Genomic DNA, 72,089 nt, shown 5'->3' with positions numbered 1-72,089 from the left:
TGATGATCCAACTTCCTTGTGTGAACCAGGAATTGGAGCAACTCCTGAAAGATTGAATCAATTGGAATCTGTACAAATGGTTTACCATACCTACTTGAAAGAATACATCATGTTGTATTTCATGACAGATGGTAGGGTTTATCATATAAGACAAAATGCCATTCCATTGAAGTATTTTGAAGAATTGGAGCATGTATTATTCTTACTTCAAGTGGATGACAGATTGACAGGGACTGCTGCAAATTATTTGAAAGAACAGATTCAGAGACAGAAAAGACTTTATTCTGTTAAGTCTGACAGCATATATGTTCCAAAGTACATAAATCACAATGGTGATATTGTTGATATGAAGCCTAATACTGCACAGATCAGAACATATCTTGGTATTAAGGGGCTTGAATTCAATCTAGAGTCTAACAAAGCTTATGTCATAAGACTAGATCGGGAGTTGAGAAGAGCAAAGATTAATGATCTCAGAGCTGCAATATTTCAAACTGGTGAAGATACTGCAGAGCTTAAAGATGTCAAACGGAGAATGATTGATGAACTCAGATATGCTGAGAAATGTTTGTTGAAGAATTATCTCAGAACAACTCCTGACATTAGAGAGATCAGAAAATGATGAAGCCAAGTCAAAGATCTACAACTACTTAAATTCTGATGTGTATACAGACCAAAGTTGTTATCAGAAGTTGAATTGGTAAAAGCTTTAAGGACTGTAAGTTGTAGTTATCTTGTCTATTTCTCATACATTTGTACTTAATGTTTTTGACATCATCAAATATCTGTTAAACTTGTATATTTTGCTAATTTACAAGTTGGGGGAGATTGTTAGATATATTTGATAATGTCATGGCTAATATGTTTTATGTTTAGATTTCAGATCTTATTTGAACAGAACAAATCAGTATTTAACTGATCAGTACTTATACTGGACGACAGAACTTAAGGGATATCAGTACTTATGTTATCAGGAGATAAGCATCAGGAGATAGATATCAGAACTTAAGTGTTGAAGGATGATCAGATAAGGACAGTAGCTGATTAAAGTTAAGAAGATCAAGATAAACATAAGAAGAGATATGCATGAAGAAGGAATTCCGTAAAGAATGGAATACTTGGAATAAAAGATATCTGATTGATATATTTTAGGAAGCAGAATTATATTCCATATCAATTAGCGATTATCTTGTAACTGTGTAGTATATAAACACAGACATAGGGTTTACACTATAAGTGTTATCATTATCGAGAATATTATTTACTGTAACCCTAGCAGCTCTCGTGATATTTTGTTCATCACTGAGAGATAACAGTTCCAGATTGTAACAGAGTTTATTGTTTTAATAAAGTTTGTTTTCTGTTACATAAGTTCTTGAAGTTTGATTTGATTGTAATAAACATTGTATTCACCCCCTCTACAGTGAAACTGTGACCTAACAACCATGCACTCTCCACATTAACATCATGCACGTGAGAAGATGGCATGATGTTGGCACAAATAAAGGAATTATATGCACAAGAAAACATGTTCACGTTTGAGGCAGGGAAAGTGGCATTCGTTCGTGCCCTTCTTGAACTTCCAGTGAGTCTCAGGAACACATAATGTAGCAATAATCAAATCCAAGTTAAAATCCTCACCGGTCTTTATCACCCAATCATCCTGACCCAACTGTCTCTCAGGCTAATTTATCACCTGACGAATAGCCTCACCAATATAATCCACCGTCATCCCCTAACCACAGTATACCCGTTCTTCTCCGCCTTCGCGTTCACGTAAAACTCGTGAACCACACTCATAGTCACCACAGCTGGTGCCTCACAAAAATCAATCCAACCAATCTCCATAATCATCTCCAATAACTTACCATCCCTCCCCAATGGCAGAAAACCTCACTCCTTGGCTATGGGCTTCGAAAACAACCTCGTATACTCCATCTCAGCCTCCGGAGTTACAAACCTGGGCCTCACACCCCCAACACTAGAAGAATCGGTGGTGTTACTGCTAACTTGGGTTCATTGTCTTTTGGGTGCCATTGAATTGAAAAAGAGAGAGTAAATGATGTGTATAAGAGAGATGTACGATTTTGAGAATTGAAAAGTGATGGAGAGATTTATGTATAAGTGTGTGTGTATATATAGGAAGAGAATTAGGTTTAGAATAAAAGTGGGATTTGATTAAGAGAATAATGGGAGTAATGGGATGTTTGTAACTGAATTGGAGAGGGAAATATTGAAGGTGGGAGCAAGAAATTCGGGTATGATTTGATTTTGTAATTGATTTTCGATTTTCTGATTTTTTTTCAGGACCAAGGAGCCAGCGCGGGCACGCCGTGCTTCTGGAAAACCAGCACGGCCGCCCCGCATACTAGCGCGGGCATGCCATGCTACTGTACTTTCAGTGCGGCCGCCCCGCTTCTCAGCGCAGGCGCACCGTGCTACTGTAGTTGGCGCTGAAATTTTTCTTTTTTCTAATTTTTTTTTGTAGTTTTCTCCTTGTTTTCTTCTTCCTCTATCTACTAATGTATAACAAACTTTGGTTGCCTCCAAAGAAGCGCTTGATTTACGTCGTTAGCTTGACGTAGAATCTCGAGATCAAGTGGACAATAAAATGGCATTAACCACTTCACGGTTTGCCGTATCCCCATAGTAATGCTTCAACCTCTGTCCATTCACCTTGAACGCTTGGCCTGGATCATTTTCAAAAATCTCCACCGCTCCATGTGGAAACAAAGTTTTGACAACAAACGGCCCTGACCATCTTGACTTCAACTTTCCAGGAAAAAGATGGAGAAGATAGTTGAACAAAAGAACTTGTTGTCCCGGCATAAATGATTTGAGCACTAAACCCCTATCATGCCACCTCTTGACTTTTTCCTTATACATTTTGTTATTCTCATACGCTTGTAGCCGAAACTCGTCGAGTTCATTCAATTGAAGCATCCTCTTCCTACCAGCTGCATCCAAATCAAGGTTCGACTTCTTCAAATCCCAATACGCTTTATGCTCTAACTCCACAGGCAAATGACATCCCTTATCATAAACCAACTGAAACAGTGACATGCCTAGCGGAGTCTTGTATGCTGTTCTATACGCCCAAACAGCTTCATCCAGCTTCAAAAACCAATCCTTCCCCGATGGACATACAACTTTCTCTAAAATTCGCTTGATCTCTCTATTAGATACCTCAGCTTGACCATTAGTCTGAGGATGGTAGGATGTAGCAATGCGATGATTCACATTATATCTTTACATCATGGCAGTGAACTTTTGATTGCAGAAATGCGATCCCTCGTCACTGATTATGACTCTTGGAGTCCCAAAACTTGTGAATATCTGCCTATGAAGAAAATTAAGCACTACCTTCGCATCATTCGTCGGCAAAACCTTGACTTCAACCCATTTTGAGACGTAATCAACCGCCAACAAGATATACTGATTATTGCAAGATGAGATAAATGGCCCCATGAAGTCAATTCCCTAAACATCAAAGACTTCAACCTCGAGAAGCACATTAAGAGGCATCTCATACCTATTGGACATATTACCAACCCGCTGGCATCGATCACACTTCAAGACGAACTGATGCGTATCCTTAAATAATGTAGGCTAGAAGAATCCTGCTTGAAGGATATGAGTTGTTGTCTTTTCTCCACCATAGTGGCCTCCATAAATAGTCGAATGAAAATCTCGTAAGATCCCCCCCCCCCCCGTTTCACTGTACGGAATACATCTCCTGATGATTTGGTCAGCTCCTTGCCTAAACAAGAATGGCTCATCCCATATGTACCACTTCACCTCATGAATAAACTTCTTCTTTTGAGCAAAAGATAAGTCTTGAGGCATAATATTGCTCACAAGGTAGTTCACAATGTCTGTGAACCACGGTTCTTCCTCTTGTACCCCAAACAGCTGCTCATCGGGAAAAGACTCATTTATCAATGTCTTATCCTATGAAGTTGCACTTGGGTCTTCCAAACGAGAGAGATGATCAGCGACTTGATTCTCAGTACCTTTCTTGTCCTTGATCTCTAACTTAAATTCCTGAAGTAAAAGAACCCATCAAATCAATCTAGGCTTCGAGTCCTTCTTCGAGACGAGATAGCAAATCACAGCGTGATCAGTGAAAACTTTCACCTTCGTCCCAAGCAAATAAGATCGAAACTTCTCAAAACTATAGACAATAGCCAATAGCTCTTTCTCGATAGTAGTATAGTTTAGTTGAGCACCATTGAGGGTCTTACTAGCATAGTAGACCACATGAAATATATTGTTCTTCCTCTGCCCAAGAACTGCTCCAACTGCATAGTCACTTGCATCGCACATCATTTCAAAAGGTTCATCCCAATCAGGTGCAGTTATGACCGGTGCCATTATCAAACTCTTATTTAATCTCTCAAAAGCAGCTAGACACTCGTCATCATACTTGAACGGGACATCTTTCTATAGAAGATTGCACAAGGGTTTAGAGATTTTAGAGAAGTCCTTCATGAAACGCCGATGGAAACCCGCATGACCAATAAAACTACGGTCTCTCTTAATAGAAATTGGTGGAGGGAGGTTTTCAATTACCACCACCTTGGCTTTATCCACCTCGAGACCCTTACTAGAGACCTTGTGCGCAAGAATGATGCCTTGCTGCACCATAAAATGATATTTTTCCCAGTTGAGAACCAGACAGGTCTCAACACACCTTTTAAGGACGGCGCCAATATTTTGCAAGCACTCGTTAAAAGAATCACCGAACACAGATAAATCATCCATAAACACCTCCACATTCTGACCAATCATATCGGAGAAAATGGCCATCATGCATCTTTAAAATATGGAAGGTGCTCCACACAAACCAAAAAAAACTCTTATGAAGGCAAAAGTACCAAATGGAGAAGTGAAAGTAGTTTTTTCCTGATCTTCTAGAGCAATGCAAATCTGATTATAACTCGAATAGCCATCCAGATTACAATAGTATTCATGCACAACCAACCTGTCAAAGATCTGATCAATAAAAGGAAGAGGGAAGTGATCCTTCCTCGTGGCCTTGTACAGCTTCCTGTAGTCCATGCAAATTCTCCACCCCGTGACTATTGGAGTAGGAATGAGCTCATTCTTTTCATTAGCTACCACGGTGATGCCTCCTTTCTTCGGCACACACTGAACTGGACGCACCCAAGAACTGTCAGAAATGGGATAGATGATCCCTGCATCTAGCTACTTGAGAATTTCCTTCTTCAAAACTTCTTTCTTGATCGGATTATGCCTTCTCTGTTGCTCAACAGTAGGCTTGCTAACTTACTCTAGCATAATTTTATACATACAATAAGAAGGGTTGATTCCCTTAATATTTGATATAGTCTGACCAATTGCCAATTTGAACTCTCTCAAAATTCTCAAGAGCTTTTCCTCATCACTACCTGAAAGGTCAGATGCAATAATAACAGGCAAAGTCGATGCATCACCTAAAAAAGCATACCTTAAGTGTTCAGGAAAAGGCTTAAGCTCGAGTGTAGGAGCTTCCTCAATAGATAGCTTGAGGCGCTTTGGAGATTTGTTTAGCTCCTCAAATCCAAGAGATTCAAAAGGCATATCCAGCCTTCGCTTCCAAGGAGAAGCATTCAAATACTTCAATTGTTCATCACCTTCATCATCTTCATAATCTGAATTCCCCAACAAGGCCTTCTCTAAGGCATCAGACCTTAGGATTTGATCAAGTTCTGAAGTAACCACAGAATCGACCAATTCCACTTTTAAGCACTTCTCATTATTAGTAGGGAATTTTATGGAATTGAATACATTGAACTTCACATCCTGATCCAGTACTCCCATACTGAGCTCACCCTTCTGCACATCAATCAAGGTTCGGCCAGTAGACAAGAATGGTCTTCCCAAGATTTTGGGAATCTTCTTATCCTCCTTGAAATCAAGAATTACAAAATCAGCAGGAAAGATGAGTTTTTCCACCTTGACCAAAACATCCTCCACAATGCCTCGTGGATATGTAATAGAATGATCGGCCAACTGCAAGGACATATAAGTAGGCTTTGGATCAGGTAAGTCCAACTTCTTGAAGATATATAAAGGCATCAGATTGATGCTAGCTCCAAAATCACATAAACATTTTTCGAACGACAAGTTTCCAATATTGTAAGAAATAGTGAAGCTTCCGGGATCTTTAAGCTTTAAAGACAACTTTTGTTGCAGCACAACACTGTATTCCTCCGTGAGAGCTACGGTCTCTAAGTCATCGAGCTTCACTTTCTGAGAGAGAATACCTTTCATAAACTTCACATAGCTAGGCATTTGTTCAAGAGCTTCAGCGAAAGGTATGTTGATATGAAGTTTCTTGAAAACTTCCAAGAACTTAGCAAATTGCTTATCCAGCTTTCGCTTCTACAGCCTCTTAAGAAAAGGCGATGGAGGATAGACCTGTTTTTCCCCTATATTACCCTCAGGAGGAGTGTTGACAACAGTTGTCTTCCTTGGTTCCAATTCTACTTCCTTCTGCACTTCTTCTTCAGCCACAACTTCAACTTTTGGAACTGGAGATTTTTCGGGATTTGTAACTTTCCCAGACCTCAATGTGATTCCCTTAACCTTCTCTTTAGATTCCCCTTTTCCTGGTACTTTAGTGTCACTAGGGAGTGTACCAGGTTGTCGATTCAGCAAGGCATTGGCAATCTGCCCAATTTGATTCTCCAAGGTCTTGATAGAAACCGCTTGGCTCTTGCACATGAGCCTCAACTCCTCTAATTCAGATTTTTCATTAGATGGTGGTAGCTTCTGAAGTTGGAGTTGTTATCTTGGTGCATATTACGGTTGTTGAAAACCAGAAGGGTTGTATTGCTTAGCTGCATACTGCTGATAAGGCTGTTGCACCGTATTTTGAGTGTTGCTCCAGCTGAAGTTAGGATGATTGCGGTTGTTGGGATGATAAGTGGCTGGAGCTGGTTGCTGCGATCTCTGAAAGTTGCTTACGAACTGAGCTGATTCACTAGAAATAACACACTGCTCCGTCTCATACACACCAGCACAAAGCTCACAGACACTTGTGATCTGATTAACTCCAAAATTAGCCAAAGAATTCACCTTCATCGTCAAAGCCTGAAGCTGAGCAGCTATACCAGTAGCTGTATCCACTTCCCCAATTTTAGCTACTTTACCTTAAGGCATTCTTTGAGTTGGGTTCTGGTATTCATTAGCAGCCATCAGTTTAATCAATTCATAAGCTTCATCATAGCTTTTAGCCCATAAGGCTCCTCCTGATGCTGTATCAAGCATGGGTCTAGAAGTTGCACCCAACCCATTGTAAAAGCAGTTAATGATCATCCAATCAGGCATTCCATGATGAGGGCACTTTCTAAGCATCTCTTTACAACGATCCCAAGCTTCACACAAAAATTCTCCAGGTTGTTGCGCAAATAACGTAAGAGTATTCCTGATTGCAGCAGTTTTGGCTATAGGAAAGAATTTAGTGAGAAACTTCTGAGCAAGATCCTCCCAAGTAGTAATGGAGCCTGGTGGTAGAGAATGCAACCAGCACTTAGCCTTATTCCTCAGAGATAATGGGAAAAGCCTCAGCTTAATAGGCTCTTCAGTAACTCCATTGAACTTGAAAGTGTCGCAGATCTCGATAAAATCCCTGATGTGCATGTTGGGATCTTCTAGATGAGAACCACCCTCAAACTGAACTAAATTATGTATCATCTGAATCGTGCTCGACTTGATTTCAAAGGTGTTAGCATCGATGGCTGGCCAGATAATGCTAGACTGAATATCAGTGATCTTTGGCTTAGAATAGTCCATCAAAGCCTTAGGATTTGCTGCATGATCTCCCATTATGACTAGAGCTTCTTCTTCAGCTTTCTCCTCAATAAAAACTTCTTCAACCTTCTCTTCAACAAGAACTTCTTCAACTACTTCCTCTGCTTTATCCAGTATTCTCTTGTGAGACCGAGAACGCGTATGCATACACGCTCTCTAGAGTACCTGAAATACAACAAGTACCCCAGTAAGTAATAATATCTGAGTCAGTGAACTTTAACGACCACTGATGACAAGCACATAAACAAAAAAAATTAACACCGAGTCGTTGGCAGCAGCGCCAAAACCTTGTTAGGATAAATACCCGCGCTAATATTCATGCAAGTAATATATAATTATTTCTAGTCCGTTCCCACAGAGACTGGTTTAGGTTAATTTCAATTAATGTACTTATGCAACAACAATATGGTTATTATTTAATGCTAAGATGATAACAATTTGGTTTTGTTTATAACTAATATTATTAACTAACATGCAATTAACTAAGAGACTAAAAGGTTGATTTACTTATATAACACAAAGATGAGATTCTAATTTCATTACTACTTCATTCAATAGCCTTTTTGTTCTTAACCTTAGCATGCAATGGTGATGACACTAATCAGATAACACGAAACTAGTAAATGCCAACTTTCGTTGTACGAATACCCTACCACCAGACATCCATAAAAGAGATAGAAGCTTAATAGACACCAATTATATTGAGACCCTATATGTCTATAGAATTTGACAATATAACGGTTTAATGCACAAGTTATCTATCATGATTACATTGGGCAAGTAAGATGGTTAAAATTACCTACAAATCATGCATAAAAAATACATGAACCTATGCTAGCATGGCAAGTTCTAAACCTCTAAATTTATTGTCACTTCATTAGAGATTAACACACTATCTTATAAGTTCGCGACATTCATAAGACGAATAAGCACAACCAATACTAGAATATCATACAATCACTACACACTAAGGTATCAAAACATATTAACTATTGAAATCCATAAGTAAATCCGCTAGAACCCCATGATAACGATTAGCCCATAACTAAACTCATCATCGTTGTGGGTTTTGATGAAAGCATAGTGTAATAACTAGGTCTTTATAAAACAAATAATAATTAAAGTACGTTAAACAAAAGTATTAGGTTCAACAAACAAGAAAACTAGCATCCAAGATTACAACTTAAAACAAAGAATCATAAGAATAAACTAGATCCTCTTCACCTTGGTTGTATTTGTGCTCCTAGGTCTTCTCGATGTCTTCTCCTTAAGCTCCGTTATGAAAACGTCTTTAAGTTGTCTTTAAATAGCATAGAAATTAATCCAAAAGCCCATAAAATAGTCTTCTAATTGAAACAGGATTTTATTATCCCAACACGGCGCGGGCGCATGCTTCATCAGCGCAGGCGCGCTGTCCTTCTGCATCTTCGGCGCAGGAGCGCGCTAGCACAGCGTGGGTGCGCTGTCCTTATGGAAAAAAATAATTTGCCTTCTTTATTTTGATGGTTCTTGATGGCTTTCCAAGAGCAATATTCACGATAACTTCCTAACACCATTTTAGCAAAGCAATACTAAATCACCTTGTTCCCGTATATATGCCTAAAATGCAAAACACTACCAAAAACATATCAAAAACACAAATAACTTGAGTACAAAACATCAATCCAAGCCTTTATAGAGCATTCTAAGTGGACATAAATGCCACTTAACACTAACAGGTTCCTTCTGAACTAGAAAATAATATAAACAGAATCGCACAAATGAGCTAACTAGCTCAGTAAGTCACAGTGACAATATTGAGGTTATACAATGATCAAATGAAATGATTTTAGGTTATTAAGTTTCTTTATAAGCAATAATTAGAATTGGATATTCAATTTTTATTTTAAAAACTAAGGTTAGGCTGCTGATCAGTGACGCACTAACCCCGAGTAAGGGACACAGTTCTGCTCTAATTACTGGATCCAAGGCACACATTGGCCTAACATGACCACCAATCTGGTCTGACCACGAATTTTGGTCCACATTTTATAAAATAATCCAATTCTGTAATAATAACATAATAAAGAATATAAATCAGTAAACAGAATCATAAACAACACTGGTCTTCAAGCATCAGGTGGATTACAATCACGAATAGGATATAAAGGTAAGTACAAGGATTGGCTATTAGCCGGTAAAAGAATCAGATAACAGAAGAATCAAGGTCTCGTGGTTATAAGGATTAGTCTTCTGATATATAAGGTATGAGGGTTTGTATGTTAAACAATTCTAGTTCAGTGATCGGTCTTTAGTTTGTATGTATTTGTGGAGTAGTATCGAATATATGTGGTTCACATCTGGGTATTCAACAATCAATGGTTTACGAAGAATAAGGCTTACGGTTCAAAGATCAATAACTAAAATCAAGGTTTAGGGCTACGTGCTTCAAAGTACTTGCAATATAAAATAGAACTATTCCAAACATATATCAAGATAGTTTAGGAATCACTTGTTATATATCTCGAGAAAGGTTCGGAAGTACTTGCCTTTTCTCACTCTGTTTATGCTTCACTTGTTCTCGTTCACCGATTCCTAATCACTGACTATCTGCTTCCTTTCCTACATCTCGCTTCTTCTGCTTAGACATCACAAGTATCTATCAATACTTATTCTCACATGTATCTATTTGTTATAAGCTTCTATCTATCCTTCATTTTACCCGAATCTGACTTACGGATTGAAAGTTATGATTAAAATAGTTAAACAATACATATATAAGCATATCGTACACCAATCGGATCACATATAACACATAGCACGTAAGATATTTGATAAAAATACTTTTTCAAAGAAGATTTGAGGTTAAAATGATTTTTCAGATATTTAATATGATTTTTTAAACATTTTTCGGAATTAAAACGGGTCATTAAATCATTTATAAATAATTAACAGGGCTTGAATATCTGAATCTGACTTAAAAATCATTTTATAATAATTATCGAGCCTTGAAAACAATTTAAAATAATATTTTAAAGCTCAAAACTATTTTTTGGAATTTTTAAATCAAAAGATATTATTAAATCTAATTAAATAATCAATTAATAATTAATTAATAATTAATTAAATCAATTAATCCATTCATATTCAAATTAATTGACCAATTAACTAATTAGTTATCAACTAAAATTAATTAATTAAATAATTTAGATTTATTATTGAAATAAAACTAAATTTTTTTGGAATTAAAATAATGATTTTTGGAATTTTTAATAATTAAAAATGAATTTCTGAAATTAAAATAAATAGAAAATATGATTTATAAATTTTTACAATAGGAATCCTATTTTTGAAAGATTCTGAAACTTCAGGGACCAAACTTCATCAACAAAAGTATAGGGATCTAACTGCAAATTTTACACCCCTCGCCGAAAAATAGTCGGGGTTCGCCGGAGATGACGTTCCTGGAATCGTCACATCACCAGAAGCTCTAGATATGATCTACTTTTCACAAGGAATTCAACCATGCAATCAAAACAACTCAATAACCCCTGAGTTGGCCGGAAAAGATTGAAGAAAACTCGTCGGACGGCGAGTTCTTTCTTGCTCCGGTCAGGCCAACTCCGGTATCGTCTGTTGATGAGACCACCACCAATCGATTCCTCTTTTGAAGCTCTACACATCCATACCAATCAATGAATCTAGTAACCCCTAGAGCACAAACCCCCAAATTTCAATTGAAAATATTCAAACTGCCTATGAACCCTAATTTCATAATTCGAAATTAAAACACAGATTTGAGCATGTTATTGAATTCCAAATGACTATTATGACATACCAAAATGATCAAAATCAAATTATCTACAACATGCAAGCATCAAATCACAGAAACAACATCAAAATTAAAAATTCATAATTTAATTCAAAATAATTCGAAAATAAATAAAAATATAGAAAATTACCAGATGATTCTACAGTGTTATGGCTTATAGAATCTGATAGTACACCTTAATACCTCTGTTTTGGTTACTCGAGCTTCAAAATCGGATATCAATAACGCCTTGAAACTAGTGTTTGATTCCTAAGAACTTATATGAATATATTGTTTTTCTCTGAAAATTATATATTTAACTGACTGCAAATGATTTTTTGTGCAAAATAAAATACGGTAAAGGCTATTTATATTTACGGAATATTGGTACCCCGTTGGATCATATCGGATATAAAATATACTGTTTATTTGATAAAACAAATCCAAATCGATACCGGTTTTAGGATAATTATCCAAAAATATACATTTTGTACATACAGACTTGGTCTCAGCGCTTTGGTTACACAAAGAACGAGAAGATAATATAATAGTTTAATCAAAATATCCCGTTTCTCGAAAGTACGGATTTTTATCGATTTACCGAAACGAATATTATATCGAAAATTTTATGTCGAGACCCGCACAGGGAAAACCGTACTCCAGATTGAAAAAGTCAAAACATGGAAAATGCTCAGAATATTGCAATTAGGTTAGGAAGGAGTTTTCCCGAGACTTACGGGCTGTAAAAATGTAAAAACGGTTGAAGTCGGTTGGTCCCCGATTATACAAAATAGTTTATAAATACTCGGAAAAATATATTATTAAATCCATAAATAATTTATAAAATCATATAACATCATAAAATTAATAGAAAATACCACAATTATCTATACTTTATTTTGGACATTTAAAAATTAAAATACTCAAATTTTATCATATTTAAATATCCAAACACAGATACCACTTAAGAAATAATTCACCAAAATTCACAGAATAATCACAGAATATTTATTTACTGATAAAATAATTACACGATATATCCCGGATATTACATAATAGAGTTGGGCCTACTACTAGACCAACACCTATTCTCGCCCACCATGAAATTGTTGGATGAGTCTTTAATCAATAGCTCAAAAATCATGCTATATATTTCTCCTATAAATTTTTTCATGAAGTACTAGGTTTCTTTTCTGTAAGTTTACAAAATTTATTGTTTGACTTCCTTGTTTTTGCTAATATTATACATAGTACTTAAGTTTGAATGTGGTCGTCATTCCGTGATAACAATTTGTTTTATTTTATGAGAGTATTCACGACTAATAAATTTTTGAATTTCATGCAGAATCCCACCCTATGTTGTCTTTGTATGATGAAATCTAAATCTGAAAAACTGATTGAGGCGGGGCGGACTGTTTTTCCATCAATTTTACATGGGGCTGGCATGGTTCATGGCATGCAAATAGCGCCAGATAATATTAAAGTATGTGTTGATGATGTCTTCGATGAATATAAATCAACCCCACTTTCAGTGTCATTTAGCGAGCACATTTTGGTTGGTGATGCAAGTGGTAGCTTTATCTAACAGCAAAAAATCTAATTTTTTTAGGACATGTAATAACTTCAAATTAAATTTTTAGTTTTGATTAGATGTCTATATTGCAAATAATGGTTCAATTTTTATCCCTTTATCAATAAAATATAAACTTCTTGATACCCATTTATTAGGATCCTATTTTACTTGAGAAAAATAAAGTCCATCAAAAACTGAAAAAGGTACCTAGCAAAGGGTTTGCAACCCATACTCAAAAGCATTAATGTCATTTTAATGGTGATGCAAAATTACAAAATATGAGTGAAAACTGTAAATATTTGAATGATGTGATAATGTTGTCATATAAATCTAAAATTATAAATGTGGTCAAGGATTGTGAAGTTTTTAAGTGTAATCTTGTTGAAGGACAACCCATATCAGTCTGGCGTGATGATATAGCATAATGTTTGAGGATGAGTTACTTGAATATACCAAATTTTGCAGATGTTTATGATGTGAGTCGATCTATACTTACATTTTTCTACATATGATTAATTTTATATATTTGGATAGTTGGATGCATGTTTATCATAATTATCTTCTGACACGTTTTTATATTAAAATTTAGGTATATTAATAGATTGTGCAATGAATCTAATATCAATGATTCTCGATTCATGTGTCCGTCAGCATTGACACCGGTACGTAAAAATCTGGATCGAATAATTGCTTATATGACCGATGTTATGCTGAAATCAAAGACAAAATATTTTATCTTGGCACCTTACATTCAAGAGTAAGCATTATAATATATATATATATGTGTGTGTGTGTGTGTGTGTGTATTGGTCTTGAATAATCATCTTTTAATAAATATCTAACTACTTTTAAATAGGCTTATTGTAATAATTACTGAATGTTACTGAGAAGTGGATTTTATATCTACTTGGAACGCTTTATTACAAGCGTAAGTTGGTGTTTAGGACTCCAGTTGTTGGTATTTTTGATATATTTTTGTGTTATTGCATTTCAAGCATCAGTTAAATGAAGAAAGGAGATTTTCAAGGAAATATGCTTAAAATAGCTAATAATTGGAAGCCTAAGCCATTTTCAAGTTGAAGATAATCTCTTTAGCTTCGCGTGGGCAGTTAAATCGCCTAATTCTTATGAGCAGAACTCAAGATACGGCCAAAAGAAAAAACTGCAGAAAAGTTCAGAAGTCAGGCGTGGCCGCCCCCAAAACCAGCGCGGCCGCCCCGCCTTTCTACCAAATAACCGGTGCGGTCGTGCTGATTTGAGAGCAGCTGCCCCGCCTTTTTTTCCCCATAATCCTGATTTTAGTAGAAATTAATGATTTTTAGGGTCCATCTCCACTAGGGGCTTATATATACCAATAAAAAGATGTTTTTAACGACAAAGAGCCAAGGGAGAGCAATATGAAGACCTAAAAGTGCACAAGACGGCTACTGAGACTTTCGTATTCTTCAATATAGTTGATACTTTGGATGCTTGTTTTCGATTTGTCTTGAACCCTAATACTCTTATATTGTTTATTATCATGTTTTCATTGGAACCCATGGTAATGATGAGTTCGGTTATGAACTAATCGTTGTCATGGGGTTCAAACGGATTTACTTATGAATTTCTATAGTTAATTTGTTCCAATATCTTGGTGTGTGGTGATTGATTGATATCTTAGTATTGGTTGTGGTTATTTGTCTTATGTGTGTAGCTAACATATAAGATAGCGTGTTAATCTCTATTGAAGCGACAGTGAATATAGAGATTTAGAACTTGCCATGCTAGCATAGATTCATGTATTTATTATGCATGATTCGTAGGTAATTTTAACCATCTTACTTTCCCTATGTAATCACGATAGATAACTTGTTCATTAAACCTTTATGTTGTCAAATTCTATAGACATATAGGGTCTAAATATAATTGGTGTCTATTCAGCTCTATCTCTTTTGTGGATGTCTAGTAGTAGGTTATTCGTGCAACGAAAGTTGGCGTTTACTAGTTCCGTGTTATCTTATTAGTTGTCATCCAATTACATGCTAAGGTTAAGAACAATGACTTTGAATGAAGTATTTAATGAAGTTAGAATCCCATGTTTATCTCATATAGTTAATTAAATCACTTTTATTCTTACTTAATTGTAGGTTAGTTTAATCTTAGTTATAAACATCTCAACTTGTTATTGTCTTAGCATTGAGTGATAGCCATACTATTGTTGCATAGGTGCATAGTCTTAAGTTAACTAAAAAGACTCTCTGTGAGTACGAATCTGATTTATATCTTATACTACTTGCGAACGCCTATAGTTGTGTGTAATTTTAGCGTGTGTTTTCTCCCTAACAAGTTTTTGGCGCGGCTGCCGGGGACTCGGTGTTAAATTTAGTTTATGTGTTTGTCATCAGTGGTCGTTAAAGTTCACTGACTCGGATTATTTTCTTACAAGGTTTACTTTAGTCGTGTGTTTCAAGTACTCTAGTTTTTATTGCAATGGGAGAACCAGCAGCACAGATACGAAAGCTTTGATGGATTATTCTCAACCAAAAATCAATGACATTCAGTCTAGCATTGTCAGACCAACCATTGCTGCTAATACTTTTGAAATCAAGCATGGCCTAATTCAATAGGTATAGAATTAAGTCCAGTTTGGGGGTTCTCCAATGGAAGATCCCAATATGCACATTAGGGATTTCATCGAGATCTGCGACACCTTCAGGTTTAATGGTGTGTTTGAGGATGCGGTGAAACTGAGAATGTTCCCATTCTCTCTAAGGGACAAGCCTAAGAGCTGGTTACACTCTCTACCAGCTGGTTCGATCACTACTTGGCGGGATCTTACTCAGAAGTTTCTTACTAAATTATTCCCTATTGCGAAGACAGCTGCACTCAGGAATGCTCTTGCTCAATTTGCACAGCAATCGGGAGAAATCTATGTGAAGCTTGGGAGTGCTATAAGGAGATGCTTAGGAAGTGTCCTCATCATGGCATGCCTGATTGGATGATCATCAATTATTTTTACAATGGGTTGGGAGCACAGTCTAGACTCATGCTTGAAGCAGCATCAGGTGGAGCATTATGGGCAAATAGCTATGAGGAAGCTTATGGTCTAATTGAACTGATGGATGCTAATGAATATCAGTATCCAAAACAGAGATTGCCACAGGGCAAGTTAGCAGGAGTTCTGGAAGTGGATACAGTTAGGGCTATCATTGTTCAACTAAAGGCGTTGTCTATGAAGATCGATTCTCTGGCTAACTATGGTGTTAATTAGATAACCAGTGTTTGTGAGCCATGTGCAGGTTCGCATGCGACGGAGCAATGCGCTATATCTAGTGAATCAGCTCAGTTTGTGAGTAACTTTCAAAGATCGCAGCAAGCAGTTCCATCCACTTATCATCCTGACAACTGGAATCATCCCGACTTCAGCTGGAACAATAATCAGAATGCGGAACAACAACCTTATCAGCAGTATGCAGTGAAGCAATTCAACCATCCTGATTTTCAACAACCGTAATATGCACCAAGACAACAACTTCAACTTCTACAATAAACTCATGGAGGTGCAGGTCTATTCTCTAATAAAAATTTGAATTGGAGGAGTTGCGTCTTATGTGCAAAAACCAGGCTCTTATATGCCAAAGCCAGGCTGTTTCTATCAAGACTCTTGAGAACCAAATAGGGCAAATTGTTAACGCCTTATTAAATCGACCATCAGGAACACTTCCTAGTGATACAGAAGCCAATCTAGGCAAGAGGGAAGTTAACGAACAGGTGAATGCCATCACCTTGAGGTCCGGAAAGATCGCAAGCCCCCAAATTCAGCAAGACGAAGAGTCTGAAAATTCTGTCCAGAATGCAGGTGCATCTGCACCTTTACCAAATCCAGAAAATTAGATCGTAGCTGAAAAAGTGGTGCAAAAGGATGCTGAGGTGGAATTGAAGAAGAAAACTGTTGAAATCAATCCTCCTGAGGGTAATACAGGGGATAAACAGGTTTACCCACCTCCTTCATATCCTAAAAGGCTTCAAAAGCATAAGTTCGACAAGCAATTTGCCAAGTTTTTGGAAGTTTTCAAGAAGCTATATATCAACATACCTTTTGCTGAAGCTCTAGAACATATGCCGAGCTATGCGAAGTTCAGGAAAGGTATTCTATCTTGGAAGTTGAAGCTTGAGGAGTTGGAAACTGTTGCTCTAACGGAGGAGTGCAGTGCTGTGCTGCAACAGAAGTTGCCTCTGAAGCTTAAAGATCCTGGAAGTTTTATTATTCCTTACACTATTGGAAACTTGTCGTTCGACAAATGCTTGTATGATTTGGGAGCTAGCATTAATCTGATGCCCTTGTCTATCTTCAAGAAGCTCGGTCTACCTGATCCAAAACCAGTAACCATGTCCTTACAGTTGGTTGACCGTTCCATCACTTATCCTCGAGGTGTAGTGGAGGATGTCTTGGTTAAGATGGATAAACTCATCTTCCCTGCTGATTTTGTCATTCTGGACTTTGAGGAAGATAAGAAGATTCCCATCATCTTGGGAAGACCATTATTGGCTATAGGCCGAACTATGATTGATATGCAAAAAGGAGAGCTTTTGATGAAGGTTCAAAATCAGAAGGTCACTTTTAATGTGTTCAAGGAAATAAAGTTACCCACAGATAAAGAGCAGTGCTTTAAAGTAGAGTGGGTCGAATCTATCGTGAATTCGGAGCTTGAGCAATTGCCAAAGTCAAATACCTTAGAGAGAGCCGTTATAGGGGAATCGGTTATTGAAGATGAAGAAGGAGCAGAGCAAGTGCAGGTTTTGAATGCACCTTCGTAGAAGAGGAAGTTGGATATATCACTCGATTCTCTTGGGTTAGCAGAGCTGAAAATTTCTTAGGAGTGTCTCGAGCCTTCGATTGAAGAAGCTCCCACACTTGAGCTTAACCCACTGCCAGATCACTTGAGTTATGCATTCTTAGGTGCACCCCCGGATAAGGGGTTGGGTTATATCTATGATAATCTAAAGGGTGACTGGCCGGTTCCGCCTGTGCTTACAGAGGGTCCCTCTCGTGCACCACAGACAGTTGATAGGTTTGGTCTTGGTGATGCGCAGTATAGAAGGTTGATTCGGCGTATGGAGGCCATACATGACATCCACCATCATTTTGCTGAAGATTTGACACTCTCTCTCGGTACCGGTTTCTGAGATTCTGGTGTCGAGGATGATTGACCACCTGATCCTCCACCCGAGGAGGGTGATCCTCCAGCTAACTAGGTATGCTTAAAATCCTTATTATTACCTTCAATGAGGACATTGAAAATTTTAAGTTTGGGGGTGATAATGTAAGGATTAGTTTGTGTGTGCCCATATAGATTTATATAGATTCATGTTGCATGTTTAGTGTATTTCATTCATATTTTTGCATGATTGTTCATTTAGGTCATATTTGTTTACATATTTGTTCGTGTTATTATGTGAGTTCATATAGTTGCATGTTCATGCATATAACATGATCTCTTAGGTTGAGCTATTGTTATCTGATAAGTTTATGTTAATTTGAGTGTGGTGATGATGAATAGAGGGTTGTTTAAGTCCTAATAAATTGATTTGCATGCCAGAATTTTATTTTATTTTCACAAGTCTTATAGGATTACTTTTGAGCTAGTTCATGATCATATTTATTTAGTTGTTGAGATTTAATCACTTGTTTATATTTAGAATTTTTGCTATTCTCGTAATGTCAAAAAGAACACTGAATTTTAAACTGGAGAAAAACTTGGATTTCATTTCCAGTTGAGAATAAGGCTAGGCGTCAAATGGATAGTAGTAGGCTCAAATTTTATGAGTAGTCTAGGGTTGAATGAGATGGAGCGAAACGCACTCATTCAGAAATTCTAGAGAAAAAAAGAGCAAAAGAAAAAAAGAAAAAAAAAAGGTATGTGTTTATGCATAATTGATCAAGAGTGAGCTCTTTAATACTCGAGTTATTAAGTTCTAGGGGACTTTGTGCCTAGCGACCTTAGATTTTTATAGTCTGGGATCCGCTAACATAACGCTTGCTACATGGGTATTATTGTATAAGTCTTTTGGGACCTCATTCATTGCACGATCAAATAAGCATCTTTGTTATGTGTTCAATAATATAGCGTAAATTCTTGTATAACTCTAGTAAAATGAAGGTGTTGTGAGGCATTGTGCATTTAACGTCTATTCTGTTTATAAACTTGTGATTGTTTTGATGATAGATAAGTTATGGTTATTGATCTAGTATCGAGAGTATATCTGTTAAGCATCCACACACGCACATTTCTGGTTGTGAGTTGGTTTGTGAGATTTATTCGGACTCTGTTAAAAGTCATTGTATTCTTAGAGGCATTAGCTTGTTGGTTGGTTATGGTTTTTCAGAGGGGATCGATTGCATTATCATTTAGTTGTATTCACGTAGTTGCATTCATGCATTAGTTTATTTTATAGTTTTTGAGTCTGTTTAAACTTGAGGACAAGCATCGATTCAAGTTTGGGGGTGTGATAAGTGGATTTTATATCTACTTAGAATGCTTCATTACAAGCTTAAGTTGGTGTTTTGGACTCAAATTGTTGGTATTTTTGATATGTTTTTGTGTTATTACATTTCAGGCATCAGTTAAATGAAGAAAGGAGTTTTTCAAGAAAATATGCTGAAAAGAGCTAATAATTGGAAGCCTAGGCCATTCTCCAGTTGAAGAGAATCTCGTTAGCTTCGCGTGGGCAGTTGAATCGCCTAATTCTGACGAGCAGAACTCAAGATACGACCAACAGAAGAAACTGCATAAAAGTCTAGAAGTCAGGCGCGGCCGCCCCCAAAACTAGCGCGGCCGCCCTGCCTTTCTGCCAAAAAACCAGCGCGCCCGTGCTGATTTATGCGCGGCCACCCCGCCCTTTTTGCCCCAGAATCCTGATTTTAGTAGAAATTGATGGTTTTGAGGGTCCAGGTCCACTAGGGGCTTATATATACCAATAAAAAGACGTTTTTAATGACAAGGAGCCAATGGGGAGCAATACGAAGACCTGGAAGAGCACAAGACAGCTACGGAGAAGAAGTCTTTCGTATTCTTCAATATAGTTGATAGTTTGGATGCTTGTTTTCGATTTGTCTTGAACCCTAATACTCTTATATTGTTTATTATCATGTTTTCATTGGAACCCATGGTGACGATGAGTTCGGTTATGAACTAATCGTTGTCATGGGGTTCTAACGGATTTACTTACGAATTTCTATAGTTAATTTGTTCCAATATCTTGGTGTGTGGTGATTGATTGATATCGTAGTATTGGTTGTACTTATTCGTCTTATGTGCATATGTTAGGTCACACAACACTGTAGAAGGGGGTTGAATACAGTGTAGAATAGAATCAAATCGATTTAAAGCACAAGTAACTGAAAATAGATGTATTCGATATAACAAACTCTGTTACAATGGAACTGTTTTCTCTCAGTGATGAACAAATATCACGAGAGCTTCTAGGTTACAATTATATGATCTTCTCGATGATCGTAACTCTTATAAAGTAAACCTATGTTTGTGTTTATATAGACACACAGTTATAAGATAACTTCTAGTTGATATGGAATATAATTTTGTCTCCTAAAATATATCAACCAGATATCTTATAATTCTTCTAGTCCTCGAACTCTTTCCTTGCATATCTTCTTCTTGTATTATTCTCTATCTTCTTTCCTGTAAATCAGCTTCATTCCTTAACTGTAAGTCCTCCAGTACTTAAGTTCTGATATCCATCTTCTGATATTATCTTCTGATAATCTAAGTTCTGATATCCTTTAGTTCTAACTTCCAGTAAGTCCTGATTCCAGTAAGAACATATATTTCCTATTTATTAAGATCTGAGAACTAAACATGAAACATATTAGACATGACATCTCAAATATATTCAACAATCTCCCCCAACTTGTAAATTATGCAAGAATGTACAAGTTAATAGATTTGATGATGTCAAAAACATTTAAGTTCAAATGCAATAAGAGTTTGACTAAATAAATAATTACAACTTACAAAACATCCAGCTTTACCAGCATCACTGAATCAATCTGAATCCATAATGATTCTTAACAAAATCTCTTATCAGATTATCTTCAGCTTTCTTCAGAACTTCAGCTAACTGTGCTTTGACCTGCATCAGTTCTTCTTCTTTACTATCACCAATTTGATAAATGGCTGTTCTGAGAGCTTGAATGGATGTTCTTTCAAGTCCATCACCAAGTCTAATAACCTTAGGATGTGAAGAGTTTTCATTATAACATAAGCATCTTCCTTTCAGAATAACTTCCACCTTAGCAGAATTCTTCAGCATAGGAATTTCTCTTCCATCACCTTCAGTAATCATTAGACTGTAATGAGAAGTCTTTGTACCAGAGATTCTGAATAGATCTCTTATAACCTTCAAAATATATTCTGACCATCTTCTTGTAACATCAGATTTTACTTCCAGAAGATAATGAATATGTTGAAGCTCTCTGATAGACTTCTTTAATACATCAAAATCAGCTAATATATAAGTCCTTCCATCATTGAGAAATAAGATCAATTTCTCTTTTAGATTCTCCTTATCATAAGCATCTATCACAACTTGAGCAGACAACACCTTGTCAAGGTGTCTTTGTTTGATTTGTTCATATGGCTTGTCTGTCAATATGAAAGGATCTTTTAGAGTAACCTCTACTCCTGTTTGAATCTTCTCTTCGTCAGAACCTAATCCAGCTGTATCTCTAGGTTGCTTGGATCTCAACCCAAATGTAGCAAGTTAACTCGTAATGAGATTGGATTTTGGTTCAACTGGAGTAGCTTTCTTCCACAACAACTTCTTCTTATCAACAATTGTCATTTTATCCAAATCAACTTGATCAGAATTTGATGTTTCTTCTGTAGCTTGCTGTCCTTTATTCTGAACAACAACTTGAGCAGTGTCAGAAGTTGTTTTAGAATCTTCACTTATCTTTCTTCTTTTCAGAATTTGAACAGTTTCATCTTCTATCAAATCATCATCATGCAATGTAGTTTGATAGACTGGAATGGAAGATTTTTTCTTTTTCTTTAAAGGACACCAACCTTTTCTTTTCCTTTTGATTTAGAATCAATCTCAATTTGTGATCTTGTTTTGGCTTTAGATGCCTCAGTGATTGATTTCTCCTTGATCACAATGCCTTTCTCCTTAGGCCATGGAGGTTTCTTTGCATCAGAAGCTATAGACTTAGGATTTGTCTTCTCAGCAGCAAATCTAGCTTCTTCCGCCATGAGAGTTTCTAAATCCATTCCTGGATTGTGTTTCAGAAATAATCTTTTTGCTATCTCCTCATCAAGTGTCTGGATTTTAGGATCTTTGTAATAAACAGTAGTCTGCTTCCCCTTTAACTTCAGAGTTTGCAAAAACCTCTGAGAGTCTTCAGATCCTAATTATATCAGAATATCAGAACTTGACATCAGACTTTGCTTATCACCACTTGACTTCAGTCTTTGAGCATTCACAACATCAGAACTTGACTTGTTCTGAATAGAAGATTTTCCTTGAATTTTTCTTTGACCTCTACTCTTTTCAGAGTTTCCCTGGTCATCACCTTTATCATCCTTTTTCTTCAGTTCTTGAGTAGGTGAGCATTTGGACTTAACTACCTTCTCCCCCTTTTTGGCATCATTCGGAAGTAAGAGAGAAAGAAGAAGTTCAACTGAAGATTCGATTTCATCCAATTGAGCTTTCTGAGAAGCTTGATTAACCAGAACCTCAGCAATTTGGGCATGTTGCTTCTCTTGAGTTTTCTCAATGGCTGCAACTTTTTCAGAAATAGGTCTGATATACCTGTTCTTGTCAAGCTTGAGCACTTGATCTAGCTTATCAGCTTGTTCTCTGAGTGTATCAACCTTTTCATGAGTAGTAGTATGTAGACCTTGAAGATGTTTTATAGACAGAGCTATGATCTTGAGTTGGTTCCTGAGATCAACATTTATAAGCAACTCATTAGCTTTTGCAATATGCTCTGTCAGAATTTTAGAACATGGAATAAAATCTGATTGATTCCACTTCTTGGTCCACTCAACACCTCTGTGAGTATCCTCCCAAGGAATAGGTGCTTCCTTTTCAACAAATTTCTTCACCAATTCTTCCTTGCCCAGAATAGGCACTGGAGTCTCAGCAGAAACACTGTCATCAGAACTTGAGGAAGACTCATTGTGTTCTGATAGCTCAACAGTGTGTGAAGCAACTGGAGATTCAGGAATTACATCATCTAAATTCTGATAAGCAGAATTTATCTCCAGAGCTGGTGTCTTTGATGTAGATGGAGCTTCCAGATAAAGAACTTCAGGTATATTCAAATTATGAATATCTATTTCAGAATTATCAGTTTGTTCTTTAGCATCATCTGTAGCTTTAATTGGAGAGACAGGAGGAGTAACAACTGTATTGGAAGCAGTTTCTTTGGCTTGAGTTGGAAGGGCTTCAATGATAATCGGTTCCTGTGAGATCAGAGATTCCTGATCCCCTTCCTCAGCTTCTTCAGTATCTTCTGAGATAGCTTTAGCCAAATACCTCCTTGCCTTCATTTTCTTCAATCTCCTTGCCAATGAAGGAGTTGCTTCAACAGCATCATAATGTACAGATTTCCTTTTCAAAGTATCAGAACTTTGAGCAGCTTTTTCTTTCTGAGAAGTAACATTCTCAGCTTCATTTATCACAGGTTCAGATGCATGAACCCGTGCTTCAATTGTTTCCTCAAATCATCAAAATTTATTATTGACCTTTATTAAATCAAAACATTCATCACAGGATAAAGTTAAAAATGATGAAGTAAAGATTAACAAATTGCAATGAAAACATGCACAGTCATCAAGAAATTTTTTGTTTTTCTAATGCATATTACTTAATACCAGCAATGCACTTGGGTCTTCCCTTCCATATTTTTACTCTAGATCTCAAAGGAATACCTGACTTTTATTCTATTCTTTTCTTTTCTTTTGATAAGTGAGGCTTATCAGCACTTAGTTCATTCTTAAGATTTACTAACATCAGAATTTGACAGATAAGAAACAAGAATCTAGTTTGTGACTTAGTAATAAGATACACAAAGTAAACTTGACTAAGCTCAAGATCAGAATCTGCTTGTGTTAATGAGTTTCCACATAAACAACTAATTCAAACATGGGATTTCTAGTATATTAAAGACTACTAGGTCAGCATCTAACACAGTTATCCTCATTGGATTGAATAGTCACAGAACATTCAAAACACTTATCAGAGTATATAAATCCACATCAGATAACAATCAGCAATTAATGAATTTTCAAATTAAGCACAGATTACATAGAGATAATACAATCTGTAAACACTGATTATTAAGTCTGATGCATGAGAACAAAAACTAAGCAGATTTAGAGAAAAAACCTGAAACCATTCCAAGTTCATTTACCAATCTTATAAAAGTAGCTTCACATAGTGGTTTTGTGAAGATATCTGCTAGCTGTTGATCTGTTGGAACAAAATGCAATTCCATTATACCTTCATCCACATATTCCCTTATGAAGTGGTACCTAATGCTGATGTGCTTTATCATTGAGTGTTGAACTGGATTACCTGTCATAGCAATAGCACTTTGATTATCACAGTAAATAGGGATTTTAGAAAATTCTAACCCATAATCTAGTAACTGATTCTTCATCCAAAGAATCTATGCACAACAGCTTCCTGCAGCACTATATTGTGCTTCTGCAGTTGATGTGGAAATTGACTTTTGTTTCTTACTAAACCAAGAAACCAATCTGCCTCCAAGAAATTGGCAGCTTCCACTAGTGCTTTTCCTATCAATTTTGTATCCTTCAAAATCTGCATTTGAGTAACCAATTAGCTTAAAATATGATTCCCTAGGATACCACAATCCTAGATCAACTGTACCCTTAAGATACTTGAAAATTCTTTTCACAGCTAATAAGTGAGGTTCTCTTGGATCAGCCTGAAATCTTGCACAAAGACAGGTAGCAAACATGATATCAGGTCTACTTACAGTTAGATAGAATAATGAGCCAATCATGCCTCTGTAATTAGTAATATCTACTGATTTACCAGTATCCTTATCTAACTTGGTTGCAGTGGCCATGGAAGTGGATGCAGTTGAACAATCTTGCATTCCAAATTTCTTCAGTAAATTTCTGGTATACTTGGATTGACAGATAAAAGTGCCTTCTTCAGTTTGCTTGACTTGAAAGCCCAGAAAATAGTTGAGTTCTCCCATCATACTCATTTGATATCTTGACTGCATTAGCTTTGCAAACTTCTCACACAGTTTGGAATTAGTAGAACCAAATATGATATCATCAACATATATCTGTACCAAAAGTAAGTTTTTTCCATGGTTGAGGTAGAATAAAGTCTTGTCAATTGTGCCTCTGTGAAATCCACTTTTCAGAAGAAATTGAGCTAAAGTCTCATACTATGCCCTTGGAGCTTGCTTAAGGCCATAAAGTGCGTTGTCAAGCCTGTAGACATGATTGGGAAATTTAGGATCTACAAAACCTGGAGGTTGTTCAACATATACCTCTTCTTCCAATTCTCCATTGAGAAAAGCACTTTTCACATCCATTTGAAAAACTTTAAACTTCTTGTGAGCAGCATAAGCCAAAAAGATCCTTATGGCTTCTAATCTAGCAACTGGAGCAAATGTTTCATCATAATCAGTACCCTCATGTTGAGAGTAGCCCTTAGCAACCATTCTTGCTTTATTCCTTATAATTATGCCATCACTGTCAGTTTTGTTTCTGAACACCCATTTTGTACCTACAACTGATCTGTTCTTTGGTCTTGGCACTAGGGTCCAGACTTTATTTCTTTCAAATTCATTTAACTCTTCCTGCATTGCTTGCATCCAATCAACATTTTGAAGAGCTTCTTCCACTTTCTTTGGCTCAGTCTGAGATAGAAAAGAATGATAGAGACATTCATTTGAAGTTGCAGTTCTAGTTCTGACACATGCTTCAGGATCTCCAATGATTAAGTCAGGTGTGTGTGCTTTAGTCCACTTCCTTGCAGATGGAAGTTGATCTCTAGAACTGGATCCTCCCCCATGATCCATGCTGTCTCCATCAGCATTTTCTAATGCTCCCCCTGTCGTTATGCTCTCTGAGACTTCAGAATTTGAATTTGATTTTTCAGGAGTTGAAGAATCAGAGCTTCCAGAATTGTCAGAGTTTGGCTCATCAGAACTAGATGAATCAAAACTTGAAGAGCTAGTGACAGGTTCTGATGCTTCTCGAGAGTCTTGAGATGTGGTAGGATCTTCATCTTGCTCCCCCTGGACAGGTGCATTTTCCTTTGGAGTTGTTACCACAGTTTCAATGACATCAGAACTTAATCCATCAGTACTTACAGGATCAGAATTTAAATCTTCATTCTCAAATCTCAGCTGATCATGATCATCAAAATCTTCAAGTCCAGTAATCTTCTTATCATCAAAAGAGACATTGATAGATTCCATGACAACTCTTGTTCTTAAATTGTAGACTCTGAAGGCTTTTGTGGAAAGTGGATATCCAACAAAAATTCCTTCATCAGCTTTTAGATCAAATTTTGACAGCTGCTCAGGATGAGTCATAAGAATAAAACACTTGCAACCAAATGCATGAAAATATTTCAGATTCGGCTTCTTCTTCTTCACCATTTCATATGGTGTTTTTCCATGCTTGTTTACGAGTGTAGCATTTTATGTAAAATAAACAGTCTACACAGCTTCAGCCCAAAAATAGGTTGGTAGCTTTGCTTCATCAAGCATTGTTCGTGCAGCTTCAATGAGAATCCTGTTCTTTCTTTCTACAACTCCATTTTGTTGTGGAGTTCCAGGTGCAGAAAACTCCTGTTTGATTCCATGATCTTTGCAGAACTCTTCTATGATTCAATTCTTGAACTCAGTGCCATTATCACTCCTTATAATTTTAACAAAATCTTTGACCATCTTATTCAGATGTTTGACATGATCAGTCAGAGTAGATGTAGTTTCAGTCTTCTTGTGCAAGAAGTACACCCATGTGTACCTTGTGAACTCATCCACTATAACCATAGCATATTTCTTCTTTGCAATAGATCAACATGTAGTAGGTGATAAGGCTCAAGAATTGATGACTCGGTTTTGCTCTTGAAGAAAGATTTTCTTTGTTTTGCCTTCTGACATGAATCACAAAGGCCATCAGGAGCAAATACTATTTTTGGTAGTCCTCTCACAAGATCTTTCTTTACAAGCTCATTTATATTGGTGAAATTTAAATGAGAGAGTTTCTTGTGCCAATTCCGGGTTTCTTCAATTGATGTTCTACTCAACAGACAGATTACAGAACCATCAGTACTTGTTGAAAGTCTGGTTTCATAAATGTTATCATGCCTGTATCCTTTCAGAACCACTTTTCCTGTAGAAATACTTATAACTTCACAGTGTTCTTCAAAGAAATCCACATGATAACCTCTGTCACATATTTGACTTATACTCAACATATTGTGTTTAAGTCCTGAAACTAGAGCTACTGATTCAATGATGACATTCCCAAGATTGATCTTGCCATATCCCAGAGTTTTCCCAATGTTGTCATCTCCATAAGAAACTTCTGGGCCAACTTTCTCCACAAAGTCTGATAGCAGGGCTTTATTTCCAGTCATATGTCCTGAACATCCATTGTCCAGAACTAGGATGTTCTTTCTGTTGCCCTGCAATCACAAAGACCACTAAAGGTTAGTTTTAAGGACCCATACTTGCTTGAATCCTTTGGCCTTTTTAAGTTTGTTAACATTTGCAGCGGATTTAAGATCAGAGTTTATGCTAACATTTTTCTTATCAGTATTGACAGTATCAGACTTTTCATCATACTTTACACTAGAAGGAATTAAAGTAACTTTCTTCAAAGAAGGTTTTATCAGATAATAATCATAGTACAAACTATGATATTCCTTACAAGTATAAATGGAATGCCACACACTACCACAATGAAAACAAGGATTTTGTGGCTTAAATCTAACAGACTGACTCTTAACTCCTGACTTAGAAGGTAACGAGTTTATATTCTTATTCTTCCTGCAAAAAGAAGCCAGATGGTTAGAGTTTCCACAGTTATAGCATTTCTTTCTAGGAGCATTAGGAACAGGCATATAATTGTTACTTTTATTCACTCCTTCCTTTCCATTCCTATTTTTCCTAGCCGCCTTTACCTTGTTTACACTGGTAATCTCTTTCAACTTATGTTTAAGCTGCTTCTTTGTTATTAGGCATATGTTAACTTCAGTTGGTTTATCCTGTTCTAACTTGTCAGAAATTGACTCTGCTATCACTTTTGTCTCAATATCTTTCATCTTTTCAGAATCAGACTTTACAGTTTTAGCTACAAATTTAACAGGATTTACCTTTGGCTTAGTAGTCTGTTTAACAATAATTGGCTTAACTTGTTCAGTTCCTTTTTCACTTTTCTCATCTCCATAACCTAAGCCCTCTTTCCAGTTTCCACTACTTAGTATATCCTGAGTTGCTCTGCCAGAGTTAGTCCAAGTCCTGATAATCTCTCTCTCATTTTCTAACTCAGTTTTTAGAGATTTATTCATTTTTAGCACTTCATCTCTCACATAAAAAGCATCATCTCTATCCTTCTGAGTTTGATGGAACATAACTAACTCTTTTTCTAAATAATCATTCCTCTTTTTAAAAGCAAGATTTTCAGAAGTTAATCTTTCACATGTTAAAGTTTGATCTCTATGGATAATAAACATGGTTTTAAGCTATAATCTCAACTCATTAATATCATCAGTATGAAAGGCATAAGTTTTTTGAGGTACCTTTAACTCAGCAGCATCAGAACTGCTATCAGCATTTGTCATCAAGGCATAGTTTTCCTCATCTTCAGAATCTGAGGAGTCTGTCCAGCTTTTCTTCTTTGTGACAAGAGCCTTGCCTTTGTCACTCTTTCCTTTCTTGTAGTCAGGAGATATGTGGCCTTTCTCACCACAGTTGTAGCATTTGACATTTGAGTAATCTCTTCTGTCGGACTTTCCTCCTTTTCCTTCAGATTTTCTGAAGCCCTTCTTATCAGAACTTTTACCTTTCCTGGAAAACTTCTTTCCTCTTCTGAATTTCCTGTATGCTATCTTTGTGATACATTTCACCATAAGAGCACACAGCTTCATCATCTCTTCATCAGCATTTACTTCAGGTAGACTTTCAGTTTTTGAATCATCATCATCAGAACTTGATGATTCTGAATCAGACTTTATGATGAGAGCCTTTTCCTTTTCCTTTCTTTGAGACGGCCACTTTGGGGGATTCCTCCTCTGCGTTAAGAGCAACTGTTCTTGACTTTCTCCCATGTCTTTTGCTTCTTTGATCCATCTCAAGTTCATAAGTCTTAATTTCATCAAGAGTAGTTTCATCAAGAGCATAGTTATCTCTTATAATAGTAGATTTCAAATCCCAACTTTTAGGAAGAGCTAAAAGGAATTTTAGATTTGAATCTTCAATGTCATATTCCTTGTCCACTAGTGACAGATCATTCAAGAGTTTGAAAAACCTGTCATATAAGTCAGTTAATGACTCATCATCTTTTGAGTCAAAGTGCTCATACTCTTGAGTGAGTATAGTCCTCCTGTTTTTCTTGATTGCATCAGTTCCCTGACACCTTATCTTCAAAGCATCCCATATCTCCTTTGCAGTCTTCAAGTGAATTACCCTATTTGACATGACATTATCAATGGCACTATGCAGCAAATACCTTACCTTTGCATCCTTGGCAATAGATGAGATATATTCAGCTGTGTATTCACTTTTCTCCTTTGATATGGTTTTTGCTTGCAGGCTGATCTGCAACTACAACAGAGAGTTTGGTTGGCTTATGCGGTCCTTCATTAATTCTGTCAAGGTATTCTGGATCTGTAGCTTCCAGAAACATAGCCATCTTTACTTTCCATATGGGATATTTAGACGGTCTCAGCATGGGAACCCTGATAGTCTCATATCGATTATGGGTTTGAGTCTTTGGAGTTTCTTCAGTTTTAGCGGGCTTGATTGGATTTTCTGCTTCTTTAGACATGATTGTTTTGGATCTTTACTGTATGTGTGTTAACAGATAGGCTCTGATACTACTTGTTAGGTCACACAACACTGTAGAAGGGGGTTGAATACAGTGTAGAATACAATCAAATCGATTTAAAGCACAAGTAACAGAAAACAAATGTATTCGATATAACAAACTCTGTTACAATGGAACTGTTCTCTCTCAGTGATGAACAAATATCACGAGAGCTGCTAGGTTACAATTATATGATCTTCTCGATGATCGTAACTCTTGTAGAGTAAACCTATGTTTGTGTTTATATAGACACAAAGTTACAAGATAACTTCTAGTTGATATGGAATATAATTTTGTCTCCTAAAATATATCAACCAGATATCTTATAATTCTTCTAGTCCTCGAACTATTTCCTTGCATAACTTCTTCTTGTATTAGTCTCTATATTCTTTCCTGTAAATCAGCTTCCTTCATTAACTGTAAGTCCTCCAGTACTTAAGTTCTGATATCCATCTTCTGATATTATCTTCTGATAATCTAAGTTCTGATATCCTTAAGTTCTGACTTCCAGTAAGTCCTGATTCCAGTAAAAACAGATATTTCTTGTTTATTAAGATCCGAGAACTAAACATGAAACATATTAGACATGACATCTCAAATATATTCAACAGTGTAGCTAACATATAAGATATCGTGTTAATCTCTATTGAAGCGACAATGAATATAGAGATTTAGAACTTGACATGCTAGCATAGGTTCATGTATTTATTATGCATGATTCGTAGGAAATTTTAACCATCTTACTTTCCCTATGTAATAACGATAGATAACTTGTTCATTAAACCTTTATGTTGTCAAATTCTATAGACATATAGGGTCTAAACATAATTGGTGTCTATTCAACTTCTATCTCTTTTGTGGATGTCTAGTGGTAGGGTATTCGTGCAACAAAAGTTGGCGTTTACTAGTTCTGTGTTATCTGATTAGTTGTCATCACCATTGCATGCTAAGGTTAAGAACAATGACTTTGAATGAAGTATTTAATGAAGTTAGAATCCCATGTTTGTCTCATATAGTTAATTCAATCACTTTTATTCTTAGTTAATTGCATGTTAGTTTAATCTTAGTTATAAACATCTCAACTTGTTATTGTCTTAGCATTGAGCGATAGCCATACCATTGTTGTATAGGTGCATAATCTTAAGTTAACTAAAAAGAGTCTCTTTGGGTACAAATCTAATTTATATCTTATACTACTTGCGAACGCGTATACTTGCGTGTAATTTTAGCACGTGTTTTCGCCCTAACAGTTACTTCTTATTTGTTGTAGCGAAAGTGTTGTTTATGTGTTCAATTCATAACAAAAACCCCAAAGATACACACAAAGAGATTTTTGAATGTGTAAGTAAATTTTATTTTGAATCGTATAATAATCTGATGCGTTCTTTTATAGCTAATGTTAATGACTCACTGTTCTTATTTTACAGAGCATACAAAGTCTATGTTGGGCCAAATTGTAACAAGAAAAATATTATTGATAGTAGGATGCATTGGCATGAGAAGCTTAAGGTACCCTTTTCATAATTTTATTTTTACTAATCAATTTTTTATTTTTCCTCTTTAATAAAGTATTTGATTGGCTCTTTAGTGTCCTCAACAACGAGGAGGTACCGAGTGTGGGTATTATGTCATGAAGTACATGTTTGACTTAGTCTCACGATATTGTAAGACATGGGAGACTAATTGGGCTAAGGTATTTTAAAAATTATATCTAATATTTTAAGCATGATAGGACACAAAAGGAATGAAAGATTAACTAATGTGGATTTTTATATTATTACAAGGTATTGGAAGGATGGAATCATATACCCGACAACAAATTGATGAAATTCGAGACCTTTGGGCAGATTATTTTATGAATGAATATTTATAAAATTTGTATGTAGCGGAGAGTTGTTAATTTAGTTTGTACAAATATTCGAAGTTATGGATTTTTAGTTTGACATGAAACATTGAACTTTCATATTAAGTTTTTTATAAAAATGTTAGTTTTTGGGTTGAGTACTACTCCTTGTTGCCGATAGTATTTTTTTTGATTGAGATGTATATGAAATTTGTATGTATGGAATTGAGATGTATATGAATTTTTGTATTTTGTTGTGGAGTCAGATGTCATTGGCACGGGCAATTGAAAATATTGGATAAGTAAAAAAAGGAAACCTTTATGCGTCTGTTGTTACAGGAACATACATATAAAGGGTATTTTAAACTTCTGTTATATGGCTTTATACGTCTGCTATGAGATGACACAAAAAAATTTTATGCGTCTGTTCAGAGTAGCCAACGTAAAAGTTTAGAACGTATGCGGCCGTTGTCGGGGTTTATGCGTCTATTGTTAACAGACGTAAGAAATTATATGTGTATGTTCTATAACAGACGTATGTACCTCATATCTGATACGTCTCCTCTATACGCGTCTGTTATGAACATACGCATATGACTTTTTTCAATAGACGCGTATGATTATTTTTGTATTAGTGCACACAAAGGAAGATTACAAAACAAGGTATTTATTCACATATGGTAAAACTGCAATATCTTGGCGATTTACAAAGCAGACTCTTGCATCAACTTCTTCGAATCATGCTGAATTATTAGCACTTCATGAAATAAGTCGAGAATGTGTATGATTAAGATTTTGATCCACCATATTTAAGAATCATGTGGTCTTTTAGTTGATAAAGGAACTCATACTGTCCTATTTGAAGATAACGAAACATGTATCACTCAGACAAGAGAATGCTACATTAAAGGAGATAAGAAAAAACACATCGATTCAAAGTTCTTCTTCACCCATGAATTTCAGCAAAAGGCAGAAATTGATATTTGTCAGATTCGCTCTTGTGAACATCTAGCAGATTTGATCAAAAAATCACTTTGTACATCTTCATTCGAGGAAATGGTAAACAAGATTAGAATGCGTAAATTTTGGGATATCTTGTAGCTTTGTTAAAATGAGGGGGATAGATAATTTTAAAATATATATAATGCATGTACTTTTTTTTCTTCACTAGGATTTTTTTCATTAAGATTTTAACGAGACATGTTGTTGTACGAGTCATCTAAGGGGGAGTGTTACGACATTATTGTATAACTGTTAAATTTTACGGTTGTCTTTTGGCCTTTCACCATTAGCCTATTAATTAACGCAACTCTTGGCAACTCTTGACATTTCACTTCTAATGTAACATGCACATTATCATTATATATATAAATGAAATCTTAATTTCTCTCTTATTCTCTTTACACTTATATTGTACATTACATTATACATGTATTTTTATTGTCATTTTAATTTTTTAACGAATAAGATATTTAAAAGTTGGACAATATTTTTCAAAACATAATATATTATTTTTTAAAAAATTATATGTATGGAATTTTGAGAAATTACCGAAAATACAAATTTTTCCAAGTTTGTGTGCAATATTACGATCTTTTGAAAAAAATTACAAAATACGTTTTGCAACCAAAAGCAACCACACATGCAATTTCTCTAATTTTTTTTTATTGCAGTTAAGGTTGTATCGACTTGTATTTGAGGTTGTATCTAGTTGCAACGAGTTGCAAAATCGTATTTTTGCTACAAAAATTGAAAAATCGTATTTTTGCAAATTTAAATTTTAAAAAAAATCATATTTTATAAAAAAAATTAAAAAACGTATTTTTGAAAAAGCCTCTAGAATTTTCATTCAAAAATATAGTAAAATTAATAATAATAATTATTACCAAATTTAATTACAAAATAAATTTTATCATAATTCGAGATGTCCTAAACCCAGAATGAGTTAAGCGACTGAACATTAACGAGTAATTACTCCTACTACTCCCCTCCACCGAAACAACAGCTACCTATCAGCATTCGTTGGTAGCGGTAATTTGTAAACCCCCCCCCCCCAACCCTAAAGACAATATACTCAGCAATGGCGGTTCGGGCAACGATGACCCGATTCCCATCGGATCCGGACGCTCAAGAGTCTTCGGGTCTACCCTGGGGCGTAACGTTGACGCCATTCGCCGGCAAAGACGAGAACGGAATTGCTCCGGTGTACGGATCCGACGGCGACTTGCTTCCTCGATGCGAGAATTGTTACGCCTATTACAATACTTATTGTGATCAGGAACAGTGGGCCTGGACTTGTGCTCTTTGTGGAAATCTTAATGGACTTACATCTCAAAATATTTCTCGATACTCTCTCCCTCATACTTGTGCTGAGAATATGTCCTCTTTTATAGATCTCGAACTTCCTTGTATTCTCCTCTCCTCTCTCTCTCTCTCTCTCTCTCTCTCTCTCTGTTTTATGAATTCCTGAGTTATACTGAATTGCCTAGTAAATACATTCTCGTCTCTCCATGTATGTGAGTGTATGCTGTTTCATTTCGATGATGAATGAAATGTTGCTTTGGAGACATAAATTTTTGACATGTGAATATGAATTTGGTTTTTGTAATATATTGCTAGGTATTAATCACTCTTATCAAAATAGTATAATTAACTTATGTAAATGCAATTGCTCTAGCTATAATTTAAGTGAAATTTTACTTTATTTTTATATGAAAGTAAGTCTAATTGTCTTTGGATAAGAATCACTAGGAACCACGGGACACATTCAGCAAGGATGAAGTTATGCATATGATTTGACTTACTATGATTCTAATCATTATGTAGTAGGCAAGAAATGTAATTATAAAATCAGTTAATCATACTAATATTTTGTTAAATCAGTATTTTGTTTATGGGATTTGGGGAATTGACTTGCACAGTTTTATTATATTGGTGGAATTGGATCATGATTGACGGACTGTTATTTGTTATGTGAAATCATTCTGAGTTGGAATTTTAATCCGTTTTTTTATGCAGTTCACAAGATTAGAACGTCTAGTTTTCAGTACTTGTGAATTCATTTTCTTGTATGTAATTTTCCTGTGTTGTCAAAATGTTTTTAACTTACCGGCAAGGGTGGAGCCAAAATTCATGAGCCAAAAATATTTTATGTCTACACAAATATTTTACTAATCTCTACTGTTTTTGGCAAGATTCACACTGGAAGAGGCTGCAATCAAAATCACAAATGTTGGCTAAATAAAACCAAATTAAAAAAAAAATCCTGAAAAGTGGGGGTACACAACCACATATGCTCATTACAAAATGCCTCCGCCACTTGTTACTGGTGCTTTTGTTCTTGATTTTTTTTCTAAAAGAGAATGAATGCATTGGAGTTCATCTTGTATCTGGTTAAGAGTTAAGCCTGTTCTATTTGGGCTGTAGATTTAAGATATAAACGGAATGATACATTGATTGGGTAGATGACTAGGTGTTTTATTTAGCTATGTAATAGCAAAATGGAGATATGATGTACAGATTTGATACACGTTGGTAAGGTTATATTAGCCGTGTTAACAAAAAAAAGTTGGAACCACATTACTTTTAGCTCATTTTTCTATTATATTTCTTGTTTAGGTATGACTTCTTGTACCTTGTTGATGAATTCATATGTATTATGTTGTAGTGGAAGGTTCTGAGGAAGAAGCCATGCAGGCTCGGCCTGTCTATGTTGCTGCGGTTGATCTGTCATGTAAGATTGATTTTACACCAATATTTTTGTGATTTTTACTATTCTCTTTACAACATATAAAGAAATAGAAGCATCTGTTGAGTCAAGGTTCTTACTGTTCCCAAGTATTAAGCTGAAGAACAAGTGACAAGTGTGAGAGATTTATTAGTAAGATTCTATAATTTAGTAACTAACAGTGGTTAGTCTTTCTTTCCTGCTAGACTTCTATTTTTCCACGATTGTTCCTGTCAATACCCAATACATCTTTCAGGCACCAACTAACTTGCCTTAAATTAATCAAATGCAATTTTGCACCTTAGACTATATGTAAGCGGAACTTTTTTAGCCAACAAAGGGTTGGTGCAGTGGTTGGGCTCTTGTCCCCCTTGCGGGAGGTCAAGAGTTTGACTCCTGGTGTGTGCGTGTGTAATTAATTAGCATAAAAAAGTGGAATTTATTAGTTCATGAGATGAGAAGTTAAAAGACCTGTTTTCCATGAAGATTTGTCATTATCTAGATGAGTGGATATCGGAGGGTGAACTCTATGGCTTCAAAATAGAGAATGTTGAAGAACTGGGAAAGAAAATAATTGGGGAGAGTTCTCGTAACATTGCCGTTTACTATATTTTTAGGGTACTTATTAACTTTTCCAAAGATGATATCTGTTAAAAGTATAATGTTTAATAAGTATATGCTCCAGGTTTACCAAATTTTTATGCTATGGTGCAACATATTTTCACATTTGTTAATTGCTGAGTTTAAATATATAGCATAACTTGCATTATGTGCAGCCTCTGAGGAATTTTTGGAACTAACTAAGAGTGCACTGTTAGCCGCTCTAGAAGGTTGGTGCTTTATTGATTCTTACTATTAAAACATTTTTAAATTATATATGTTAGTTTTTTAATTTCATGATTTTCACTGCAGCTCTTGGGCCTGGGTCACTTTTTGGGCTAATTACATTTAGCCACAAAATTGGTTTATATGATGTACAGGGGCCTATTCCAGTTGTGAAGAATGTTTTCATCTTTCCAGAATCTGATGAAAGCACACAAATGGAGCTTGAAGATGTAATGCCATTGTTGTCTTTTTTGGCTCCGGTAAGTATTTTATCAGACTTCTAATTTTCTTAATGCTATTAGCATGATCGGCTACTTCTCAAAGTACCTCCAAGCTATAAGTCTGGGTTTTATAATGTAAATTAGTTATATAGAGTCAATAATTTGTGTTGCAGGTGGATACTTGCAAGGACCGCATTGCTTCTGCCCTTGAAACACTTAAACCAACAACCTCATGGGAAAGAACCACAGCTGCGGGTCAAGGATTAGATGGGGTCTTGCTTGGTGGTCGAGGTTTTGGGGTTGCAATGGAAGCTCTTTTCAGTTACCTCGGGTCTGAATATGGAAGTACATTTGCGTTAGGTATTATTTATTGCATGCAGCCCTCTGAGTTGTATTTTGACTCTTGGTCTTCCTAATTTAAATGATCTCCCCTGAATCTGAGATTTGTTGTGTGTTTCATTTGTATTGTATGGACACGCAGCCAGAGTGTTTGCCTTTTTGTCGGGTCCACCTGATTATGGAGCTGGCCAACTGGATACAAAACGATATGGTGAGCAGTATGCTAGCAAAGGAGAGGATGCAGATCGTGCCCTACTGCCAGAGCAGACACCATTTTACAAAGATTTGGTATTTGATATTGTTTATGAGTAGGCTCTAAGTTAGTTTGTGGTTCAGAATGTAAGATTGGAAATATGTTTTACAGGCTGCCATTGCTGTTCAATCAGGTGTTTGTGTGGACATATTTGCTGTTACAAATGAATATACAGATTTGGCATCCTTGAAGTTTCTCAGTATTAACAGTGGGGGTTCATTGTTTTTGTATTCAAGCACTGATGACTCAACACTACCTCAGGACATGTGAGTAACAAGTACACACTGATACCATATATATTCTTTACGGTGTCATTGAATCTGAAAATGGTTTTGTGGTAGATAGCATACATGATCCACACAACTATCATGATTAATTTGATATTGCTATGTTTTATTAAACATCTTACTGAATTACAATTTACTTGACAGTTAATATAGATTATTCATCTTTAAGAGCTCTTGCCATATATGCCATATAGATTAATGTGATCTGCGTGATTAATAATTGATTTCCAAAAAAAATACTGTCTTGATAAAGCTTGTGTGCATTAGGAGTTGAAAGTCCGCAAGATGTGCAATTAATATTATTTAAATAGTAATAAAAGTGTTTCTAGTTCTTGTTTCTTTCTATGCCCGTAATTTAAGTTTCCGTCTCGTGTGCCACTTATGAATGTCCAGGTCCATTATTTGTGTGGCTAAAGAAATGTGTTTGCCTTAGCTGATTTCAGCATAATTACTTGAAAACCTTTTCTAGCTGAATCAGTATAATTGAACCATGATTTTAACTAAAGCAAACCGGTCAGAGATAAAAGTTGATAAACAAACAAAATAGAAATATAAAAGTAAATGAGAAATATATGGTTTCTTCGTGATTCAGTATCATTTGTTGTTCTGAATGTTATGACAAAGGCCCAAGTTTTAAGTGCAAGGTTGGTGTGACGAGTGACGTATGGGTGATTCAATGTTTATATTATTTCTACTATATCTTTCTTTAATTTATGTAATGTAATGAAGTACTAAATAGTTAATAGATTCTATAGAGCTAAAGGTAGAACTTCAATCGGTAACAGTACACAGTGATTTTGTACTATTGCAGGTATCGAATGTTAAGCCGTCCTTATGCCTTTAACTGTATTCTGCGGCTAAGGACATCTAATGAATACAAATCAAGCCATTCGGTATGTGGCATAGTATTTAAATTCTTCCTTAATAAAAGTAGCTTTTTACTGATTTTTAAATGTATAATCCATTTTGCAGTTTGGTCATTTCTTCCCAGATCCACAGTATGAGAATGTTCAGCACATCATCTGTTGTGATTCTTATGCTACATATGCTTATGACTTTGAGTTTGCAAATGATGTTGGATTTTCCAGGTGATATGTCTACCGTTTGGCGATTTTGTATGTTTTTCTTTCACCACTGATCTGTTAAATCCTCAGTTATTAAATGAGTTAATAATTTATTTTAATCTTAATATATGTGATGCAATATGCCACAACTATTACAAGTGCGGTTAAGAGAAATGTAGAGAAGAACTTACAATTAAAAACTGTCTAGTTTGATAACGGAGCGAAAATGCTATTGCAACATTAGTTTTGGATGTTATTAGTGGAGAAAATTGTTGATGCAGGACAAGGTATTAAAAACAATGAAAAGATAGATATTTGTGGATTAACCGCAGAAAATCTACGCCTAAGGTGATCCAACCGAAGAAGAATCACTACCCCTAAGATTTCTCAACCGCATAAGAGAGGTTTGTTAGGATCGCAACCCATAACAAGAGAGAAACAATTCTCAATTCATTAATCAATCAATTTTCTCCTTAAAATAAAAGATTATATCAGCTTATATAGTTACAAGAGTAAATCCCCAAACTTAGTGATCAAGTAACAATCTTCTAATAAAGGAAACAAATTCTTTCTTATTTTCTATCATAATCTAGAATATTCCTACACATAAATAATATAATATTAAACCAAATAACATTAAATCTAATCCTAACTAATAACATAAAATATATACAAACTAATATTTTAATTCTTTGTTTAGTATCATATGTTTTTAAATTTCAATATGTAGCAGAATACTACTATTGTCTTAAAAGTGGAAAAGGAACATGCTAATGCTCACTCACAAATTAAGTAAATACTTTAAATTTTGGATTTGGGTTTTGCTCTCTTGATTATCAGATATCTGTAGCAATAAGATTTAATCTTTAGAAAGCTGAAATGGTTCCTCCTTCCCTAAAAGGTTCTTTGTTAGTTATGTTTTTTTAGAAGATTTAGGATGTATTACAAGACCATTCGAAGGTAAATTAACTGGCTCGGTGCATCTTGCGAGCCAAATGTGCTAGATTGCTATTCTAGTCGCTTTACATTTTATCATCTGAAGATGTGGACTGTACTTCCGTTCGACAGATGAGTCCTGCGTTGCCTAATACTAATAGATAGTTGGTAACACATAGTTTATTCTCACAGCGAAAGTATCTTCAGGGGGAATAGTTTAAAAGTGATTAAAAATTTCACAATTACCAAGGCTTGTTATAAACACACAATGTCATTTAATGTGGATGGGAAGAATGAAGATTGTAAATTATGCTTACCCAATAATAACTATACATAATTGGATTGTGTTTGCTTTGAGGTTCTACTTATGCATCACAAAACATTAGTTCCATGTAACTCGGTGAGTTGAATGTGCTGGTCCGTCCCTGGTATTGGAACTTCTGAAAGTACTGTTTAGCATGATGATATACGATTTGGAATTTTTTTGGACAGTTCTTTTTGCATTGATACGAACTTTAGAGTTTTTATTTTTTATTGGTGGAAAGGTTGTCTCTCCATTTGACTGGATTCTAGATTATGTTCTGCAATGTGTTTTACAATGTTTTTGCAGGCACACTTCAGAGCTCCCAATGATACAGATTGCATTTCAGTATACTGTTGTTATTCCTCCCGAGGAATTTCCCGTATCAGGATCAGGATTAAGCGGTTCAAGTAGGTAAGGGTAGACTCCCACAAAATCTGTGTTTGAATTTAATCCCTTACTTGTGTTGATCATATATTTCGCATACACCGGAATAGACATTGTTTTTAATTACCACATTTATGCCTGACTTCATTACTTGTCCCTCTGTTACACAGACTCGGCTAAAAGTGTCCGACATGGATAATTGTCCTAGTATCGGACTAGGCAACATCTTGAAAATATACATGTTTTTGGCCTAAAATAAGTGTCCATGTCCAAGTGTCAAGTGTCCGATAAGGGTACTCGAAGGTAAAATGAAATGTTCGAGTAAAATATGCGTGTACCCTAGTAATTCCTATGATATTTTGTGCTACATTTCCAAGATCATTCTTTGTTTTTGCTTCGGTAAGTATAATAATTGGACCTTGCTCTGGTTGATGAATATACCAATGTGACAACTAGAACACCTGACCCGACAGTCCACACTCAGATGCAGTTCACGTCTCTGTACTTGAGATTAGAATGTAACCAGTCATACATTTAATTTGGGTAATAAAAGAAAATTTCTTATGTTTGATATTTTATTTTCCAGATGTAATTTTCTAAAATCCGATCCGACTTCTAAGAATCTTCATTGAGTGAGATGTAAGGATTTCTCATAATATTAATATATTCATTATTCTTTGCTCAAAACAGCACATTTTCCAATCTCTATTTTCTGGTCTGTGTGTTGCTGAATCTTCTTCTAGATGTAAAATGCGGTCCTCTGATGGTGATCTTTTTTTTTTTTCTTGGCTGCATCTGTAAATAATATCCTTATTTTTACCCAGGCATACAATACAGTAGACGTTTATGTCTTTGGTTGACATTTAATAAAATTTTATGCAGAAGCAAGTATTCCCTCAGTAGGAGATTGAGAATTCGAACTCTGCAATATGGAACTGCTCAGAATATTAATGAAATCTATGATAGTGTAGATCCTGAAGTGGTTCTCTCCGTACTTGTTCATAAGGTTAACTACTTGTCTTTTTCAAATGCTATTTTTTTTTGGTGAGCATTGGTAGTAAAGAGAACAAAGGGGAATTTGATTTTTCACAAAAGCCTCTTGTTATCCAATAATTGTATGTGCTAGTACCTGTTGTAAGCACATAATTAGAAGTGAGAATGTATCTAGCTTTAACACTAATTGTGAAGCTTCTGCTGAAGTTCTTGATAGTTGAGAGAGAGTTTAGGAAGCTAGAAGGTAATGAAACATTCAAGAAATAGGAAAATTTTCTTCTAGTTCATACCATTAAGAATAGCCACAAAGGATATGCTTGTGTTTTATATACTTAAGTGCCCAACTTCTTACTGCTAGAAACTTCTACGTGTTCTCCATGGTTTACACATGGAATGATACTTGAGTTTCCTGAACTCCTCAGGTCATATTAGCGTCATTGGAGCAAGGAGTTCGTGAGGGAAGGATGTTGCTTCATGACTGGCTTGTAATTCTTACGGCTCAGTACAATGATGCTTGTAAAAATGTTCAGTCAATAGCTGCTCATATTGATGCTGAATTCAGTCAGTGCCCACAATTGCAGCCTTTACCTCGTTTGATCTTCGCATTGCTTAGAAATCCTTTACTCCGCTTCCATGAAGAAGGTGTTCACCCCGATTATCGAATTTACCTACAATGCCTATTTAGGTACGTATTGTGTGTGCAACTTTCCGTATGGCTTCTGTAAATTATTTTGGATACTAGTGGTATGACTACAATCGAACATAAACATAATGTATTAATTATGATGCTATCATACTTTAGCTTGTCTCAAATAAAGGACATATATTTCTTGTTGGTAGTCTGGAAGTTAGTCTTGGGAGTGTTATATTTTCTTTTCCTTGGCTTATATTTACAACTAAATTCGTCCAACTGATATTACCAATTATGAATGAGATAGGGTTGGACATGTTATAAAGGAAGGATGATATATAGAGAAATTTTAATTTACATTTTTTGATTTAGACAGATAGGTATGGTCGCATGGACCAAGGCAGTGACTTCATTTATGCCTTTACGACAATTTGCTCATTATGTGGTTGATGCATATACTTTTAATTTATTATCCCGATTGTTTGCCTTTATTGTGGATCCTCAGTACTATGTTTTCCTCAATATGTTTATGATTCTCCTTCAACTGTCATGTCAGTCTTTCTTGCAAAAGTGCTGATTGTTGTCAACCGCCTATGCAGTGCATTAGAACCAAGTTCTCTTAACCGTGCCATATATCCACTTCTAACATCATTCACGACACCGGATGTCCAAGCTTATCCTCGACACTCTCTGAGTCGTGCTGCACTAATTACGAGTGAAAGTCCAATCTTTTTCCTTGATGCATTTACGACCCTTGTTGTATTTTATTCATCTACAGCTGACTCTACACTGCCTTTTCCTCCGCCCCAAGACTGTAAGCTCCTTTTTTAGTGCTATGCTGTTTCATTTCTATAAGTTTTTTTATAAAAACTTACCAAGCAAATTGGATATTATGTATAGGTTTACTGAGAACGGTCATTAACAAACTGAAACAAGAGAGAAGCATCACTCCAAAACTGGTCTTCATCCGAGGAGGACAAGATGATGCAACTCTGTTTGAGAATTATCTTATCGAGGAACAAGATGTTGATGGGAGTGGTTTCACGAGCATGATGGGGCTGCTTTCCTTTTTGGATGAGATCAAGCATAGTGTCCTAGAATACATGAAATACTGAGCTGATACATGATAGAATACTTGCACTCTTCTTGGGTTTTTTTTTTCGCTCTGCCTCATTAGGAGAATAATATATATAATTAGATAGATCACAACGAATGGAGAGATCAATGTTATCAATCATCAAGTTTCGAAATTTAAAATGTGAATTTCTCAGAATGGAGACTTCTCTTTCTTTTTTATACAGCAACTTGTGGTTTAAGCACCCTAGGTATAAGGTTAGTATATCTATTCTGAATATATGATTTGTACACTTGTTTGAAGTTGAGCAGAGGACAAACATTTGTTGGTCTTTATGAAAGTATAATATTATAAATTGGTAATGGAGAGGACAGGACTGTTTAACACTTTAGCTTTGATTCTCTAGGCATTGCTTAGAGGTTTTTGTCGTATTGCCGCCGATAAAGATGGAGAGCATATGATTGCCTAATGCAACTTTATACTTCTCCTTGCAGCATATTTTGTTAGAGCACTGGTTACATGTCGTTCATTGTAATGGCCTTCAAATTCTTTTTGACCATGTAATATGAATAATTTCTGAACTGTTGTACCGTTCATTTGATTGAAGGATTGTTCTGGGGATGATGCCCGTTGGTACTAGAAGTTAGCCAATCTTGGCTGCAAACTAGAGATTCAACTGTTTTTGGTGAAAGTGAGCTCCGATACGAATCAATAGTTCTTCCTCAATTTCTCTTGATCAAATGTATGAGCTTTGAGTGTTTGAGAATTTTCATCCCTGGACAACTTCTCTAATTTTAGTGTTTTCTGCAACTTGTCCAGATTGTTATGCAGCGGTGATTTAGCACCTGACTGTTTTTAAATGGTTCATCATAGCAGATGTACCATTTCTGTTAGTGTTGCATCCAATTACCACATTACAGAATTTGCATTTAGCCTTTTCAAAACCTGCTGGACAGCCTTTAAGTTCTTCAAAAAAAAACCAGGCCTTTGAACTCTTTTTACCCTTTTATCACATTTTTCCTCTTCTTTATCGGGATCATTCTTTTCTTCACCATCCAAGTTCACTTGTATCTACAAATAAAATATATTTATGTAATTTAGAGGTGTCGAACAATCAATAATACAGAAAATATATAATACTGTATACATACTATAGAGAACGTGAGAGAGTTTGAGTTGTGTAAGGTAGGTCACCTGTGAGGCGTTGAGAAATCCTAAATCCTTCTTAATTTCAGTAGGCGTTGAGAAGTTCTAAATCCTTCTTAATTTCAGTTTTTACATTTAGGAGGCACGCTTGGTCTTGGGCCTCTTGGCCCAATTATATATAAACTGAAATTTATAACACATAACTTGAAATATTGGAATAGCTTTTTTAATTTTTAAACACGATATACATTATATATTTATTAATATTATATTATATATATATATATATTTAATATTTAATTATTATTTTAATAATCGGTTCGGTTGGAAGGTATAACCGAAACCCAACCATTTAAATCGGATTGATTTTTTATTTTTCGGTTTCGGTTTTGAATCGGTTATATTCAGATCGGTTTTCTGTGATTTTTCCCGGTTTCGGTAAGGATTCGATTTCAAATCGGTTTTTTGCTCAGCCCTAGTTGGTACTGGATTGGAGGGTTTGGTGCACCCTCGTGATAACATAACAACATTTTCTTAAAAACCAATATTATTAATAATAATAATATGAGGGGAAAACGAGAGCTATTTTGTTCTACTATAGATTACATTTTTTGAATACGGTTTTTTTCTATTACGATAGTCACTTGCAGAAGTTTAAATAAACGCCCCTGCCAACCAATGTTGTACATTAGATGCGAGTGCAACGGCAGAGTTGCAAAGTGCCAGCATCAGTTTGAGGGTACAATTTCTTAATTGTATTCACCCCTTGTGAATCTAACCATTATTGAAAGGCGCCCAAGTTCTATGGGTAGATCAAACAAAAGTAAGTTTGCAGTTTCAAGAACAGGGGAGATGGCCATTTCGTCATAATTTGAAGAACGAATTTATGAAATAAGGTGTTTGAAAAGATTTTGGTTAATTTTTAGAATAACGCATTTGTAAATCATATGCGAGTATTTTGTTAAGCAGAAAAAAAGGTCCTATGTGAATCTTTTTTAATCAACTCTTATTATGTATTAAATGCAGATTATTGTGGAACGTACTTTGAAATGTTTCTGCATGCAATTGGATGTGTCACTTTAGATGCCAATGGACATTTCACTATAAATGGTTAGACCGTTTATATTATCATTATTTTGGTCACCATCTCGTATAAGTCTACATTATTTCTATTGTTCTCCTACCTCTGAGATGGTGACTTAATACCTATTCTGTTGCTAAAGTGACGCACAACCTTCGAAAAAAAAAAGACAAAAATAACATTGTATTTGGACCAAGGGACAAAATACCTCATTTTAATGTCTTGGTCATTTTTATCAATGAGATATCCATTCTGAGACTGGGTAGGTGTGAGTAACGGATCATAACCGGATCGAACCGAAACCGAAAAAACCAAAAACGAAATAGTAGTATTTCAAGAACTGAACCGAACCCGTTATAGGTAAGAATCGAACCCGAACCGCACCGTAAATTTCGGTTATGTTCCGAACCAAAAAAAACGAATTTATATTTTATTTCATATTAATTTATTTTGCATATTCTTTTATATTCTAATTTTTTTAAATTTTAACCAGTTGTTTTAAGTTCTACAAAATTGACCAACTTACAAAACGTTAACTCACTTGCGTCTAAATTGGCAATTCATGTGTACCCCAAATAGAAATCTGCTGATTTGTTAATGCAATTACCATTTCATTCATTCGTCTTGATTTCCACATTTCAGATTTCTGTCTAAGTCGGTTGGAAGCTAGTTGATTCTATCAGATATGGTACCTACTTTGGAGATTTCAAATTGATATTAGAAGAGTCTCTTGCCATAATTGTTGGAGCAAGGCAAGTCTGTGACACTTGTTCTTGATTTTCTCAAATTACTGGTCTCAGAATAATCAATATGAAACATGCGCATGAAACGCCATACCTAATCAAATTATCAGATAGATAATGAAATCCAGGTAATGGATGGATCACAACACGATGTCAGAAGTTGCTAGTTTATATTAAAACTGATCAGCTGATACTCCAAAAACTTGAAAAAGGATTAAAATTGTCGGTTGTACAGGTTTATCAGTACCAATAAGCTACACAGCAAGCAGAAACCCAAAAAATACCCACCTATTAGGATGTCTCGGTATCATTATGTGCACTGGCCTCATCGGGGTCTTCATTCCCTTCATCCATGTTCTCTTCTTCAGTTCCATTTTCCATTGGTATTTCTTTTGTACTCTTTTCATTGCCTTCATCACTATTTTGCTCTTCTTCAGTTCTGTCTTTAGTTGGTATCTCTTTCTCACTCTTTTTGGCTTCCTTCACCTTCGAAGATCCTGATCTTTTAACAGAATTCTTTTGCCTAAAGTCTGCAAGAAGTAAAAAGTATGGTTAATATAGAAGCTTAATTTGAACTAATGAAAGCTTTCAAAACAACTTTTGCCGGATATTATAACAAGTCCAACTCACTATCGATTATGTGATAACATCAATTAGTTTCTATGTTCTTTCATAAAACTAAACAAGCGGGAAATTGCTGTCAGCAGAAGCATTAGTAGAAGCAAAAATTTTTATTAGTGCCACTTTACATGGACAACTAGCATGTCAGACAATAAAATGCAAACTGACGTGTATGGTATGAATTGTATTAGTCATCACTTCAGCCTTTGAAGTGTACAAAGTGAAAAATGAATGCTGAACAGTGGTAACTTTTATGCTTTCATTATTTTAGGATAATTTAATGATATATGCCTTTGAAAATTGTAATACCCGACATGCGCTCATGTAGGGCAAAAACACAATCGTCAAAGTAATATCTGCACAGTTTAAATTTGGCAAAAAAACTAAAATTTGGACTCGGGTAGATTTCTACACAGCAACTACAACACCAGTTTTGAGTGTAAATACAACATTCATTAGAGTTAGTTAAGTAAGTTCCATTGCATTGATAATTAACAAGTACAGTACACCAGCCTATAACTAATGTGTACCAAAAGTTGCTAGCTCTTTTTAATCGGACTGTAGTGGGTTGTTGTACAATCCAGTCACATGTGGACTTGGGTTGGGGTGTTTCAACTTATCTTGCTCTATATACTAATGACCCATCATGGCTATATTTGTTAGTTTCATACACAACAATCCTCAACACTGTCTACTTCAAATTAACATTACTGGCAAGAGCTGACACAGGGTAACTATATTAATAATTCTGTAGATGGAAGGCATCATCTTATATAGCTTAACAATGGCTCCATAGGCACAGAAGACAAAAACCTAAACCAACAAGGCCACAGTAGGCCACTTACCACTACTTGACCAATCTGGAAAATCACATGATTGCCGAGTGAAACACAAGCAAGAGTGGTTATTAATGACCTTAACCATCAACAAAATATAACCATAGTACTGGGCCTCTTCGATAATTATAATTGACTTAGTGTTGTACAAAGATAGAGGGAAGTCAGTTAACCAAAATTGGCTGCAAGGATTTCATAGCCTCTTGCATTCCAAGAAAATAACAAACAAGAAAATCTCTAGGACCAGTTTGAAATAAAATTGTGTTTGTGGTAACATAGAGATATATAAAACATTTGAAAAATCACTTAATTACCTAAAGGTATGTAGCTCAAGAATGAGAAAAAAAGTCAACCGCAGCCCACAGGAAGATGGGGGGAACAAAGGATATAGGAGTTCAATGAGTCGTGCATATTTGATTGGAAAATTTTAATGAAGTGGCTGGCTAGAAGGGGGTCCCTATTGATCCTGAAGAGGAATCTCACTATTTTTCTCTTAAATTTTCTATTTAAGTAATTAAATTTACCAAGGCAGTCAAAAAAAATTAAGATAAATATTTAATATGTTTACCCTGGACTGTTCTCTGTATGTTTAAAGTAAAATAAGTGAACAAATGTATGTTTTTGATTTCTGTAACATCTGCGGTGACACCTTTTTGCCATTCTTCGTGGTTGGTTCGTCATATTTTTAAATGGCTAAACAATTTGAAATGGAAGAACCCAATTTAAAAGAGCAGCAAGCTTCGGTCACAAGCTGAATATCAACCTCTTTTTAATGGAATACTAAGTCTGGCCTAAATAGGCAAGCATTCCTCTCGTAGCTGATACAACATAAGCTAAATTAACTCCATCAAAACTGAAACCTTTAAAAACAACAACCTAACTGGGGTAAAAAAGGGAAAAAAAGCAGAAATAACTAATAATTTTACTGTTACATGTTAATGTCAATTAGCAATAAAGGTAAATATTTATCATTTGTAAATGAAAACATCTATAATTATTAATTAAAGACATGGGAATTGTATCCTCTTACCAAAAAATCACCAACTCAAATGATTTGTTTACCTTGCAACCTATTAACATTTCAGAAAGCCCCAAGGACTAAGCAAGTAGAAGAAAAAACGGCTATAGCAAAACTGCTCTTAAGAGGCTGTAAGCCTTCATGGTAAGAAACAATCATAACCAAAAAGAGAGAGAACACATGGATTTTCTGCTTTGTATGTGACACGTGTACTTTCCCAAGGTCATTTTTTCGCATTCCATGTATATACATTTAACTTTCTCCACCACGCCAACTAGGGATGACAGATCATTTCTGCCTCAATTCATATCTTTCAGAAACCTTACCACGAAAAAGTTGCACTCCCTCGTTATTTCACTCTTCACGCTTTCATCCTCCTCCCTAACTTGTACTCACAATTTTTCATATCATTTCGATCTCATTTCATTCCTTCCAACCAAACATCATCAGTCTTTCCTCAATTTCATCACCACATATTTGGTTTTAATTTTACAGAACAATTTCAGTCAAACATCAAGGATTACAGATTCTAAGATTGACATTATTAATATTCATCCAACACAACACTCTGCCATAAAATAAAATCTCATAATATAAAAATATACAACTAACCTTCGAGAGAAGCTCTTAGAGGACCAACGAACTCAGAAAACTCTATGTCATCAAGTGCCTTGAACACGTCTTCAGCATTGATAGTTTGCCTATTAGACTCCTTACATATATCATTCGCACTGCACATACAAACACACAAATACTCCTTTGACTAAAGCGCAACAAATTCAAAACCCTAACTTACACATCCATACAATATTAATCAAATTAAAAAAGGCAAAAATATCACAATCACAACCTCTAATCAACATACACACATTGTTCAATAAAAATAACAATCTACACATGCAAACACACATATAGTAAAATACATCGAACAAATCGAGATTATTAATTTATCGAGAATTTAATATATACAAAATTAGGGGAGGGGGATTGAAAGATACTAACGCGGCAGAGAGGTAGTGAATGAAGATACGAGAGCTCTCGGAGAAAGCGTCAAGTGCTTCACGAAGGACTGAGATATCACCAAGCTTATCCTTCACTAACCTACGCACCATACTCTTCGGCAGATCCTCTACAGAGCCGCCGGATACTTTTTCCGGCACCGGCGCCGGCGTCGTTATCTGTTCTTCTGCCATTGTATATTAATTTGTATTGGACTAATTGATTGAGTTTATAGGCGGGTGGTTTTGGCTAGGGTTTTTTTTCCCGCCACGCCCTTCATTTTCTGTAAGGCTCAACTTAAATCCAACTTTTTTAAATAATATTTAATCAAATTTAATCTGTAGAGATTTTATCGCGTCTTAGAATTTTATACTATATTTGGTAATTTAATTATTTCTATATATTTTATTTGAGATTATGGCTCTGTTTGGGATTGCTGTTAAAAATTACTGTGCTGTTAGAAAAAGTGATGCTGAAAAAAGTGCTGTTGTAAAAATCAGATGACTGTTTGGTAATTTTTTTGATTCGTATATGTTTTGATGCAAAAAATTAAAAATATTGATGTTTTTGGTAAGGTTTGATGATGAAATCAGCATCTGCTTCTAACAGCTGAAAATCAGCTTTTTCTAAAAGTATGGGGGGACTTACTTTCTCTAACAGCAGCTTTTAAGCCAAAAGCACTTTTCAGAAAAGCAGTTTTTAAATTTTACCGAACAGTTTTTTAACTGTTTTTCAGCGAAAAGCTGCTGTTGCTGTCTGCAAGAGCAATACCAAACACACCATATGTGAATTTGTAGGAGAATAACTATATATAATTTATGTGAATTATTAACTGAATTATTGCAAAATAATTTCCTTTTCCTTGAAAACTGTTTATTCCATTATTTGATATTATATTGTGGTGATTAAAATAAATTCAACTCTTCTTTTCTAAATGATTTTTTTTATAATTAACATCCTTTTTAAAATAAACATTATTGTAATAATTATAAATTGCACTTTTGCCCTTCAAAATACTCATTTTATTAGAATATTATCATTTTTAAAAATACGCAAATTTATATATAAATGATTATTTATAAAATTTAAATATTATTCTTTTCAAAATTAGTTTAATTAAAACTTTTTCCAAAACTACACATATTATATTCTTAGAAAACTTAGTTTTTTATAATTTCTAAATTACCAAAATAACCTAGTATTTATTAATTATTTTTAAAGAATTGGAAGGGTGTCTTGGTAATTTGCTAATTAAAATTTCTAAAGACGTTAGAAAAACTCGATTAATCTCTTAAAATCTTCATGCTCTTCTAGAACTCTCTCCAAATTTTTCTCTCATTCTCTAATCTTCTCTCTCCTCTTCTGCTTGTCACTCTTTTCTTTTTCTTTATGTACACAACAGTAAGTAAATGCTTCGTGTGTGTATATGAGTTATATTTTTTATAGGATTTAATTGGAGGAAAGGGGTTTAATTATCCAGTGAATGGGGACTCTTATATCAAGTAGAGAACTCGAAATTTGAGTATCCATGAGAAAAAGGTCAATTATGGAAATGATCCGAGTAGAGTCATGATCATCGATGATGAAATTATAAGTAAATTAGTGATACATGTTGATATCTGCTTGTTTAATGAATATAAATGTCTGCATGTTGTTTTGATTTGTTATTACTCGATTTTCTTTGAACTCTTGTTAGTAGGTAACGAGCTTAAGTTGTGTTCTGGAATTTGGATTATTGGATTGTATGCATGTGTAATTCGATTATGAGTGTAAGATATGTGTCAAGATGAGATTATCGATGATTCTTGAGTTGAAGTATTGGTGCATTTTTCTTTTTTTGTAACTATTTTGGAGTTCATCTATAGATCTGTTCTTAGCCGATTATGTGACGACCTCAATCCCGGGGTTAGGAGTTGACGTCAGTAATAACAATAATAACAATCATAATACAACTCAAATCATTATTAATACGTAACTATGACCCCTTTACCAAGACCTTTTTCAGGTTTAAGTATGATTTAGGTTACATCTAATACAAAACCAACCTACTACAAACAATCTGAACAATACTATCTTAATACAGCAACTCAACAGACCATCTTTGGTCTAACACAACTACCTCAGAGGAGCCTGACATAGAAGGAACTAGAACTCTGCCCTGACTACCACGGAAGAATCTCCTAGGCATCTGCAATACATATACCACTATATGAATAACAAGTAAAACGATTTAAAGTAAAGGAGTTATAGGAACAGAATTCATAACTCGTTAGAAAACAAGTAAGACATGTATAAACTGGATATCAAAACTAGCATGCTCTGAAAAACAATATCATCAGTCGTGTGTTGTGTAAAAATACCAGAGTTGAATTTTAGCATGCCATTCTCATTTTCAAACCTTCTGTTCCATGACAGGAACCATAAATCATCTGTCCCGTTACGGGGATCACAAAACTATTTGTTCCGTTACTGGAACCACAAAATCACAATCAGATATGTATTGGATGTTATCTAGGGACGGCTGATCAGGCCTTCACACAAATTATCTAGGATAGTTGGCCGGGCTATCACACAAAATATCTAGGAAAGCTGATCGGGCTTTCACACAAAATAGCCGGATCTGCAGAGACTAGCTAGGTCTCTGATTAACTATGCTGGACTAATCGGTTTTGTATTTTTTAATTATTATTAAATAATTGCAAGGTTGTTTTGGTAATTTGCTAATTAAAGTTTTTAAAGACAAATGTTTCAGGTCAAAAACCCCGATTAATCTCTTAAAATCTCCATATTCTGCTGGAACTCTCTGTTAGGTCACACTTTCACTGTAGAGGGGGTGAATACAGTGTTTATTACAATCAAATCAAACTTCAAGAACTTATGTAACAGAAAACAAACTTTATTGAAACAATAAACTCTGTTACAATCTGGAACTGTTATCTCTCAGTGATGAACAAAATATCACGAGAGCTGCTAGGGTTACAGTAAATAATATTCTCGATAATGATAACACTTATAGTGTAAACCCTATGTCTGTGTTTATATACTACACAGTTACAAGATAATCGCTAATTGATATGGAATATAATTCTGCTTCCTAAAATATATCAATCAGATATCTTCTATTCCAAGTATTCCATTCTTCACGGAATTCCTTCTTCATGCATATCTCTTCTTATGTTTATCTTGATCTTCTTAACTTCAATCAGCTACTGTCCTTATCTGATCGTTCTTCAGCACTTAAGTTCTGATATCTATCTCCTGATGCTTATCTCCTGATAACATAAGTACTGATATCCCTTAAGTCCTGACTTCCAGTATAAGTACTGATCAACAGTTAAGTACTGATTTATCCTGTTCAAATAAGATCTGAAATCTAAACATAAAACATATTAGCCATGACATTATCAAATATATCTAACAATCTCCCCCAACTTGTAAATTAGCAAAATATACAAGTTTAACAAATATTTGATGATGTCAAAAACATTAAGTACAAATGCATGAGAAATAGACAAGATAACTACAACTTACAGTCCTTAAAGCTTTTACCAATTCAACTTCTGATAACAACTTTGATCTGTATACACATCAGAATTTAAGTAGTTGTAGATCTTTGACTTGGCTTCATCATTTTCTGATCTCTCTGATGTCAGGAGTTGTTCTGAGATAATTCTTCAACAAACATTTCTCAGCATATCTGAGTTCATCAATCATTCTCCGTTTGACATCTTTAAGCTCTGCAGTATCTTCACCAGTTTGAAATATTGCAGCTCTGAGATCATTAATCTTTGCTTTTCTCAACTCCCGATCTAGTCTTATAACATAAGCTTTGTTAGACTCTAGATTGAATTCAAGCCCCTTAATACCAAGATATGTTCTGATCTGTGCAGTATTAGGCTTCATATCAACAATATCACCATTGTGATTTCTGTACTTTGGAACATATCTGCTGTCAGACTTAACAGAATAAAGCCTTTTCTGTCTCTGAATCTGTTCTTTTAAGTAGTTTGCAGCAGTCTCTGTTATTCTGTCATCCACTTGAAGTAAGAAAAGTACATGCTCCAATTCTTCAAAATACTTCAAAGGAATGGCATTTTGTCTTATATGATAAACCCTACCATCTGTCATGAAATACAACATGATGTATTCTTTCAAGTAGGTATGGTAAACCATCTGTACAGATTCTAGTTGATTCAATCTCTCAGGAGTTTCTCCAATACCTGGTCCACTCAAGGAAGTTGGATCATCGGTAGTGTTGTGTACTCTTCTTTCATCAGCACTTCCCAATCCAGTTTTATCTCTAGCTTCCTTTCCAGTAACTACTCTTGCTTCAAAACCACTTGGAGTAGTCTTCAAAGATTGAGTCTGTTTTGCTTTAGTGAATCCTGGTAGGAGTGTTTTAGATTTATTTTCTGATATCAAGTTAACTTGAGCACTGTCAGAGGTTACTTGCTTCTTCTGAATATCAGAACTTACAATTTCTTGACTCTGAACAACTTGAGCCATGTCAGAGGTTGTTTTAAGAACTTTTCTTGAAGTCAGAGCAAGATCATCTTTTCCATCAGTAATTTCTTCTTCCTCAGGAGGTACATAAGGCTTGATAGGTTCACCAACCTTTTCTTTACCCTTGGATCTTGGATCTATCTGTGGTTGTGATCTAGCCAAAGTTTCTTCAGTATGTATCCTTTCTTTGATCACAATGCCTTTAGGTTTTGGAAGTAACTTTTTACCAGAAGCTTCAGATTTAGATGTGACTTTCTCTGATTTAAGTCTGGCTTCTTCTTCCTTTAAACTTTCCAAGTCCATCCCTGGATTTTCTTGAAGAAATAACTGTCTTGACATTTCCTCATCAAGATCTAGAAGTTCATCAGAACTTATCCTTTTACCAGCAGCAGAACTTATTCTTTTCCCAGTATCAGAACTTGTTCTGTGACTAGCTTGTCTTGATGTAAACCTTCTACCTTGACTATGCCACTACCTATTCCAGAGTTTCCTTGGTCATCTTTTCCATCATCCTTTCCTTGCAGTGACTTGTTGGTTTTGCATTTGGACTTAATTACCTTCTCCCCCTTTTTGGCATCAGCAGGTAATAAAAGAGAGATAAGTAGTTCCACTGAGGTCTGGATTTCAGTAAGTTGCGATTGCTGAGAAGCTTGATTTGTCAGAATTTGATCAATCTGAGCTTGTTGCTTCTCTTGAGTTTTCTCAATATAAGCAACCCTGTCAATGGTAGGTTGGAAGAACTTTTTCTTATCAATTTTCCAAACTTGTTCCTGTTTGATAAAGTTCTCCTGAATCTTGTGTAGCTCTGCATGAGTGTTGGAATGAAGACCTTGTAGATGTTTAGTACTCAATGCAGTGACTCTAAGCTGGGTTTTAAAATCATCAGAATGTAACATTTCATCAGCTTTAGTCAAGTGCTCAGCAAGATGTAAAGCATTTGGAACACATAAAACTGAGTTCCATTCCTTAGTCCACTCCTGACCTGCAGGAGTTTCACTCCAAGGTACTGGTGCATCCCTGATAACAAACTCCTTTACCAGTTCAGACTTAGGAAGAGTCAGTGGAGGAGTATGTCCTGAAGGACCTGCTTCATCAGCATCTACAGTTGTAGCAGCCTCACCAGTATCTCCAACATTTGCAGCATCAGAACTTAGAGAATCAGTATCTTCTGATAAGACAACTGTGTGAGTAGCAATGGAGGCTTCAACATCCTCTAATTGCTGATCTGATACTAAGTTCTGATCAACAGCCATATCCTGATGCTCACCTAAAATCTGATCATCAGCATCTTGATGCAGAGAAGGTGTTAGTGATAACTCAGGAGTTTGAACAGCATCAGTAACAGGTGTTGTGGAAGGATTATTTGCTGTTGGAGCTTCTAAGAAAAGTATTTCAGGCACAACCAGGTTCTGAATATCAATGTCAGCACTTGTGCCTGGATCAACAAGAGACATAGAAGGTGAATTAGCCTTGTCAGATACAGGTTCCTGAGATGGAGTTGATGGAGAAGAAGTGACTGGAGCAAATTCCTTGTCTTGTGAGATCAGAGATTCCTAATCCCCTTCCTTAGCTGCTTCCTCCTCATCATCTGAAACTGGCCTTTGTGCCCTCTGTTTCTTGTACTTCCTTGTTGATATGGATTCCTTGGGAGTTTCAAAAACCGTCATACGTCTAAGCCTCTTGAGAAGCCTAGAACCCCCAATTGCAGAATCCTTCTGAGAAGTTGCCTTCTCAGCTTCATTTACCACAGGTTCTGAAGAGGGAATATGATCCTCAGAATCTGATTCATCTCTCAAAGTAATGCTTCTCCTCTTTTGAGGTGTTTGAGGAACAGTCTTTGTTCTCTTTGGTTTAGAGGATGTAGGCTTCACAGTAGGTGCTGAAGAAGAAGGTTGAGCAGTCTGTGAAGTGGAGAGATAGGATTTGAGATAAGTTCTGAGGGTAGGTTGAGTAGAATGAGAGGTAGGTACTGAGGTTGATGGATTTTGGTTATGGTGAGTTGGTTGAACATTTGAGTAAACAGATTCGTAAGTAGCAGGATCAGCATTTACCAGAATCTGTTTCACAGACTGAGGAATCTGTAATTGTCTCACCATTGATTTCTTTGTGTCAGCATTTATCAGGTCGTTAAAGTATCTTTTTGCAACCTTAAAAGGTGGGGTTTGAGTGCTGACTAACTGGGGTTCAGCAGTACAATACGTATAAATAAGTTGACAGAATCTAGCAAAATAAACAACATCTCGATCCTCTGTCATCCTATCCCCAATAAAACCAATTATTCCAGTTGCAAAATCAAAATGAGTTTGATGGATAATAGCATACCCGATGTGCTGACTCAGAATTGGGATGGCATCAAAATTTGAACACTTGTTGCCAAAAGCCTTGGTGATGCAATCGAAGAAGAAACTCCATTCTCTTCTGATATTAGCCCTTTTCAACTGTCCAAGTTTCGTCAGACTCTTTTCATATCCCAAATCAGTCATTAACCCCCGAAGTTCTGATTCCTCTGGTATAGAGAAGGTACAATCTTCTGGAAGATGTAATGCTCTTCGTACTGTACCAGGAGTGACTACATAGGATGAATCACCCACTTGGAAGATAATACTGGGAGTTCCTCGTTTACCACCATCATCAAAAACTCCAGTCCTCCAGAACCGCAGAACTTGTTGACTTGAAAAGAATTCAGGCTGAGTTAAGGCGTACCCAACCTCACTATGTACAAGAAGATCTTGCACAAAATGCAATTCAGATGGAGCTTCAGCATGATCAAGAATTGCAGCATAGTTGTTTGGAACAAACTTGTAAGTCATATGTCATAGACCTATTTGTATATTCGAGGATTCAACTCAACTCAAATAAGAATGTAATAAGTAAATAGTGGATCGACCGTCAGAGAGATCTCGCAAAGTAATATCTGTCAAAGGATTCAGAGACAATGTTCATCTACAGACTTGAGGAGTTAATTCACTGGAAGAAGTTCAAGAAGTTGATCATGCCTCAGTGATATAAATCAAGATCGTGGATTTAATCAAGTGACAGAGATCTCGTCAGGGTATCAATAAATTACAAGGATTTAATCTGAAGAAAATCAAAGTGTCAGAGTCAAGACATGAAGAAACGTCACGGAAGTTAGTCACTCATGAACCAGATAGTACATCGAGTGTCAACGTTGAAGTGATGGAATTGATTCATAATTTTCAGTGATTTTCAGAAGATTTGCAGAAGAATGGTTGCTGCTCAAGACTAGAATTAATTCTCTATTAATTAATTAAGTCATCTAATTTAATTAAGAAAATAAATTATATCTGTGAAGAATAATTTATTTATTAATTGAATTAATTGATTAATTAATTCTGATTTAATTCTAGGAATTTTAGGAATTTTCAGAAGTTTAATTGGATTAAATTTAAGCTTTAAATCAGCAAGACAATTGAAAATGAACTAGCATGACAATCAGGATTGTCATACCGATTGTCATGCTAGGCCATTTTACATTGTCTCACCGAAAGTCACTCTAGGAGGATGATTGTCTTGCTAGTTCATTCTGATTGTCTTGCTAGTTCATTCTGATTGTCTTGCTAGTTCATTCAGATTGTCTTGCTAGTTCATTCAGATTGTCTTGCTAGTTCATTCAATTGTCCTACCGAAAGTCATACAAGCTAAAGGATTGTCATGCCAATTCAATTCAACTCAGCTGATTTATTAAATAGAAGCAGAGAGCAGCAAATAAAAAAAGAACTCAATCATTATTCAAGAACAAGAGAGACAGCAGCCGCAGCAAAACATTTTATTTTCATCTGCTTATTTCAAAGATTATAATTTCTAGATTGTAATGTTAAATCTAATCCACTAGAAATCTTTATCTTGTTCTTGTATATCAATCTAGCGGATTAAAATCCCTAGAACTTAATCTCAAATCGCGTTTAGCATTTGATTCTAATTATTGCAAAAATAGAAAAAGTTCATGTCGAATTTATTCTAGATTTGTGATAATTGATTTGAGATTAATACCTTGTAATCGATACAGTTGTTGTAACACATTTCAAGTTTAATAATATTTTTATTTAACTTGAATTTTGTTTCACATTTTTTATTCCGCATTTAATTCGATTATTCGGTACTGTTTGTATTCAACCCCCCCTTCTACAAACACATTGGGACCTAACAATTGGTATCAGAGCCTTCTGATTAACGAACAAATCAAGATCCTAGACTTTTGTGATTTTTCAACTCTTTGAATTTTTATTCATTCAAAAATTCATAATGACTTCACATAAAGTTGGAACCGTTAAAATTCCACAATTTGATAATGAGAATTATATTATGTGGAAGAAGAAGATGCTATTATTTTTACAAGTTGCTAATCCCAAATATTCAAACTTGTTAAAGAAGGGTATAAAAACTCCGATGGTTATTGAACCGGAGGTAATAATAGATGGTGTGGTGACTACTGAAGCTAGAACCTATCCAAAAGAGCCTGAAGATTTTACTCCTGCTGAGAAGGAAGAATTCTCCTTGGATGCCAGCCTTCAATTAATATTAATTGATTCCCTTGATCCCCTGATGAACAGACATGTGATGAACTGTAAAAATGCTAAACACATGTGGGAAACTATTGAGGTAATTAATGAAGGCACAGAGGAAGTTAGGGAAAACAAGTTGGAGATCCTAACCTCTGAATATGAACATTTCAAATCAAATCCAGGAGAAGGAATTACTAAAGTGTTTGAGAGGTACAATGCGTTGATCAACAACCTGAACATCAATGGAAAGTTTTATTCAATCAGGGAGGTCAACAAAAAGTTCCTTTTAACACTGCCAGCTCATCTTGAACATAGAATCACTGCCATTAGAGAAGCTAGAGATCTGAGTGAGATTTCTTTGGACAGGCTCTATGGAGTGTTAAAAACCTATGAGTTGGAGCAGATTCAACAGAAGGAAGTCTACGGGAAGGATAGAATGGTCAGCACATCTACTGCACTTGTAGCTGAAGGTCAACAACAACAACAATCTCAACAGTTAGAAAGAATGGTACAGTTTTCCAAGGGTGAGGAAAATGAGTTAGTAGCAGAATATGATCCTCCTACTACAAATCAATCAAGTGATGATTTTTATTCCTTGGAAGAGCTGGAGCAATTGGAAGATGAATCAATGGCCCAAATTGTCAAGAGATTCTCCCATGTCAGATTCAGGAGGAATCCCAAGCTTAAGTACAAGTCCAACTACAACAAATTCCAGAAAGGTGGATCTTCATCCTCTAACACCAGCAGTGGTGGGTACAAAACAGGGATGGTTGATCGAAGCACCATTAGATGCTATAACTGCAATGAGTTGGGACACTTTGCCACAGAATGTAGGAAGCCAAAGCAAGTAAGAAAGAACTCTGAAAGGGCTTATCTGGCAAAGGGAAGAAGCTGGGATGATACTGACAGTGAAGATGAAGATGAAGGAAATCTTGCTCTTATGGCTATTGATGGAAAAGCTTCATCGTCAAGAATAGAGGTAAAACTTTCTGATGCTGAAATGGTTTATCATCTAAGAGGTAACTTAGATTGTGCACGTCGTGATAATGAACTGTTAAGTTTACAGATCACAGACCTTGAGAAAGAGGTCAATGAATTAAGACTTGTGCACATTAATCAAGACAAATTAAAAGAACAGGTATCTTTTCTAGAGAATAGAGTTGACTGTTATAGAAAACTCGAAACTATTCTCAAAGACAAGATCACCGGTCTTGAGACTAAGGTTAGAGCCTACTTCAATTCTTGTTCGAAGGCTAAAGAGTTCTACAGTAAGCAAGCTGTTAATCAAACATCTGGAATAGGTTATGATTACAATGCTGCTATTGGAGAATTAGGCATAAACTCCCCTCCCCATGTCTGTGCTAAAGGGAGGGAAGTACCACATGTGCTTAAGGGTGTTAATGAACCCCTCTATAAAGCATCAATTGCTGAACCATTTGATGCGACCTCTTCTGTTATTCAAGAAGAAATACGTGCTGAAGATCATGCTTATGAGAAGATTGTTTCCAAGTCAAGTGAGTCGAAAGTTCCAGTCAAAGTTGTGAAAGCAACTGAGACTAACTCAGACACACATGAGTTGGATAACAATAATGCCATATCTACCATGCATAAATTACCTGCTGTTAATCACTCTCATAAAGCATGTAGTGTTGCTAATTGTATGTCTTGTGCTTTTAATATGATGTATGCTTATTTTAATGGTAAGCATGTGTCTAATGATAAGACTACTCCTCGTCAGCATGTGAATAACAAGAAGCATGATAGGTCTAAGACTGCTAGTCCTTCTAAGGCTAGAAAGGAGACATTTGTGCCTAAGCTTAAACAGAAATTTGTTAACGCTGTTTACAAGGTCAAATGTTCAGTCATTGAGAAAGTTGAGACAATTAAAATTAAAAATGTTGTTTTTCCTGACAAAGGACAGTTCTACAAGTATGCCGGGCCCAACCAAGTTTGGGTTCCGAAGAAGGTCTAATCCATTTGTAGTGCAGGGCATTAAACAGGTGTAACCGGTAGTGTGGATTCTTGACAGTGGATCATCAAGACATATGACCGGAGATAGAGCCCTGCTATCAAATATGGTTGAGAAAGCTGGCCCCCTGGTTACCTTTGGAGATAACAGCAAAGGTTTATCCGAGGGATATGGCTGTTTGCAAGCTGGGAATGTTATCATTATAATTTTGTATATTGTGCTAGGTTATTATCAGGAAGCAGTATCTAACATATAGCACCAGTGACGAGACTTGAGAATATTACGACATATCAGACACCTGCTGCACATTACACTTGGAATTGTACTCTAGTAAGATGTGTACAAGTGTACTCCTGGTTGGTAAGTCAAAAGAGGAAGTCAATGCACCACAGTACATGGACTTTGCAGCTGCAGATCTATTGGACTATGCAATTTCTTCTTCACAATCTCACTTCAGGTTGGTATGAAATAGTATACTGCTCAAGCAATCGTCAAGGACATGGTATGGCACTCTAACAGAAGTTATAATTTTATATGAATAAGTAGAGTCGTCATATTAATAACTATCTTATCACTAAGCACAATCATATTGTTTTATATGTGCAGTGGTATATTGTTTATGCAACATAACAATTAGTATCTAAAGTACTTGACAAGTATCGGTCAATGATATCTTGTTAACATTATGTTGCAGATATTTGTAAGCTTTTGACATGAATGAGAATTACTTAGACTTTACCCTAAGTGATCAATGTTTTATCAAAAACTCATTCATATTGAAAAACAAAATTAAACTTCTTTCTACATTAGTGATTTCTTATTTCATGTAAAATCTTTTGAAATCACTATTGTAAATTATTTTCTCTCTATTACCATATGTTCTGTGTTACAGGTTCATTCTCCAATGACTTTCTTTCATTAACGGTCATGAGGTTGAAAACCCACAACGTCTATCCCAGACTGTAAAGACAAACACAAAAACAGAACCAACCAGCACTCTCTTACCACAAAATGTAGTATGAATGAGCGTGAGGGAGATAGTGCCTAGTGCACCACACAAGGAAGGTTCTGTAGTCAACCCAGTAGCTCTGTCTCCTACATAGATGAGTAGTATTTAAACCGAGACAACTGCTAGCCCCCATACATCTTCTCAAAAAGATGTAATGGCTGAAAAGGCACAAAAACAGTTACTAGATTCATTCTCTCAACAGGGTGCGTCTATTGAATTTTGCCTGTCGGCCAAGGTATCCGATGTAGTGTCACCACTTCAAACATAAACAATTCTTGATGCACAAGGAGAGGTTACACACACAAAGGATGAGTTGACGGAAACAAGAGTTTCGACCATTTTAAGGTCAGATTCGATTGTTCAAGGTTCGTTAGTGGACCAATTGCCTTTACAGGTGTTAGGAGAGGATACTGATCCAAAAGCCATATGTCAGTGGTCAGTGTCTACCTCCCCAGGCTTAAATCCCCTGGATGCATCTGCGGATAGTGGATCTGACATAGGTGCAGATCGGCAACTTGTTGACAATGATTCAGATATTACCTGATAAGTCACAAGGAAATGTCTTCACAGACATTAGAAGGGAACTTTGATCTTTATGCTAAATTCGTTGGATCATTGTTTACCTTCCCAGAATTCAAATCTGGAACCCTAAAAGGGAAACTAGCAACTTGTAAATTATGACTCAGATTCATCTGACGAGTTTAACAAGGATGGGGATTTGCGAACTCCCATTGCACCACCTGTGACCTCCTTAAAGGATGGCTAAGGTGATTTTCCTTGCAGGTACAGCTGGATTATGGAGCTATGAGAGAAGAGTGATACACTTGTGAGAATGAGTGTAAACACGAGTGGAGAGAAGAGTGAAACACATGTGAGGTACACTAAACAGAATCACACACTCACAGTGAGGTAGAAAAAGAAACTACTTGTTATTTCTTTTCCAACCAAGTGAAATATGAGAACTCCTTCAGACGACGGCATACATTCCTTCTTTAAGGGGGAGATAAAAGCTTAAGTAATAGTTTGGAGGATTCCTCAACTAAGGGGGAGAAATAGCAGGGAGGAAGAAAAAGATCATATGTACACTACTCCACACCATTGTTGTTTGTAACTACGGATCCTATTGTACGGGAGAGGTGGTAAACACAAGGTGATTTTCTGATAAGGGAAGAAGCAGTTAGGGGAGTACCATTGGTTTTTATCTGCGGATCCTATTGTACGGGAGAGGTGGTAAAACGAAGGTGATCTTCTTTAATCAGTTGATTCTCATAGGGGGAGAAGCAAGAGATATGGGCTTCTCAACAGGAAATGTGGTTGTACAAATGAAGATGGAACTACTTGAAGATATGTTCAGTCTAGAGGAACATCTACTTGGAATCTGGAAAATGTTAAATCTCATCCAGAAATTTTCTGCTATTTACTTTGCATGTATGTTTATATCTTTTTCTTATTTGTTAGTTGAGTTATCCTCTAGGTATTTGTGTGTTATTGTCTAACAAACAAATAGGGGGAGATTGTAAGTCATATGTCATAGACCTATTTGTATATTCGAGGATTCAACTCAACTCAAATAAGAATGTAATAAGTAAATAGTGGATCGACCGTCAGAGAGATCTCGCAAAGTAATATCTGTCAAAGGATTCAGAGACAATGTTCATCTACAGACTTGAGGAGTTAATTCACTGGAAGAAGTTCAAGAAGTTGATCATGCCTCAGTGATATAAATCAAGATCGTGGATTTAATCAAGTGACAGAGATCTCGTCAGGGTATCAATAAATTACAAGGATTTAATCTGAAGAAAATCAAAGTGTCAGAGTCAAGACATGAAGAAACGTCACGGAAGTTAGTCACTCATGAACCAGATAGTACATCGAGTGTCAACGTTGAAGTGATGGAATTGATTCATAATTTTCAGTGATTTTCAGAAGATTTGCAGAAGAATGGTTGCTGCTCAAGACTAGAATTAATTCTCTATTAATTAATTAAGTCATCTAATTTAATTAAGAAAATAAATTATATCTGTGAAGAATAATTTATTTATTAATTGAATTAATTGATTAATTAATTCTGATTTAATTCTAGGAATTTTAGGAATTTTCAGAAGTTTAATTGGATTAAATTTAAGCTTTAAATCAGCAAGACAATTGAAAATGAACTAGCATGACAATCAGGATTGTCATACCGATTGTCATGCTAGGCCATTTTACATTGTCTCACCGAAAGTCACTCTAGGAGGATGATTGTCTTGCTAGTTCATTCTGATTGTCTTGCTAGTTCATTCTGATTGTCTTGCTAGTTCATTCAGATTGTCTTGCTAGTTCATTCAGATTGTCTTGCTAGTTCATTCAATTGTCCTACCGAAAGTCATACAAGCTAAAGGATTGTCATGCCAATTCAATTCAACTCAGCTGATTTATTAAATAGAAGCAGAGAGCAGCAAATAAAAAAAGAACTCAATCATTATTCAAGAACAAGAGAGACAGCAGCCGCAGCAAAACATTTTATTTTCATCTGCTTATTTCAAAGATCATAATTTCTAGATTGTAATGTTAAATCTAATCCACTAGAAATCTTTATCTTGTTCTTGTATATCAATCTAGCGGATTAAAATCCCTAGAACTTAATCTCAAATCGCGTTTAGCATTTGATTCTAATTATTGTAAAAATAGAAAAAGTTCATGTCGAATTTATTCTAGATTTGTGATAATTGATTTGAGATTAATACCTTGTAATCGATACAGTTGTTGTAACACATTTCAAGTTTAATAATATTTTTATTTAACTTGAATTTTGTTTCACATTTTTTATTCCGCATTTAATTCGATTATTCGGTACTGTTTGTATTCAACCCCCCCTTCTACAAACACATTGGGACCTAACAAAACTTTACTCCATCAATGATTAAATCCTTTGGTGCCATGTGAAAAAATATTGAAATTCAAGTATGCCTGTTAGGTGTTTGAGATAATGTCTGTATGAAAAACCAACGTGAGAAAGAATGAGAAAGAGAGTAAAAGTAAGAAGAGAGATAAAGTATAAAGAAAATAAAAGATTAAAGAAATCTTCTCTCTGTTGTTCTTATACTCTGAAAAAAAATGTTACCATTGGACACCTGTCAGACATGCAGTAATAACGGATAGTTACTGGGCTCGAGAAAACAGGAATGATTACTTACCCAGTTGCCTTGTTTCAAGGAAAAACCATTTCATTTATCAAGAGACACAGTTTTAATTCAAAATTTAAACCGTTAGCACTGATTGAATTATTTTTCACTGCAACATTAATATTCTGAAAATGAATCATGTTAAAAATGACCGAGATAATTTCGATGAATAAGTGCTGACAAAGAATCAGAACTTAAATAAAGACAAAATTTAAATGGTCATCAGAATATCAAGCAGGATTTAACAACACAAGATAAAATAACTCAGAGACAAAATCTTGAAGTAAAAACAGTTTTCATTAATATATCAAGTCAATACATATATGAAATAGAAATTACATCAATACAAGATTTTCCCTAAGCTTCTAATCCTAACGTCAACAGCTTTAGTCCTAGCTAAGAAGCCTGACAACGCTGAGGATGAAGAAGAACAGGAAGAAGACGAGATTAAGTCATCTTCCTCTTCCTATCTTCGACAAACAAGATAGCGAGTCGAATGATTCGCTCTTGCTGACGGATACGACGAAGGTGAAGGTCTCTTCGAACGGCCACCAGATCACGTTTGATAACCTCTGGAAATTGAATCCAGAGATTGTGAGGGATGTTGGTGATAGGGTAGGGAGTTGGAATTCCATTCAAAAAGACATGCACAGTCTCATCACCGTAATTGTAGAACCAGCCAAATTCAGCCATTTGTGATAGTAAATGAAAAACAAGACTGAATTTGTGATACAAGTGTGAGGAGAAGACTAATGTGAAGTGGCTGTGTATATAGGCAAGAGAATGCCAAGAGACGCAAAGATATTTAATGCTGACAGGTAGAATTAATTCTACCTCGTCTCCCTAGACTTTGAAAAAGAATAACAGTCATTGGAAAGAGGAATCATGGTCTAGACCGCACAAGACACAAGAAACAGTGGACTGTTCAAGTACAAAACCATTAATCCTAATCATAGTGACTATTAATCTTCCACTTCAACATATGCAAGTACAAACTGAGACTGTTATTAAATTTCATTCAAAGATAAGCCAAGTAAAGGATTAGACTGAGAAATCAGAACTTAGACCTATACCAGAACTTAACAGTCATCAGAACATAATTTCTTAACTCGAAAAAGGAATGCTCATCTTAGTAAATACTCATACAAGTTCTTAGTTATGAACGTCAGAACTTAATCATCAGAACGTGTAACTAGAACTTGTCCTCAGAATTTGTGCAAAAATGACACAATGACTGTTTATCTAAAATAACATAGACCACCACAGAAATTTTCATCATTCAGATGGAGTGATTAGTGTGTGCATTAAGCTAAATAACAGATAAAGAGTAAAGTCTGATCTACTTCAGCACATCTTAGAAATAAGTCATAATTAAAATTTTGCTAAAGAGCTGTCATTATCCTGAAACCTACTGATAAATGAGTTCATGCATGAGTCCACCTCAACTGTTTTTGTGCTAATTTTATGCATCTTTAAAATTCTCTTTTACAGTGGCTTCTCAGTGTAAGTGAGTCACGACTGCTTATCAGAATTTATGCTATTATCAGAGTATTTCTCCAGTAATCATAGAGTGTGAACAGTCACCAAGAAAAATATTTTGCTTTTCTAATGCATATTTACTTAATACCAGCTATGCACTTGGGTCGTCCCATTCACATTTTTACTCTAGATCTCAAAGGAGTACCTGATATTATTCTTTGATTCTTGTTCTTCTTCTTTTGATAAGTGAGGTTTATCAGCACTTAGTACATTGAGCAGTTTTACTAGAATCAGAACTTAAACAGATGAGTAGCATTATTCTAATTTGTGACTTAGTAATAAGATATACAAAGTAAACTTAACTAAGCTCAGTTATCGGAATTTGCTTGTGTCATAAGATTTCCACAGAAATAATTACTTCTTTCATGGGATCATTTGTTTATTGAAGATTAGTAGGTCAGTATCTAGCACAATTATCCTCATAGGATTGAATAGTTACTGAAACAGACATATCACTTATCAGAGTTTAGAAACATATATCAGACAACAGTCAGTACTTAAAGACATTTATCAATTAATGCACAGAATATACAAAGAGATTAATTCTGTAAATACTGATCATAAAGTCTGATAACATAGAACAAGTTTAAGCAGATTTAGAGAAAGAACCTGAAATCATTCCAAGTTTATTTACCAATTTTGAAAAGGTTGCTTCACACAGTGGTTTTATGAAGATATCTGCTACTTGTTGATCTGTGGGAACAAAATGCAATTCCATTGTACCTTCATCCACATGTTCCCTGATGAAATGGTACCTGATGCTGATGTGCTTTGTCATAGAGTGTTGAACTGGATTACCTGTCATAGCAATAGCACTTTGATTATCACAGTAAATAGGGATTTTGAAATATGTTAACCCATAATCCAGTAACTGATTCTTCATCTAGAGAATCTGTGCACAGCAGCTTCCTGCAGCAATATACTCTGCTTCTGCAGTTGATGTGGAAATTGACTTTTGTTTCTTGCTATACCAAGAAACCAACCTGCCTCCAAGAAACTGGCAGCTACCACTTGTGCTTTTCCTGTCAATTTTGCAACCTGCAAAATCTGCATCTGAGTAACCTATTAATTTAAAATCTGATTCTCTAGGATACCATAATCCTAGATCAGCTGTTCCTTTAAGATACTTAAAGATTCTTTTTACAGCTGTTAAGTGAGGTTCTCTTGGATCTGCTTGAAATCTTGCACAAAGACAGGTAGCAAATGTGATATCTGGTCTACTAGCAGTTAGATAGAGAAGTGAGCCAATCATACCTCTGTAATCAGTAATATCTACTGAATTACCAGTATCCTTATCCAGTTTTGTTGCAGTGGCCATGGGAGTGGATGCACTTGAACAGTCTTGCATTCCAAATTTCTTCAGCAAGTTTCTGGTGTACTTAGATTGACAAATAAAAGTTCCTTCTTCACTCTGCTTGACTTGAAGGCCCAGAAAATAACTAAGTTCTCCCATCATACTCATCTGATATCTTGACTGCATTAGTTTGGCAAACTTTTTGCAAAGTTTGTCATTTGGAGACCCAAAAATAATATCATCAACATAAATCTGGATCAAAAGTAAGTCCTTGCCATGGTTGAGATAGAACAGTGTTTTGTCAATAGTTCCTCTGTTGAATCCACTTTCCAGAAGAAACTGAGCTAAAGTCTCATACCATGCTCTAGGAGCTTGCTTAAGTCCATAAAGTGCTTTATCAAGCCTGTAGACATAATCTGGATGTTTGGAATCTACAAAGCCTGGAGGTTGTTCAACATATACTTCCTCTTCCAATTCTCCATTGAGAAAAGCACTTTTCACATCCATTTGAAAGACAGTAAACTTTTTGTGAGCAGCATAAGCCATGAATATCCTTATGGCTTCTAACCTAGCAACTGGCGCAAATGTTTCATCATAGTCAATTCCCTCCCGTTGAGAATATCCTTTTGCAACCAGCCTTGCCTTGTTCCTTACAATTATGCCATCACTGTCAGTTTTGTTTCTGAATACCCACTTTGTACCAACAACCGATCTATTCTTAGGTCTTGGCACTAAGGTCCAGACTTTGTTTCTATCAAATTCATTCAACTCTTCCTGCATTGCTTGCACCCAATCAGCATCTTGAAGAGCTTCTTCCACTTTCTTTGGCTCAGACTGAGAGAGAAAAGAATTGTAAAGACATTCATTCGAAGTACCTGTTCTAGTTCTGACACCTGCCTCAGGATTTCCAATTATCAAATCAGGTGTATGTGATTTTGTCCACTTCCTTGCAGATGGAAGATTTTCTCTAGAACTGGATGCTCCCCCATGATTCATGCTGTCTTCGGTTTCATTTTCTGATGCTCCCCCTGAAACTATGCTCTCTGAGTTGGATCCTTCAGCATTTAGATTTTCAGTACTGTCAGTACTTGGCTTATCAGAACTTGACGAATCAGAATTTGAAGAGCCAGATGTATGTTCTGATGCTTCTTGAGATGTGATAATATCTTGAGTATGCTCCCCCTGCATTGGTGCATCTTCCTTTGACGTAGTCACCACAGTTTCAATAACATCAGAGTTTAATCCATCAGAATTTACAGTATCAGGACTTAGACTGTCAGGACTTGAGGTATCAGAATATGAATCTTCATTTTCAAATCTCAGCTGATCATGATCAATGCAATCTTCAAGTCCAGTGATCTTCTTGTCATCAAAAGAGACATTGATAGATTCCATGACCACTTTTGTTCTCAAATTATAGACTCTGAAGGCTTTTGTAGAAAGTGGATATCCAACAAAGATTCCCTCATCAGCTTTTAGATCAAACTTGGATAGCTGTTCAGGATGAGTCTTGAGAACAAAACACTTACATCCAAATACATGAAAGTATTTGAGATTTGGCTTCTTGTTCTTCACCATCTCATATGGTGTTTTTCCATGCTTGTTAATGAGTGTTGCATTTTGAGTAAAACAAGCAGTCTGCACAGCTTCAGCCCAGAAATAGGTTGGAAGCTTTGCTTCTTCAAGCATTGTTCGTGCAACTTCAATGAGAGTTCTATTCTTCCTTTCAACAACTCCATTTTGCTGTGGAGTTCCAGGAGCAGAAAATTCCTGCTTTATTCCATGATTTTTGCAGAACTCTTCCATTATCAGATTCTTGAATTCAGTGCCATTATCACTCCTCAAAATTTTCACAGAATCTTTGATCAATTTATCCAGATGTTTGACATGATCAATCAGGATAGATGCAGTTTCACTTTTTGTGTGCAAGAAATACACCCATGTGTATCTGGTGAACTCATCTACTATGACCAACGCATATTTCTTCTTTGCAATAGACATGACATTCACTGGACCAAATAGATCAACATGAAGCAGATAATAAGGCTCAAGAATTGATGATTCAGTCTTGCTCTTGAACGAAGATTTTCTTTGTTTAGCCTTCTGACATGAGTCACAAAGACCATCAGGAACAAACACTGATTTTGGCAGTCCTCTCACAAGATCTTTCTTGATTAGTTCATTTATCTTGTTGAAGTTTAAATGAGAGAGTTTCTTGTGCCAATTCCAGCTTTCTTCAGTTGAGGCTCTACTTACTAAACAGATTGCAGAACCATCAGAACTTGTTGAAAGCTTAGCTTCATAAATGTTACCACGCCTGAATCCTTTCAGAACAATTTTTTCTTTAGATTTACTAACTACTTCACAATGTTCTGCAAAGAAATCAACATGATAACCTCTGTCACAGATTTGACTTATACTCAGTAAGTTGTGTTTAAGTCCTGAGACCAGAGCTACATCTTTAATGATGACATTCCCAAGATTGATATTGCCATATCCCAAAGTTTTTCCAATGTTGCCATCTCCATAAGAAACACTTGGGCCAGCTTTCTCCACAAAGTCTGATAGCAGGGCCTTATTTCCAGTCATATGTCCTGAACATCCACTGTCCAGAACTAAAATATTTTTCCTGTTGCCCTGCAATCAAAAAGACCACTAATTATTAGTTTTAAGGACCCAGACTTGCTTGGATCCTTTGGCCTTTTTAGGTTTGTTAACATTTGCAGCGGATTTAGCATCAGATTTTATGTTAACAGTTTTCTCATCAGAACTTATACTACCAGACTTTGAATCAGAACTTACATTAGAAGGAACAACAGAAACTTTCTTTAAAGAAGGTTTTATTTGATAATAATCATAGTACAAACTATGATATTCCTTACAAGTATAAATGGAATGCCATAAACTACCACAATGAAAACAAGGATTTTGTGGTTTGTATCTAACAGACTGACTCTTAACTCCTGATTTTGAAGATAAGGAGTTAATATTCTTATTCTTCCTGCAAAAAGAAGCCAGATGGTTAGAACTTCCACAGTTATGACACGCTTTCCTAGGAGCATCAGGAACAAATTTATAGTTATTGCTTTTATTCACACCTTCCTTTCCATTCCTGTTTTTACTAGGTGATTTTACCTTGTTTGCATTCTTAACATCTTTCAGCTTATGCTTAAGCTGCTTCTTTGTCATTAAGCCTATGTTAACTTCAGCTATCTTTTCCTGTTTTAGTTTGTCAGAAGCTAATTCCTTTTTAACTTCTGATTTCTCATTTTCAGATTTTTCAGTTACAAACTTAACAGGTTTTAACTTCAGCTTTTGCTTATCAACAGGCTTAATTTCTACAGTTCCTTTTTCATTTTTATTTTCTCCATAACCTAAGCCCTCTTTCCAGTTTCCACTGCTTAGCAAATTTTGAGTTGTTTTGCCAGAGTTAGTCCAAGTTCTGATAATCTCTCTCTCCTTTTCTAACTCAGTTTTTAGAGATTCATTCATTTTTAGCACTTCATCCCTAACATAAAAAGCATCATCTCTATCCTGCTGAGTTTGATGGAACATGACTAACTCTTTTTCTAAGAAATCATTTCTTTTCCTAAAAGCAAGATTTTCAGAAGTTAATCTTTCACATGTTAAAGTTTGATCTCTATAACTAACAAACATGGTTTTAAGATATCTTCTCAACTCATTAATATCATCAGTATGAAAAGCATAAGTAGTCTGAGGTACCTTTGTTTCAGCAGCTTCAGAACTGCTCTCAGAACTTGATTTATCAGCATTTGCCATCAATGCATAGTTCTCCTCACTTTCAGAGTCTGAGGTGTCTGTCCAGCTTTTCTGCTTTGTGACAAGAGCTTTGCCTTTGTCACTCTTGGTCTTCTTGCAATCAGGAGATATGTGGCCTTTCTCACCACAATTATAACATTTAACATTAGCGTAATCTCCTCTGTCAGACTTTCCTCCTCTTCCTTCAGATCTTCTGAAATTCTTCTTATCAGAACTTATGCCTTTTCTGGAAAACTTCTTTCCCTTCCTGAACTTCCTGTATGCAATCTTTGTGATTCCTTTCACCATAAGAGCACACAGCTTCATCATCTCCTCATCAGCATCAGTTTCAGGCAAGCTTTCAGAATCTGAGTCATCATCACTCTCAGAACTTGATGACTCAGTATCAGACTTTATGATAAGAGCTTTACCCTTGTCTTTCTTTGAGGAAGGTGGTTTGGGGGATTCCTCTTCAGCCTTGAGAGCAACTGTCCTTGACTTTCCTCCTTTCCTCTTGCTTCTTTGTTCCATCTCAAGTTCATGAGTCTTGAGCATTCCATAGATTTCATCAAGAGTTGTTTCATCAAGATTGTAGTTGTCTCTTATTGTTGTTGCCTTTAAATCCCAACATTCAGGAAGAGCTAACAGGAATTTAAGGTTTGTATCTTCAAGATCATACTCCTTATTAACCAATGACAAGTCATTCAAGAGTTTGACAAATCTATCATA

The 72,089-nt window shown here is 35.7% G+C and overlaps 2 protein-coding genes and 2 non-coding genes across 4 annotated transcripts; 2 read left to right on the top strand and 2 right to left on the bottom strand.

The window, feature by feature from the left end:
• Positions 1-7,333: 7,333 nt before the first annotated feature.
• Positions 7,334-7,440, top strand: LOC141710094 (small nucleolar RNA R71). The gene has a single exon (XR_012570633.1). It is a non-coding gene; the product is annotated as a small nucleolar RNA R71 (small nucleolar RNA).
• An 8,602-nt stretch (positions 7,441-16,042) lies between these two features.
• LOC141710008 (small nucleolar RNA R71) lies at positions 16,043-16,148 on the bottom strand. The gene has a single exon (XR_012570552.1). It is a non-coding gene; the product is annotated as a small nucleolar RNA R71 (small nucleolar RNA).
• A 17,966-nt stretch (positions 16,149-34,114) lies between these two features.
• Positions 34,115-43,798, top strand: LOC141708132 (protein transport protein SEC23 D). The gene is made up of 14 exons (XM_074511614.1): positions 34,115-34,525; positions 35,785-35,850; positions 36,621-36,674; positions 36,757-36,929; positions 37,064-37,250; positions 37,372-37,517; positions 37,594-37,748; positions 38,581-38,662; positions 38,742-38,857; positions 40,380-40,484; positions 41,340-41,463; positions 41,873-42,135; positions 42,681-42,895; positions 42,982-43,798. The coding sequence occupies exons 1-14, from the start codon at positions 34,198-34,200 to the stop codon at positions 43,194-43,196; spliced, it is 2,229 nt and encodes a 742-aa protein (XP_074367715.1). The 5' UTR covers positions 34,115-34,197; the 3' UTR covers positions 43,197-43,798.
• Positions 43,799-46,279: 2,481 nt separating this feature from the next.
• Positions 46,280-49,889, bottom strand: LOC141706175 (DNA polymerase II subunit B4-like). Its single transcript, XM_074508988.1, has 3 exons — positions 49,604-49,889; positions 49,214-49,332; positions 46,280-46,656 (listed from the first exon to the last, which is right to left on the bottom strand). The coding sequence occupies exons 1-3, from the start codon at positions 49,792-49,794 to the stop codon at positions 46,418-46,420; spliced, it is 549 nt and encodes a 182-aa protein (XP_074365089.1). The 5' UTR covers positions 49,795-49,889; the 3' UTR covers positions 46,280-46,417.
• Between the last annotated feature and the right edge of the window lie 22,200 nt (positions 49,890-72,089).

This window comes from Apium graveolens, chromosome 2, assembly GCF_009905375.1.
Source record: "Apium graveolens cultivar Ventura chromosome 2, ASM990537v1, whole genome shotgun sequence".
Taxonomy (NCBI): Eukaryota; Viridiplantae; Streptophyta; class Magnoliopsida; order Apiales; family Apiaceae; genus Apium; species Apium graveolens.
This window is presented reverse-complemented; position numbering and strand designations above follow the sequence as displayed.

Coding starts and splice junctions, on each gene's coding strand:
- LOC141708132 (XM_074511614.1), top strand. CDS start 34,198: ATGGCGGTTCGGGCAACGATGACCCGATTCCCATCGGATCCGGACGCT. Junction 37,518..37,593: donor CACCATTTTACAAAGATTTG/GTATTTGATATT, acceptor TATGTTTTACAG/GCTGCCATTGCTGTTCAATC. Junction 42,136..42,680: donor TACCTACAATGCCTATTTAG/GTACGTATTGTG, acceptor CCGCCTATGCAG/TGCATTAGAACCAAGTTCTC.
- LOC141706175 (XM_074508988.1), bottom strand. CDS start 49,794: ATGGCAGAAGAACAGATAACGACGCCGGCGCCGGTGCCGGAAAAAGTA. Junction 49,333..49,603: donor ATTCACTACCTCTCTGCCGC/GTTAGTATCTTT, acceptor TTGTATGTGCAG/TGCGAATGATATATGTAAGG. Junction 46,657..49,213: donor TCTAAGAGCTTCTCTCGAAG/GTTAGTTGTATA, acceptor TACTTCTTGCAG/ACTTTAGGCAAAAGAATTCT.